The sequence below is a fragment of the Haematobia irritans genome, chromosome 3 (assembly GCF_050003625.1).
Source record: "Haematobia irritans isolate KBUSLIRL chromosome 3, ASM5000362v1, whole genome shotgun sequence".
Classification (NCBI taxonomy): domain Eukaryota; kingdom Metazoa; phylum Arthropoda; class Insecta; order Diptera; family Muscidae; genus Haematobia; species Haematobia irritans.
This window is the reverse complement of record NC_134399.1, coordinates 42,280,180-42,352,268: the sequence shown is the minus strand read 5'-3', so window position 1 is coordinate 42,352,268 and position 72,089 is coordinate 42,280,180. Positions and strand designations below refer to the sequence as shown.

Sequence of the window (72,089 nt, the reverse complement as noted above, 5' to 3'; positions counted from 1 at the left end):
TTTTTGTGTGATTGGACCAATTTTGGCATGGGTGTTAGCGACCATATACTAACACCACGTGCCTAATTTGAACCGGATCGGATGAATTTTGCTCCTCCAAGAGGCTCCGGAGGTCAAATCTGGAGAATGTTTTATATGGGGGCTATATATAATTATGGACCGATATGGACCAATTCTGGCACGGTTGTTAAAGATCATATACTAACACCATGTTCCAAATTATAACCGGCTTGGATGAAATTTGGTTCTCTTGGAGACTTCGCAACCCAAATATGGGGATCGGTTTATATGGGGGCTATATATAATTATGAACCGATGTGTACCAATTTTTGCATGTTTGTTAGAGACCATATTCCAATATCATGTACCAAATTTCAGGCGGATCGGATGAAATTTGCTCCTCTTTGAGGCTTCGCAAGCCAAATCTGGAGATCGGTTTATATGGGGGCTATATATAATTATGGACCGATGTGGACCAATTTTTGCATGGTTGTTAGAGACCATATACCAACGCCATATATCAAATTTGAGCCGAATCGGGTGAAATATGCTTCTGTTAGAGGCTCCACAAGCCAAATCTGAGGGTCCCTTTATATGGGGCTATACGTAAAAGTGGACCGATATGGCCCATTTTCAATGCCATCCGACCTACATCGATAACAACTACTTGTACCAAGTTTCAAGTCGATAGCTTGTTTCGTTCGGAAGTTAGCGTGATTTCAACAGACGGACGGACAGACGGACGGACATGCTTAGATCCACTCAGAATTTCACCACGACCCAGAATATATATACTTTATGGGGTCTTAGAGCAATATTTCGATGTGTTACAAACGGAATGACAAAGTTAATATACCCCCATCCTATGATGGAGGGTATAAAAACAGGCTAATATGGGAAAAGGTTTCGAATTCTGTTGTGAAAATAGTGCCGCTCATAGAAGCAAATTGCATTTTCAGCGCTGCCGAGAAACGGCATGCCCTGTATGCTCCTTTGAATTCTTTTCTGCCCGGACCCCAAACTGTGAATTAATTCATTTTTGATTTTTTACTTAATGCTTAGTACTAAGTTCGTTTTCGAATATCTTCATCTATCTCTGTAAATAGGGTCTCAGACCAAGGGATGTTAACTTATTTATGCGAAATAATATGCCTGCCAATTTTTTCGTCTGAAAAAAATCCAGGGTTGTATAAATACATGCCTGAAAATACTCAAAATAAAGATTTCGTATTTATTCCGCGCTAACATTTTTTATATGGAGTATAACAGTTTTTCGAAAACAGGATCTTAGTACTAGGCTTAAGGTTTAAATATCTATTATCCGTTGAAAGTAGACATAATTCATTAGCAACAAAAATGCCAGTCCTAAGTTATATAGTTTAGTCGCAGTGCGCTGCTGCATTTCCACTTTTTGTCAGATTTTCTTTGTTTTGTCATAAAAGTAATTGCTACGCGTTGTCGTTAGATTTTTTCGAGTTAAAAAGATAAAATCTTACAAAAAAGGGATATGAACAAAAAAAATTTGTTTGTACGAATTTATTTCGGAATACATCGGCTATCTTGTAAAACCTTTTTTCGGAAGGTTCAAGTGCGGTTTACTTTTGGGTTTAGTGAACTGCCTGAATTTATTCTGATAATTTGTTGATAGTTTTGCTACAAGTAGAGGATGCTGATGAGTAATGTGATAATTCCGAAACGTGCGTCCATCCAACCATCTTGCAGTCTATAGGGCTTTGCCCAAATAAATTAGACAAACATTATTTTCCTCTGTTGGTTAAGCTACACTTGTAGTTTAGTAAATACATGGTTTTAAGCTGAAATCAAAAAACAAGAACAATGATTAAAGAAAAAAAAAAACAACAATAACAAAACAAAACGAATGAATTTGTAGAAAAGTGAAGTTTTGTATTCGAAACACCGTTTCTGGCGAAGCCTTAAAATTGAATTTTTTTTAAGATTGAGTTGGACATATAGTTAGTTGTAAGGCGCAATAGGGCTCCAATTTTTTGTTTTTTGTATTTTATATAATCACATATTTCGAAGCAAAAAACTTTCTTAATTTAAAACAAACTTTAAACCTAAGATGCAAAATCATCCAAATAACTAACAGGTTGGCTGATAAGTCCCCGGTCTGACACATAGATGTCGTCGCTAGTATTATATGCATATTATATCAAATGCACAGTACCAACCTTCAAATGATTCGTGTCAAAATTTGACGTTTGTAAGTCAATTAGTTTGTGAAATAGAGCGTCTTTTGTGAAGCAACTTTTGTTATTGTGAAAAAAATTTGTTTTGATAAAATACTGTTTTCTGAAGGGAAAAAATACGGTGGAAGCACTTGGCTTGGTAATGAGTTTCCGGACTCTGCCGCAGGGAAATCAACAATAATTGATTGGTATGCAAAATTCAAGCGTGGTGAAATGAGCACGGAGGACGGTGAACGCAGTGGACGCCCGAAAGAAGTGGTTACCGACGAAAACATCAAAAAATCCACAAAATGATTTTGAATGACCGTAAAATGAAGTTGATCGAGATAGTAGAGGCCTTAAAGATATCAAAGGAACGTGTTGGTCATATTATTCATAAATATTTGGATATGCGGAAGCTCTGTGCAAAATGGTTGCCGCGCGAGCTCACATTTGACCAAAAACAACAACGTGTTGATGATTCTGAGCAGTGTTTGCAGCTGTTAACTCGTAATACACCCGAGTTTTTCCGTCGATATGTGACAATGGATGAAACATGGCTCTATCACTACACTCTTGAGTCCAATCGACAGTCGGCTGAGTGGACAGCGACCGGTGAACCGTCTCCGAAGCGTGGAAAGACTCAAAAGTCCGCTGGCAAAGTAATGGTCTCTGTTTTTTGGGATGCGCATGGTATAATTTTTATCGATTATCTTGAGAAGGGAAAACCATCAACAGTGACTATTATATGGCGTTATTGGAGCGTTTGAAGGTAAAAATCGCGGCAAAACGGCCCCATATGAAGAAGAAAAAAGTGTTGTTCCACCAACACAACGCACCGTGCCACAAGTCATTGAGAACGATGGCAAAAATTCATGAATTGGGCTTCGAATTACTTCCCCACCCACCGTATTCTCCAGATCTGGCCTCCAGCGACTTTTTCTTGTTCTCAGACCTCGCAGGGAAAAGGCTTGGCTGCAATGAAGATGTGATCGTCGAAACTAAGGCCTATTATGAGGCAAAACCGCAGGAGTACTACCAAAATGGTATCAAAAAATTGGAAGGTCGTTATAATCGTTGTATCGCTCTTTAAGGGAACTATGTTGAATAATAAAAAAGAATTTTGACAAAAAAATGTGTTTTTCTTTGTTAGACCGGGGACTTATCAGCCAACCTGTTATTAGGCTATTTTGAATTTTTTTTATCTTTAATCCAAATATTCAGTATCACGGTTAATTAAAAGATGACTCCTTTAACTCATTGCTTTCTTTATATTAAGGGAAAATAGCCTTACTTTAATGAGCTACAACTTTGACGAAGGGACGAATTATAAATTTTGAGTAAAGATTAATTTCTTTTAATTAAAATGTCTTTATGTTATTAGAAATTTGTTCTTAATATTGCGTAAATTGCGTGTCCTAAAGTTAAGTTTGCATAATCTTTCATACTAATTCAATATTTTTCTCAGTGAAGGTGCAGTTTGATCTCTACATGGTTACTACACCCTCACAAAAAATCGCTTCTGTAACATATACTCCCAAACATATTTTGCTTCAAGCATATACATTTTTGGGTATTGCCCAAACATTTATATGTTTGATCTATACCAATATATAATATGTTTGAAAGCATATTGGTCTAAACAATATATGTTTGGGTAGTCTAAGTTCCAAACATTTTGTATTTTTGCATCCAAATTCAATAATGTTGTCTTCCAAAAAACAATATGTTATTATGTGACCATATAATATGTTTGGAAGCATTTTGCACCCAAAAATATTATATGCTTAAAAAAATTCTCCAAAACAATATTGTGCTCAAAATTTTATTTATTTATTTATATTTATATTTACAATCATAATGAATTATGAAAATAAACAGGTTATATAGGTGCTAACAACATAGGTTTTCGACCTGAATGCTCAAAATTTTGTTTCTGCCCAATTGTATATTCCCCGACATCTTTCTCACTTCCACGAGATTTTTTAGTTCTTAGCACCTTTTTCTGTAATACAAACATTGTAGAAGAAATTATTCAATTTTATGATTTTTTTTATTTTAATTTTACCTTTTGCCGGACGGGGATTCGAACAGCGGACCACACAGTTTGTAAGGACCACACAGTTTGTAAGGATAAAATGTTAATTTTGTAATAACAAGCAACAACCACCAACTTAATTCAATATCGCTCCCTGTTAAATAGCGCTCCAAGCTACTAAACACATATATGTTTATAGGCTATTTCTAAATTAATATATGTTTGCATCCAAGCATATTATATTTACAAACATTTTATGTCCCAAACATAATATGTTCTAACATATTAACATATATGTCCCAAACATGTTATGCTAGTTTATGAACATAATATGCTTACACTCAAAAATATTGTGTTTAAAAATTTGTGTTCCAAACATATAATGTTTATAGCCAAACATATGAAAAACAGTCTTTTTCATCCGTGTAGATTTTGTTTTCCTCTTACTTTTGAAAAATAAAATTAAAAAATATAGCACTTTACTTTGTTGCATTGCATATCAGCCACCCTATACAAATAGTAGATGTATACATAACTCCGATCAGTTTTGAACCAAACATATAGAAGTGCTGGCCACTCCAAAAAACGCTTTGTTCAGAAACATTGGTTGAGTAATATGCGATATAAACTCAACTCGGGCGATTATAAATACGGGCTCTATATACAAACATGATCCGATCTCTTTGAAAATTGGCAGAGATACTAATATTAACACAAGCAAACTTTTTGCCAAATTTCATGTAAATCGGTTGCTCCCTTGAATTAATACACAGTTTGGGGGTCAAATACCCCATTGTGCGCTGAAATGATAGCATTTTTTAGGTTGCTGACAACATTTAAAAAATAAGCCAATTTAATTCTTGGTCTGTTTATATAGAGGTGTCTATAGTTATGAACCGATATGTACCAATTTTCCCTAGACAAAGGCGAAATTAGTTGTTCTGGCTTACACGTGAAAACCCTTTTTTCGGATTTTTCTGCAATGCTTTCTATTAGAAGAAATTATAAACTAAAGATATTTTGCCGGTACAGTAGATTGCGGAGTAAAAGGTAAAAACAACACACACTAGTCAGAAGATTTTTTTTTTTTTGTTTTCAAATTTTAGACGTTTTTGATCAAATCGTATTTCGTGTGAAGTTTCGCAAAAAACACATTCAAGTTTCAGAACCTGTTATTTATTTGTGTTAAAAATCTTCGAACTTTACATACGATAGCTTTACACTTGTCCAGCACGGAAAAATGTTCGTGTATATTTTTGGAGTCTGTGACGATGTAAAGTTTAGACCACTAGTTTAACCTACACATTGAAACGGCTTTTCGGACTATTGTGACCAAATTTCGCAAAAAACTTAAATTTTTGCACGCACAGAAAAAACATGTTTGGACATGGTTACCGCATCCATTTAATACTTATCTAGAGCATGTAATTGTCGCGAAACCCATGTATTTTGTCTTTGTAAAAATAAATTTCGAGCAGAGAAAAATGAATGCTGGCAAGAAGCATTTAAATGGTACTCAAATGCCGCAAACATGTTCTATTATATAAATAATAGAATTTGAGACCATTACATGGTCAAGAAAATCATGTACTTGACCATTAAATTTTTCACCTTTTTTGCAGAGAAAAAGAGTATTTTTATAAGTTAGGTATAGACATGACCAGAACCATTACATGGCCATAAAGACCATGTAAATTTTTTACCTTTTTTGCAGCGAACACAATTTTATAAAAACATTGAGTAGGTACAACCGATTATAATTTTGCGCACCAGTCGCGTGTTGATTTTTGCTTGGAATGGACGGAGAATACGAAATTACTGTGTTTTGTGTTAATTTATTTATTCAGAAGAGGCACGTGGTTTTATGTGAACACAAAGTGGAAAGTGTAATTGAAAAAAATTTACTTTTTGTTCTGCATTTTTCTTATGATATAATTTATTATACCCTCCATCATAGGATGGGGGTATATTAACTTTGTCATTCCGTTTGTAACACATCGAAATATTGCTCTAAGACCCCATAAAGTATATATATTCTGGGTCGTGGTGAAATTCTGAGTCGATCTAAGCATGTCCGTCCGTCCGTCCGTCCGTCCGTCCGTCTGTTGAAATCACGCTAACTTCCGAACGAAACAAGCTATCGACTTGAAACTTGGCACAAGTAGTTGTTATCGATGTAGGTCGGATGCTATTGAAAATGGGCCATATCGGTCCACTTTTACGTATAGCCCCCATATAAAGGGACCCTCAGATTTGGGTTGTGGAGCCTCTAACAGAAGCATATTTCATCCGATTCGGCTGAAATTTGGTACATGGTGTTGATATATGGTCTCTAACAACCATGCAAAAATTGGTCCATATCGGTTCATAATTATATATAGCCCCCATATAAACCGATCCCCAGATTTGGCTTGTGGAGCCTCTAAGATAAGCATATTTAATCCGATCCGGCTGAAATTTGGTACATGGTGTTAGTATATGGTCTCTAACAATCATGCAAAAATTGGTCGACATCGGTCCATAATTATATATAGCCCCCATATAAACCGATCCCCAGATTTGGTTTGTGGAGCCTCTAAGAGAAGCATATTTCATCCGATCCGGCTGAAATTTGGTACATGGTGTTGGTGTATGGTCTCTAACAACCATGCAAAAATTGGTCCATATCGGTCCATAATTATATAGCCCCCATATAAACCGATCCCCAGATTTGGCTTGTGGAGCCTCTAAGAGAAGCATATTTCATCCGATCCGGCTCAAATTTGGTACATGGTGTTGGTCCACATCGGTCCATAATTATATATAGCCCCCATATAAACCGATCCCCAGATTTGGCTTGCGAAGCCTCAAAGAGAAGTAAATTGCATCCGATCCAGCTGACATTTGATACATGGTATTGGTATATGGTCTCTAGCAACCGTGCAAAAATTGGTCCACATCGGTCCATAATTATATATAGCGCACATATAAACCGATCCCCAGATTTGGGTTGCGGAGCCTCTAAGAGAAGCAAATTTCATCCGATCCGGCTGAAATTTGGTACATGGTATTGGTATATGGTCTCTAGCAACCGTGCAAAAATTGGTCCATATCGGTCCATAATTATATATAGCCCCCATATAAAACGTTCTCCAGATTTGACCTCCGGAGCCTCTTGGAGGAGCAAAATTCATCCGATCCGGTTCAAATTAGGAATGTGGTGTTAGTATATGGTCGCTAACAACCATACCAAAATTGGTCCAATCACACAAAAATTGGTCCATATCGGTTCATAATCATGGTTGCCACTCGAGCCAAAAATAATCTACCAAGATTTTATTTCTATAGAAAATTTTGTCAAAAGTTTATTTCTATAGAAAATTTTGTTAAAATTTTATTTCTGTAGACATTTTTGTCAAAATTTTCTTTCTATAGAAAATTTTGTGAAAATTTTTATTTCTATAGAAAATTTTGTGAAAATTTTATTTCTATAGAAAATTTTGTTAAAATTTTATTTCTGTAGAAAATTTTGTCAAAATTTTATGTCTACTTTGTCAAACTGAATTATATACGTATTGGATCGATCTCTTTTGATTTAATATATACCACGTATGGACTTACATACAATTTAGAAGACGGTGTTAGGAGGTTATAAGATACCTTGCCATCGGCAAGCGTTACCGCAACTTAAGTAATTCGATTGTGGGTGGCAGAGTTTAGAAGAAGTTTCTACGCAATCCATGATGGAGGGTACATAAGCTTCGGCCTGGCCGAACTTACGGCCGTATATACTTGTTTTTATTTGCAGTTACATGATGCCTGCGATTGTACATTTGATGGGCACGACGTAAATATGAAATAATTACAAATTGCTGAAATTTAACCAAAATAGAGTGTGTAAAATTATGTGTTGCACGAAATTATAAATACAAGCAAACAATGAATTAGTTTATAAATAAATAAAAACAAATAAATAAAGTGAATTTTGTGTTTTCTTTCCCCAAGTGGCGTCCTTTTATCGACGACGAAAAAAGTTTTTTCATAAAGATCAAAACAGTTTAGGTTGTGACCATGTTCTTTTAACTGGAAGAAAAACATTTTTGACGAATTCCATAACATTTTAGATCTCGACCATTGTATTTTGATTCAAACAAAATTATTTTTATCAATACAATAAAATTTTAGATGAGGGCAATTTTATTTTACTTAGAACCATGTTCACTGAGCAAACATGGTTGCAGGTGAAAATGTTACATGGTCACCGCAAAAATAGCTCTTATCATATTATTTTGCTCTTCGAATATGATTGTGACAATCGTGTGTCTTCTCTGCGTGTGGACATTAAACCACAAACACGCTTGCGTATGCGAATAAACTAAGTTTTTATTTAAAACCAAACAATTTGATTGTAGTACAGATTGGAGATATGTTTACACCACACAGCTTTTTTACCTACATTACTTCCATTTCTGGTAAATGTTATTCAACTTCCAATTTGTAGTTGAATTTTTGGTCAAAATTGATTTTATTTTTGACTGCAGATTACTCTGAAGTACAATAAATATAATATAATATTTTTAGGAATGGCGATATGGTGTATTAAATAGAAAAACTTCATTTAATAGAATTAGGTCAAAATTTTAAGACGTGAGAATTTTTTTCTTGTTGTACCTTAAAAGATACAGTGCACATTTAAGGGTTAAAAAATACTATCTTGAAATATTTGATCGAATTTTCTTCGTTAGTGAAAAAAATTATAATTATGTTTTATTATGTTATTTCACTTATTATTATTACTATACTATTAACTATTTTAGGAAAAGTTACTACTTATACAAAAAGGAAGAACTTAGTCACAAGAGACATTTTTTGTCACTTCTACACGGACGAAAAAGACTGTTTTTCATATGTTTGGGTGTAAAAATTATATGTTTGCAACTCAAATTTTTAACACAATATTTTTAAGTGCAAGCATTCATAAACTAGAATAACATGTTTGGGACATATATGTTAATATGTTAGACCATATTATGTTTGGGACGTAAAATGTTTGTAAATATAATATGATTAGATTCAAACATATATTCATTTAGAAATAGCCTATAAACATATATGTGTTTAGGAAGAGAGACCTAGAGAGTATGCTGCAAGTAAAAGAATGGAAGTAACCAATTGGCGCCTTGAAAATATATTCACACAAAGACAATTTCATTAAAATTCTTTTCTGCCAGTGATGTCCTAAGGTGAAACATAATATGTTTGAACAATACAAACAATATTTTGTTTGAACCAATCCTGAAAATATATATGCTTGATGCAAATGTGTTTTGGATTATATGTTACAGAACCAATTTTTTTAGGGTGTATGGAAAATTCCGTCGAAATTTTATTTTTGTAGAAAATTTTGTCATAACTTTTAGTTGTGGAGGAACATTTTGAAAAATCTACCAATACGTCAACAATTCTACCAAACATTTTTGTTGTTTTTATTTCAGCTTAAAACCATGCGTTGACTAAACTACAAAAGTAGCTTGACTAACAGAGGAAAAGTATATTTGTCAAATTTATTTGGGCAAAGCCGTATAGACTCCAAGATGGTTGGATGGACGGCCGTTTCGAAATTACCACATTCCTCATCAGCATCCTCTACTTGCAGCGAAACTATCAACCAATTATCAGAATAAGTCGACCATTTTTGGTAGAATTCTACCAACTGTAGCAACCGTGCTCCATATCCTTAAGAAGCTAAATCGTTTGGTCGAGCTATATGCACCGTTACAATCCATGTTCAACAAAAATTTGTGTATGTATCCTCTTTTTTTGTCGATGAAAGCGTGAAGACAAAATTTAGTATGTGTGTGACAGGGCAATCTGCTATGGTATAAATTCGCTTTATTGACTATTTTCCCGCTGGATACTTTCACGTATGGAATAAGGTCATACACATACAGACGTGCCGTTGTAGGGATGAATACTCGTATATGTGAAAATGTGGGTCGGCAGATAAATACACGCACTTATTCTCCCACACAAATTTTGTGGTTTCGTAAAATTTTAATGTGTTCGATGGTGATAACGTGTTCTTGACGATGGCTTTATAGGAACCCAAACGCTTCCTATGGATTCAATGTGTTCTGGAGTAAGTCCCAGAGGATTGATTTGATTTAATCTTGGCGGGGAAATTTATGAACGATTTAGATCTGTCGATGAATTTAAATTGACTTACGTCGTTCCTTTTTGAGCAGAGCTTGTAGAATCTCTTTTGCGGAAACACGATGTTGGTCCAAACGTTTAAGGTGTATTCAGAAATTATACCTTAATTTTTTGGGTTGATGAATTCACACAGTGAATTGAATATAGTTTAAGCAGTAAGTAACTTCACATTACATAGAAAAAAAGTAACATCAAATCGATTGAGATCCAAAAACCTTCACAGTATTTCCCTTTGTCTGTTCATGTACTTGTCAGCCGCATTATACAAGTCGAAATTACTAATCCATTTTGATACAAATTGGTACAGTGTTTTTTTTATACCCTCCACCATAGGATGGGGGTATATTAACTTTGTCATTCCGTTTGTAACACAAAATTTGGTCAAGGGAAAACGCGTGTAAATCGGTGAAATCGTTTATTTAAAAAATCAAATTAAATTTCTTTTTCAAGTTCAATTAGTATAAAATTCAGGAAAAATATTCAGTTAGGCTTTCGCTTTTCCAAATCCGAATTGCCGGGCCTCACGCTTTACACCTGCCATCAGATTTTGTACAGTCACCTTGTCCACCTTCTTCGCCGCAGAAAGCCAGTTTGCCTTGAACTGCTGCTCGTCCTTAGCAGTTTTTTTTGGTCTTCTTTAGGTTCCGCTTGACAATAGCCCAGTATTTCTCAATTGGGCGGAGCTCTGGCGTGTTCGGAGGGTTCTTGTCCTTGGGAACCACCTGCACGTTGTTGGCGGCGTACCACTCCATGGCATTTTTACCGTAATGGCAAGATGCCAAATCCGGCCAAAACAGTACGGAAAGGAAACAGTTCAGGAAAGGCAGCAGACGTTTATTCAAACACTCTTTCACGTAAATTTCTTGGTTGACAGTCCAGGAAGCTATGAAAATGCTGCTTTTCAAGCCACAGGTACAGATGGCTTGCCAAACCAGATATTTCTTTGCGAACTTTGACAGTTTTATGTGCTTGAAAATATCTGCTACGTTTCCCCTTCCTTTTGCCGTATAAAACTCCTGTCCCGGAAGCTGCTTGTAGTCGGCTTTGACGTAGGTTTTGTCGTCCATTACCACGCAGTCAAACTTCGTCAGCACCGTCGTGTACAGCCTCCGGGATCACGCTTTGGCCGTCGTATTTTGTTTATCATCGCGATTTGGAGTCACTACCTTCTTGTAAGTCGATAGTCTGGCTCGTTTTTTGGTTCGATACACGGTTGTTGCCGATACACCCAGCTTATTTGAGGCATCTCGGAGAGAGAGGTTAGGGTTTCGCTTGAAACTAACGACAACTCTCTTTGTCGTCTCAGCGGCTTCCGGTTTTCGATTTCGCCCCGATCCAGACTTCCTGGCTGTCGACAAACGTTCCCCAAACACTTTAATTACATTTGTAACGGTTGATTTGGCAACTTTTTAGCGATTTTGCCAGCTTTGCTCGCAAAGCAAATTTTCGCGATGCGCGAGCAAAATTTTTGATACGCTGCTCTTCTTGCTTGGACGGCATTTTGACAACTGAAGAGTGAATTCCAAAATCAAAATAGGAGCAACATTTTACACACACACACACCTTCAAAATGAGTGGTGTTCAGGTTTTTTAAATGCAAAATTGAAAGAAATACGTCAAGTTTATATTGACCAAATTTTGACCGTTTCACCCTTTATTACTCTAAGACCCCATAAAGTATATATATTCTGGGTCGTGGTGAAATTCTGAGTCGATCTAAGCATGTCCGTTCATCCGTCCGTCTGTTGAAATCACGCTTACTTCCGAACGAAACAAGCTATCGACTTGAAACTTTGCGCATGTAGTTGTTATTGATGTAGGTCGGAAGGTATTGCAAATATCGGAACACTTTTACGTATAGCTCCCATATAAACCGACCCTCAGATTTGGCTTGCGGAGCCTCTTGGAGGAGCAAAATTCATCCGATGCGGTTGAAATTTGGTACATAGTGTTAGTATATGGTCTCTAATAACCATGCAAGAATGGGTCCACATCGGTCCATAATTATATAGAGCCCCCATATAAACCGATCACCAGATTTGACCTCCGAAGCCTCTTGGAAGACCAAAATTCATCTGTTTCAGTTGAAATTTGGTACGTGGTGTTAATATATGGCCTCAAACACCCATGCAAAAATTGGTCGAAATCGGTCCATAATTATATATCGGCCCCATATAAACCGATCCCCAGATTTGACCTCCGGAGCCCCTTGGAAGAGCAAAATTCATCCGATTCGGTTGAAATTAGGTACGTGATGTTAGTATATGGTATCCAACAACCATATAGGAATTGGTTAATATAAGTCTATAATTATATATAAACCGATCCCCAGATTAGACCTCCGGTGAATTTTGGGGAAACAAAATTCATCCGATCTGGTTGAAATTTGGTACGTGGTGGTAGTATATGATATTTAACAACCATGCCAAAAGTGGTCCATATCAGTCCATAATCATATATAGCCCCCATATAAACCGATCCCGAGATTTGGTTTTGGAGCCTCTTGGAGGAGCAAATTTCATCCAAGTCAGTTGAAATTTGGTACATTGTGCTAGTATATGGCCGTTAACAACCATACCTAACTAGGTCCATATAGCCCTCAGATAAATCGACACCAATCACACAAAAATTGGTCCATATCAAGTTCATAATTGTATATAGCCCCATATAAGCGACACCCATATTTCAATTCTGGCTCTCTACGTACAAAAAGTCCATATCGATTCGCAATTATTTGTAGACTTACCTACACATACCTTGTTTGTCTAATATATACCACGTATGGACTAACTCACTATTTAGAAAACGATGTTAAGAAGTTTTAATTCGATTGTGGATGACAGTCTTTCGCAAAAGTTTCTAAGCAATCCATGGTGGACGGTACATAAGATTCGGCCGAACTTACGGCCGTATATACTTTTTGTCGCAAGAACGAACGCTATTGAATGTAGGATAAGATAGGATAGTTCCAGCTGGAAATTTTTCAAAAATGTCCTCCCAAACATGTTCTTTATTCTAACTACACAGGCACTTCTTTTAATTAATTTTTTAAATCGGTTTTTTATAAATATAATGGGTAATTTTAACTATTTTTGTTTCAAATAATTTAGAAACAGAGTAATTTTGTAGGAAAAAAATGCTAAATCTCTTCCAAAAAAAATTACGAATTTTTTAAAATATTTGAGATCAAACGTTTCAAACAAGCGTTCCCGAGTAAAAATTGAGAGATCTAATTTGATATGATTAGATATGAGTAGATCCGAAAAATGGTAAGATCTAATCATATCTAATTACTATGGAAATAGATCTGATCAGATCTCAAAATTGGCCCAGATCTAATGTCTTAGATATTATTATATCTATCCCTATATGTAAGTAGATCTGGTGTCAGATCTCCCTATATATGGAATTACATATAATTATATCTAATTCTATATCATCATATCTGGGTGTATCTGCCTAGATCTGAAGCGGCCAATTTTGAGATATGATTATATCTATTTAGATCCACCAATTTTTACACGGGTTAAAATACATTAAATATCATTAAAAACCTATTAAAATATAAAAATTATTTTTTTGGCAAAATATTATAAACTTTTTGAATTCACATCCAAAACACTGAATTTGGATAGCGCCTTAAGTAGTGATGCAAATTCAGTGCATCGGCTGTTGAAATGGTGGACATCCATCCTACAACAAGCCCGTGTTAAATTCATAGCTTCAGGGCCAATTTTGCACCACTTCCGGGTCCAAAATGAATATTTTCGCTACCCAACAAAAAAGCGTCGCCAAGAAAGTAATGAAAATGTTCTTCTTGTATCCGGAAGTGGTGCAAAATTTACGCAGAAGCGATGAATTTAACATGGGCTTGTCATAGGACGGAAGTCCTCCATTTCAACAGCCGGTGCACTGAATTTGCATCACTTCTTTAGGTGTGATCCGAATTCAATGTTTTGGATGTACATTAAAAAATTCTGTGATATTTTGTCAAAGAAATATACAAGTTGTGCCTTTGGAAGAACTTCCAATTTTTTTTGCTGGGTACTTATTTGGCGAGAAATTTACAATGGCAATGGATTTATATTTTTTTTTAATTTTACTTTTTGCCTGGTCGGATAATCGAACCCAGGACCCTACAATTTGTAATCCAACACACTATCCACTGGGCCGTAGCTGTTGTTGTCATCAACATTATCGCCATAGCTATCAACGCACAAGCAACGCAAACAATCATACAGTTATATTTATAATGCCTAGTTTTCGGGCCCACGAGCCGATGTAAAGAAACTTTATTCAACAAAAACATACCTTCAGTTCAATACCGTGGAGCAATAGTTAGCATGCCCGCCTTGCAAACAAAGGGTTTTGAGTTCAATTCCTGCTTCGACCGAACACCAGAAAGTTTTTTTGTTACATTTATTCCAAAAATGTGCGGAAGATTCCGAAAAGAACTTCGACATTACACATTACGACTGTATTTTTGGATAAAGAAATATTTTTTTCTTGCAAAAAGAAAACATTTGTAACAAAGAATTTTTTTATTTTGAAGAATTCAAAAAACACGAAAGGACGAAAAACTTTTGGTACAAGATTTTCAAAAAAAAATTTTTTTTGCATGTGGTTCAAACATATAAAAATGTCTTTGGTGCTATACGTAATTCAACTTCAAAATTAGTTTATTTTAGCTTAAAGAACAGGTCACTTTATTTTGATTGTTTTGTAGTAAGAATAATTTTTATCTACAAGATTAAAGATTTGGGATCATGTACCCATGCAGTTCCAAAACATTGGTGAATAGATTCATACGCGATTGTTGTTGTGTATTTCTTTAGAAAAGAATTGTCTATTACTGTCCAACAAACATAGAAAAATGCATACACAATAGCGAAGTAAAGTTTGACGTTGCACGTACATGATGGAGTTACTCATCGATAGATTCTCTCAAGTCAGTCGTATCAAAGTTTTCCCCTTAGTTGCTCGTCGGTTGTCAATGTAGATGGGTTGTTTCTATCAGAGTCAGAGTGTTTTTATATCGAAGGAATTATAGAGACCTGAATGAGCTGAATGCTCCATGTTGTACGAGATTAAAAGTTTTTATTGGCAAATAACTTTTAGTGTTACCAATGCCAACTAACGATTCGTACTACCATCGACAACATCATCGCATCAAACCAACATTAGAGTGTACAGAGGAAAATGAACGCTTTTCAATTTGTCAGTAAAAATTGGTTATTGAAATTGCGCGCAAAAAGAAAAAAACTCTTTGGGTTGTTATGATTGTATGGCCCGCGGATCTATTCTCCTTCCAGGACGAATGGTAAAATTTGAAAATTTTTTAAAGTCGAGTATTTGTTTCTAAATAGTTTGTATTTCAGAAAAAGTACTGCGAAGCAAAAAACCAACAACAACGTGGAAGTCGGAAAGATATAAAGGAAGATGCAACTATCCAGAAAATTTGAAAAAAATTGGGTTACTCTTTATAAAATTGTTTTCACATCCTGTAAAAGAGACAAAGTTTACCACAAACTATGATGTTTCCAGAAATATCGTTTGGGAGGAAAAAATCATGTTTTTACGTGAGTAAATTATGGATCCTAAATAACATAGATTTCAATTTAAAGGATAAAATATTGGAATTTAGGTGTTCATGAAGTAGAATTGGGTAATGGTTTCTATATGCCAGCTATTTACTTAAAAAATGCCTTTTAAAGTTCGAAAGGATGTTCAACATTTCATAGTACCACACCCAAAGAAAAAAGTTTGGAAAACGAGTATCGCAAACGTTTCAACCTCATTTCGTTTATGCGTCTTGCATTTAATTACGATCCAATAGTTCAAATATTAAACGGATGCACCAGGCTTACAAATATAAAAAAAGCTGCCTGAACTCGGTCCACCACCGGAACCATTATATTCGAGATACCAATGAAAGGTATCTCGAACAACGCCACAATCAAAAGATTTCCTAACCCATGGAAATGGAAGTTTCATGCCAATATTTAAAGTACAAGGACAAATACACTCATCAAAGTTGGTGAGTGAATGGTTTCGGGTACATAATTCGAATGTTGTTGAGTGGTCAAGTCAGTCCACCGACCACAATCCCATTGAAAACCTTTGGGGCGAACTCAAGATACAATTCTCTAAGCTTCCCTTCAGCTACAAAAAACAATTGTGTGAAAATATTCAAAAAATATGGTATAATGTATAGGTAGAGATTTGCTGCAAGTGAATTTCATCCATGCCTAAGAGAATTGAAGCTGTCCTTAAAAATCTCGGTGAATATATAGGATATTAGCGAACTGGCTTGATGCTTATTGCAAATATTAACTTTCATGTACAAATTCTTACATTATTTTCATGTTTTTTCATATACACCTATTTTAATGTCCACATAAAATTGGACGAATTTCTTAAATTTTAAGTTATTATTTAATCCTATCTGAATTCTAAACTAATTTTCAAATACACAAAATATGTTTACTTTATAAATTAATCTGAAATATTCAATAAAAAATATAAAAACCATGGCCTCGTTTAAAACAAAAATACTTTCAACTCTCTATGCAAAACTTGAAGTATATCGAATTGAAATTTTGACCTCTGGGGCCATATGGTGCGTACCCGACGAAAGATATATATGGCTGCTATATCTAAAACTGAACCAATTTCAACTAAATTTAGCATGGATAGTAAAAATTTTATTTCCATTCCCTGTGCACAGTTTTAAGTAAATCGGAGGAAAATTTTGATCTACGGTGGTCATCTCTGTAAATCGGACGACAGATATATATGGGAGCTATATCTAAATCTGAACCCATTTCAACCAAATTTGGTACGCATATTTATAATGTTAATTCTACTCCCTGTGGAAAATGTCACGTCACTCGCAGTAAACCTTTGGCCTCTGGGCCATAGGAGTGTAAATCGAGCGAAAGCTATATATGGGAGCTATATCGAAATCTGAACCGATTTCAACTAAATTCGGTGTGGATATTTATAATGTTAATTCCACTCACTGCGAGCTGGGCTTTGCACACAAAAATAAATCAACAGACAGACAGACGGACATCGCCAAATCGACTCAGAATTTAATTCTAAGCCGAACGTTATACTAAGAGATGGGTCTCCAAATCGACTCAGAATTTAATTCTAAGCCGTTCGGTATACTAAAAGATGGGTCTATGACTACTCCTTCTCGGCGTTACATACAAATGCATAAACTTATTATACCCTGTACCACAGTAGTGGTGAAAGGTATAAATATTATAAAAATTAATTATTTGGCAAAATACTCGAATTACAATTTTTATAACTTTGTCATTCCGTTTGTACCACATCGAAATATTGCTCTAAGACCCCATAAAGTATATATATTCTGGGTCGTGGTAAAATTCTGAGTCGATCTGAGCATGTCCGTCCGTCCGTCCGTCTGTTGAAATCACGCTAAATTCCGAACGAAACAAGCTATCGACTTGAAACTTGGCACAAGTATTTGTTATTGATGTAGGTCGGATGGTATTGCACATGGGCCATATCGGTCCACTTTTACGTATAGCCCCCATATAAACGGACCCCCAAATTTGGCTTGCGATTGCTCTAAAAGAAGCAAATTTCATTCGATCAGGCTGAAATTTGGTACATGGTGTTAGTATGTGGTCTCTAACAACCACGCAAAAATTGGTATGTGGTCTCTAACAACCATCCACATCGGTCCATAATTATATATAGCCCCCATATTAACCGATCCCCCGATTTGGCTTGCGGAGCCTCTAAGAAAAGCAAATTTCATCCGATCCGGCTGAAATTTGGTACATGGTGTTGGTATATGTTCTCTAATGACCATGCAAAAATTGGTCCACATCGACCCATAACTATATATAGCCCCCATATAAGCCGATCCCCAGATTTGACCTCCGGAGCCTCTTAGAGGAGCAAAATTCATCCGATCCGGTTGAAATTTGGTGCGGGGTGTTAGTATATGGTCTTTAACAACCATGCAAGAATTGGTCCGTATCGGTCCATAATTATATATAGCCCCCATATAAATCGATCCCTAGATTTGTCCTCCGGAGCCTCTTGGAGGAGCAAAATTCATCCGATCCGGCTGAAATTTGGAACATGGTGTTAGAATGTGGTCTCTAACAAACACGCAAGAATTGGTCGATATCGGTCCATAATTATATATAGCCCCCATATAAACCGTTCCCCAGATTTGATCTCCGGAGCCTCTTGGAGGAGCAAAATTCATCCGATCCGGTTGAAATTTGCAACGTGGTGTTAGTATAAGGCCGCTAATAACCATGCCAAAATTGGTCCATATCGGTCTAGAGTTATATATAGCCGATCCGCAATCACACAAAAGTTGGTCCATATCGGTTCATAATCATGGTTGCCACTCGAGTCAAAAATAATCTACCAAAATTTTATTTTTTTAGAAAACATTGTCAAAATGTTATTTCTATAGAAAATTTTGTCAAAATTTTATTTCTATAGCAAATTGTGTCAAAATTTTATTTCTATAGAAAATTTTGTCAAAATTTTATTTCTATAGAAATGTTTTTCCAAATTTTATTTCTATAGTAAAGTTTGTCAAAATTTTACTTCTATAGAAAATGTTGTCAAAAATTTTTTTGTATTGAAAATTTTGTCAAAATTTTATTTCTATAGAAAATTTTCCAAAAATTTTATTTCTATAGAAAATGTTATCAAGATTTTATTTCTATAGAAAATTTATTTCTATAGATTTTTTTTCCAAATTTTACTTCTATAGAAAATGTTGTCAAAATTTTATTTTGTCAAAATTTTATTTATGATGAGGAATGTGGTAATTCCGAAACAGCTGTACATTAGGTAGGGTCACGGCCTAAGGCAAAAAAAAAAGTTGATGCAGTCACCCCCCAGTTTTGTAGCATATTTGAAGACAATTTCAGAACACTAAAACTTTTTTTTTTCGTGCACCCTACGACCCCCCGAAATACAATTTACTGTGCTGTGTCGTCATTTGAAGTCCGATCGAAAAGAAACGCATATCGTTGTTCATGGTTGATCAGGGGCTATATTTCGTGCATTGGTCATTTTTGACTCCGACGTCAAATTTGATTTTTAATTTTTTTATTTCGCTTCGTATACCCCTATGATGCCCATTTCTTATAACCATTATAAAGATCTTATCAAAATATGAAACTTTTGCTTTGCAAGTATTTAATTATATTCATAAACAAAAAAGTTACAGAGATTTTAAAAAGTCAATAGGTCACCCTACACCATCAAATAGCTTTTGCTGTGTTGTCATGATATCCGATCGAAACCACATGCACATCGTTATTCACATCTACGAAATTAATTTGAAAGGTATTTAATACACACAAACTGTTTATCTGTAAATTTCTAACCGTATCATTGTATACATACTCGTTGTGTGCACTACGGCATTTTCTGCGTTATACAAAGTGCATGTGTTTTTGCTAGAACAATTTGAGAACAGTAGGCTCTCAAATTGTTCTAGCAAAAAATCTAACAAACACTTTCGCTACATGATTTCTTAAGTCTGTCCATATTTTTGTGAGAGAAGGCTGTTGATAGTATTTGAAAAAAGTGAAAGTGTATGCTCCTTTCTGGTTTCTCGTCAAGAGCCAACCTCAATGTATTTATGGAAGTCAGCATTTATTCAAATACATACTCTGGATCCGAGAGTTACCCAATAATATACAAATGATAATTCGGCCAACAATCGAGAACAATAGTTATTATTTTCATCCAGAAATATACTATTGGCTATGGTAACAGATTTGGACAAAAGAGTACGATTTCGAGCATACGAAATAATAAGAACTGTTCGTAGTGATCCACCCGCTTCAATTCGCGAGTTTCGCGTACCCAAACATCACATTAATTTTGATTGTGACACCTATACTGAAGCAATAAATTGGGATAATGTTCAAATAACCGAACCTCCCTGTTTGCATTTTTATACAGATGAGCAGTTAGTGTTATATCAATATTCATCAGATAATATCATAAAAATACCAGGTAATATATATTTGTTATCAATTATGAGTGCGTTCTTACTATCACCTACTTTGCAGAATTCCCATGCCACTCTCAAAATACCGAACGATTTGTGCGAGTTGTTAATGAATCTACTAGTCATGTTACAGACGATAAACGATTAAAATTAAAAGTCGCCAACAACATAATAAACTTGATTCTCGACAGGATTTGTTATAAATTAATTCTAAAAAGTTGTTAGCCGCATAATAAAATTGTACAATTAATAAACATGAAATGTACTCAAATCAAATACAAATCTAATCTAATATTTTCTTGTTTAAAGTATTTACTCATGTGACAACATTGCTCACCATTGTGAAGATGACAAGAAAACGCAAAAAAAAAATACGGCGTAGTCAGATGTTGAAAGGCAGAAATTTAACCAATGTGTAAGCAGCATAACGATCTTCGTAATTTTCCACAGTTCCGTTACCACTTACTTTTATTGTTAGATTGATTGTTAGATTTTAAAACAGTAGGCTCTCAAGTTGTTCAAGGCAAAACACAAGAACTTTGCATAACGCAGAAAATGCCGTAGTGCACACAACGAGTATGTATACAATGATACGGTTAGAAATTTACAGATAAACAGTTTGTGTGTATTAAATACCTTTCAAATTAATTTCGTAGATGTGAATAACGATGTGCATGTGGTTTCGATCGGATATCATGACAACACAGCAAAAGCTATTTGATGGTGTAGGGTGACCTATTGACTTTTTAAAATCTCTGTAACTTTTTTGTTTATGAATATAATTAAATACTTCCAAAGCAAAAGTTTCATATTTTGATAAGATCTTTATAATGGTTATAAGAAATGGGCATCATAGGGGTATACGAAGCGAAATAAAAAAATTAAAAATAAAATTTGACGTTGGAGTCAAAAATGACCAATGCACGAAATATAGCCCCTGATCAACCATGAACAACGATATGCGTTTCTTTTCGATCGGACTTCAAATGACGACACGGCACAGTAAATTGCATTTCGGGGGGTCGTAGGGTGCACGGAAAAACAAAAGTTTTAGTGTTCTGAAATTGTCTTCAAATATGCTACAAAACTGGGGGGTGACTGCATGAACTTTTTTTCGCGACCCTATCTACTGTACATCCAACCATCTTGCAGTCTATAGGGCTTTGCCCAAATAAATTTGACAAGCATACTTTTCCTCTGTTGGTTAAGCTACACTTGTAATTTAGTCAATGCATGGCTTTAAGCTGAGATCAAAAACAACAATAACGATTGAAGAGAAGCCAACAATAACAAACAAATCGAAAATTTTATTTCTATAGAAACTTTAAACTTAATTATATACGTATTTAATCAGCCTTTTCTAGTTTAATATATACCACGTATGGACTATGTGGTATATATTACGGTATTAGGAAGTTTTAAGATACCTTGCCATCGGCTTCAGTAGAAGTTTCTACGCAATCCATGGTGGAGAGTACATAAGCTTCGGCCTGGCCGAACTTACGGCCGTATATACTTGTTTTCAATTCACATCCAAAACACTGAACACGAATCACACCTTAAGAAGTGATGCAAATTCTTTCCAACGGCTGTTGAAATAGTTGTCATCCGTCCTATAAGAAGCCCATATTAAATGCATGGCTTCTGCGCCAATTTTGCACCACTTCCGGATCCAAAAAGAACATTTCATTTCTATTTCAGAGACGCTGTTTTGCTGGGATGTTAAGTTCAATGACAAGGGACCTCCTTTTTATAGCGGCGAAACCGCTTTTCCAGACATTCAACCTGGAATAAAATCCCTGTACTATGTGTTCCTTAACACGACTATCGCAAATCGTTCAGTGAGATTGCTGAGCAGTACAATGTTCACGTAATATGGAGCCTGATCACGGGAACATACCAGGGAACTGCAAAGCGAATGTGTTAGTAAGGCTAGGAACTACATTAAATATAGCTTAAGGCTCTTGCAGTCAAAGCTTATAATTATATTTATAATTTTATTGTAAATGTAATTAATCGATAAATAAATACATTAAATATTCCTGTGGAAATATAATCTATTGGTATGCCTCTGACTACCTGAGAAGGCTGGTATGTTGGCGAATGTCCGATGGGAGAATTGCGAAAGTAGCAACGACACCGCACCCTAGATATGCTAGTGTTTTCAAACTGTCAGAAATCATTCCTGATATCTACAATATCGGGTCACTGTCTAATAGGCGAGTTTGCATAAGCTGTCATGATGTGTAGGTAGAAAATGAGTCAATTAATTAATTGTGCGTGGGTTCTGCAGTTTGTGTAAGGCGTTAGCGAATTCTAGCGGCATATGGCTTTAGATTACTGACGGACCTGGAAAGTATTAATGGTCTAAGTGACCCTACCCTAACCATGTATGCCTGGAGCTAATATGCCGAAGTAGCAATGACGTATTTTATCGGAAGAGGATAACTATGAAGAATATGAAATTGAATTAAATAAAAGATTTCTTCATTTTCCAAACAAATTCATCTCACTTTTTCCTCTCAGCAATATACCGGATATACCGGTATTAAATGAGCGTATTTTTTATCTGTCACCGATTTTCCACACTTTTGGATCTTTGAAACGGTCAGAAATGGTTTGTTGTGCAACATTTTTTGCTTTTGACTCAAAGTGTCATCTACATCCAATATCGGCATCTTCAAACTATTTTGGTGGTCTTCCACGTTCTTCATTTCTCACATCAAAATCATTATTTCTAAACCGTTGAAACCATCTTTGGCATGTTGCTTCTGATAGAGCAAGATCACCATATGCCTCGATAAGAATTCGATGGGACTCTACTGCACTTTTCTTCAAATGAAAACAAAAAAATAATGCTTTCCAAATCATCACTTTCTGGTACAAAATTCGTTCAATGACTTGATGTATACTAAATATTTTTCACAGATGTCGTAGCAAACAAACAAGAAATAAGTATGTACGGCCGTAAGTTCGGCCAGGCCGAAGCTTATGTACCCTCCACTATGGATTGCGTAGAAACTTCTTCTAAACAGTGCCACCCACAATCGAATTACTTAAGTTGCGGTAACGCTTGCCGATGGCAAGGTATCTTAAAAACCTCCTAACACCGTCTTCTAAATTATATGTAAGTCCATACGTGGTTATATTAAATCAAAAAAGATCGCTCAAATACGTATATAATTCAGTTTGACAAAATTTTCTATAGACATAAAATTTTGACAAAATTTTCTATAGAAATAAAATTTTAACAAAATTTTCTTTAGAAATAAAATTTTTACAAAATTTTCTATAAAAAGAAAATTTTGACAAAAATTTCTACAGAAAAAAAATTTTAAAAAACTTTTCTATAGAAATAAAATTTTAACAAAATTTTCAATAGAAATAAAATTTTGACAACATTTTCAATAGAAATAAAATTTTAACAAAAATTTTCTGTAGAAATAAAATTTTAACAAAATTTTCTGTAGAAATAAAATTTTAACAAAAGTTTCTATAGAAATAAAATTTTGACAAAATTTTCTATAGAAATAAAATTTTGACAAAATTTTCTATAGAAATAAAATTTTGACAAAATTTTCTATAGAAATTAAATTTTGGTAGATTATTTTTGGCTCGAGTGGCAACCATGATTATGAACCGAATAAAATTTTAACAAAATTTTCTATAGAAATAAAATTTTGCCAATGATGAAAATTCGATTATGAACCGAATAAAATTTTAACAAAATTTTCTATAGAAATAAAATTTTGACAACATTTTCTGTAGAAATAAAATTTTGACAGTTTTCTATAGAAATAAAATTTTGGTAAATTATTTTTGGCTCGAGTGGCAATCATGATTATGAACCGATATGGACCAATTTTTGTATGATTGGAGATCGGCTATATATAACTATAGATCGATATGGACCAATTTTGGTATGGTTGTTAGCGGCCATATAAAGGGTGATTCTTTTGAGGTTAGGATTTTCATGCATTAGTATTTGACAGATCACGTGGGATTTCAGACATGGTGTCAAAGAGAAAGATGCTCAGTATGCTTTGACATTTCATCATGAATAGACTTAGACTGACAAATTTTGTTCAGCGATGAGGCTCATTTCTGGTTGAATGGCTACGTAAATAAGCAAAATTGCCGCATTTGGAGTGAAGAGCAACCAGAAGCCGTTCAAGAACTGCCCATGCATCCCGAAAAATGCACTGTTTGGTGTGGTTTGTACGCTGGTGGAATCATTGGACCGTATTTTTTCAAAGATGCTGTTGGACGCAACGTTACGGTGAATGGCGATCGCTATCGTTCGATGCTAACAAACTTTTTGTTGCCAAAAATGGAAGAACTGAACTTGGTTGACATGTGGTTTCAACAAGATGGCGCTACATGCCACACAGCTCGCGATTCTATGGCCATTTTGAGGGAAAACTTCGGAGAACAATTCATCTCAAGAAATGGACCGGTAATTTGGCCACCAAGATCATGCGATTTGACGCCTTTAGACTATTTTTTGTGGGGCTACGTCAAGTCTAAAGTCTACAGAAATAAGCCAGCAACTATTCCAGCTTTGGAAGACAACATTTCCGAAGAAATTCGGGCTATTCCGGCCGAAATGCTCGAAAAAGTTGCCCAAAATTGGACTTTCCGAATGGACCACCTAAGACGCAGCCGCGGTCAACATTTAAATGAAATTATCTTCAAAAAGTAAATGTCATGGACCAATCTAACGTTTCAAATAAAGAACCGATGAGATTTTGCAAATTTTATGCGTTTTTAAAAAAAAAAAAAAGTTATCAAGCTCTTAACAAATCACCCTTTACTAACACCAAGTTCCAAATTTGAATCGGATCGGATGAATTTTGCTCCTCCAAGAGGCACCGGAGGTCAAATCTGGAGAACGTTTTATATGGGGGCTATATATAATTATGGACCGATGTGGACTAATTTCTGCATGGTTGTTAGAGACCATATACCAACATTATGTACCAAATTTGAGGCGGATCGGATGAAATTTGCTTCTCTTTGAGGCTCCGTCAGCCAAATCTGGGGGTCGGTTTATATGGGGGCTATATATAATACTGGACCCATGTGGACCAATTTTTGCACGGTTGTTAGAGACCATATACCAACACCATGTACCAAATATCAGCCGGATCGGATGAAATTTGCTTCTCTTTGAGGCTCCGCAAGCCAAATCTGGGGATCGGTTTATATGAGTGCTATATATAATTATGGACCGATGTGGACCAATTTTTGCATGGTTGTTAGAGACCATATACGAACACCATGTACTAAATTTCAGCCGAATCAGATGAAATATCTTTCTGTTAGAGGCTCCACAAACCAAATATGAGGGTCCCTTTATATGGGGGCTATACGTAAAAGTGGACCGATATGGCCCATTTGCAATACCATCCGACATACATCAATAACAACTATTTGTGCCAAGTTTCAAGTCGATAGCTTGTTTCGTTCGAAGTTAGCGTGATTTCAACAGACGGACGGACGGACGGACCGACATGCTCAGATCGACTCAGAATTTTACCACGACCCAGAATATAAACACTTTATGGGGTCTTAGAGCAATATTTCGATGTGTTACAAACGGAATGACAAAGTTAATATACCCCCATCCTATGGTGGAGGGTATAAAAATAAGGGCTCGTTTGTAACAAATGTTCGAGACATTTGTATCTTCACGCTCACTTCATGCAGGATACCTGGTATCTATTGCACAAAGGACAGACGTGCAAGGCCACATTGATAATTCTTAGTCGATTAGTACAAATAACATAGGATTTAGGGTAAATTTTTATGGTAGGCATATTTTTTATATAAAAGCTTTTATACACAAAAAAACTGATTTGATTCGTTTTTCGTTCATGGAATTATTACGTTTTAAGATATTTTCCATGACTTTAAAAATTTTTAGCGTTCGCTAGTTAAATTAAATAAAGCATAAAAATGATGAAATGAAATGAAGTATAAAAATTAAGCAAATTGGAGTCTATCATAGTCATAGTTCAACATTTTTTAAAATTTTTAAATTTTGTCAATAATGCTGAACTCTTGAACTTCATATGGCACTAAAGACATTTTTGCAATTCAAACTGCGAAATTTTCTTTAATAAGTGAAAAATAATAATTTTGTCTAATAATTTTTCTTGAATTTGTTGAAAATTATTCGATTTTTTTTAATCGGCGTGAAATCTGTATTTCTAATATAACTCCTGGTGGGATCATTGTTTTCTTCAATGTACCCTGCAAAAAAATTGGAAGTTCTTTTTAACTCGTTTCTTTTAATGTACATTCAAAAATGCCCTTCTAGAGATGGACATAATTTTCACTTCAGAAGAATTTATTTTGAAGTGATACATAAAAATACGCTATTTTACGCAGTTTACCAAAAAAAAAATAAATTTTCTAAATTTTATTGTGAAAAAACACAGTAAGGATAAATAATTTAATAGAAATTTCTAAAAAAAATATATATGAGAATGTGACGATACATTTCTTGATAGACCTCGAATTTGCGATAAAATATTTCCAAGTACGTCTCTACACTCAAAAAAAAGTGAACTCTCTATTTCACTAAAGCCAATTTAACTTTATTTTAGTTCATGGAATTATTATGTTTGGAGAAAGTTTCGTTTACTCTAATAATTAATTGCGTACGTTAGTTAAATTAACTAAAACCGAGGAAAAAAATATACACAAATGAAGCATTAAGATTAACTAAATTCGTGTCTTCCCCAAAAAAGTTCAGTATTTCTTTAAATTTGCAAATTTTACTACAAATGCGTTCATCATGAACTTCGTATGTCACTAAAGACATTCTTGCAATTTGGAACTCCATTTTTTTCTTTTGAACTACAATTTTTCTTTAGCAAGTGAAAAAACTTAGTAATATCTAATAAATTTTCTTGAATTTGTCGAAAAATATTTACTTATTTTTATGACTTCGGCGTGATGCCAGCGTTTGTAATACTGTTTAGTTAAAATTTTCTAAAAATGTTCAAAATTTTCTAAAATTCCTGGTGGGTTCACTGTTTATTCTGTGTATGTAGAGATAAAAGTCGAAAAAATTAAGGAAAATAATGTTTTCCACAATTTTCCTTATTTTTAAAAAATGAAATCTGAAATAGAATCACAACGCAAAAACTAATGCGAAATCAATGCAGCGGATTCTTAAAAAGAGGACTTCCACCCTATGACAAGCTCATGTGAAATTCATAGCTTCTGAATCAAGTTTGCACTACTTTCGAATCCGAAAAAACATTTTCATTGCTTTTTTCGCTACGCTTTTTTTCCTGGGTACTTATTGTTCTAGCAGATGTATGTTTTATTTTTATTTGTTCAAATATTTTGCGTTTCATTCTTATAAACAAAGGTTGGGATTTTTATTCAAATACTGCAAGGAGCCCCTAACTGAAAGAGAACAAAATGGACTACATTTAGATAGATGCTTAAGATGATAAGGGAAAAAAGGAAACAAACTGAGTAGTTGAAACTCTCCTTTTCCTGTTGCTGACGATTTTAGCAAAGTTTAAATCTTCTACATGGGCTGCTCTTCGATTTGTCTGATATCTTGCAGTTTTTTTCTGGTCAAATCAATTAAAACCCCTTCTGCGCCTTAACGAGTTTGTAAACTTGTGAAATAATATTGAAAAGTTCTTTTTTTTTTCAAATGTTGCTGGTAATGTATTGTTCTTTTTTTGCTCGTTTTCCTTTTGCAGTTTTGTACTCTTTTATATTTTATCTGACTTTCTCGTAAGAGTTGCTTTGACTTTTCCTTTGCAGTCAATCGCAATTTAAGTACTATGAATAACACAAATTGAAAGAAAGCAAAACAAGTGTTATAATCTTCATCTAAATGCAGTTACATTAATTTAAAATTAAGTAGGCCTATCTGGTGTAATAAAATGCATTTTTTGCTGGAAATTGAAGGCTTTAATTACCATAGAGTTAATGATACGATTTAGGCAATATATGCGCCGTTTCCTTCAATAACTTGTTGCTTTTCAATGGTTATTATGCCTTCGTTTCTATTGACAAGCAATTGAGAGTTTCACAAGCCTATTTTGAAGCGAATTGTTCTCCATAAAATTTGTCACGACTCCCATGGACTGGAATTGGCCCTATGTCACAACCAAATTAGCTGAGAAGTAATGTTCCAAAAAATGTTGTCATTAATGTATACTTGGACAGTCAAACTGCAATAAAATCCTTTGACTCTGTGTTCCTTAACTCGAAAACGGTCGTCGACTGCCGCAAATCTCTCAACGAGATGACTGAGCAGTACAATATTCGCCTAATATGGGTACCTAGCCATGGGAACATGCAGGGGAACTGCGAAGCGAATGAGTTAGCAAGGCTAGGAACTACCTTACATATTCCAGGGGGACTAGAATCTGTTGATATAATTTTTATAATTTACTAAACATTTTTTAATGAAATGAAACTTTGACCTCCGTGGTCATATGAATCTACATCGGGCGATTTTCACCAAATTTGGCATGCATAGAAAGAATGTTAATTCTACTCTCTGTACTAACATTCAAATAAATGGGAGTGAAATTTTGGCCCCTGGGGTCATATAAGTGCATTTTGGACGAAAGATATATATGACACTTTCAATCAAATTAGACATACATGGTCAAAATGTTGCAAAATTTCACGCATCTCGGAGTAAAACTTTAGTCTCTGGGGCTATATGAGTGTGAATCGAGCGAAAGATATAGATGGGAGCTATATCAGTTAACTTAGTTAACACTTTAAGTTAGTTTTTTTCGTTGGTCTTGGTTGGTCACCCATTTATTTTGATTTTCAAAATGAGACTGAACATAAGACTTAATAATAAAGACTTAATCAAATAGTCGGGCGGGGCCGACTATTTTATACCCTTCACCACTTTGTAAGTCCACATTTTCGATACCATATCAAATTCGTCCAATGTGTTGGATGCTATATGAATCCATACACATATATTCTGTATATCTGAGCAGATCTGTACAGAGTTCTGCAATACTTATAGATTTTACATTTAAGTCGGTTAATGCGCTGAGGTGGAACACAATGTTAGTAAAAAAATATAGGAAACATTTAAATATGAACCAATTTTGAGGCAACTTTGCAAAAGTGTATTTATGATTTATCAGTCGATAGATGTGTAATAGAGTAGTAGGAAAATTTGAGTCATTTTGATAAGTTTCGACTTAGATAAGTTTTCGACTTAGGTATTTCGGCCAGTTATGCCTAAATAGGAAAAACATATATATGGAATCTATATCGAAATCTGAACCGACTGCAATCAAATTGCACATGCATAGTTACTACGTTGAATCTACTCCCTGTGCAAAATTTCACGTAAATCGGATAACAACTTTGACCTCTGTGGTCATATGACGGAAAATCGGGCGAAAGATATATATGGGAGCTATATCAAAATCTGAACCGATTTCAACCAAAATAAACACGCATATGCAGAACCTTAATTCTACTGCCTGTGCAAAGTTTCAAGTTCAATTCTACTTCCTCTGCAAAATTTCACGTATATCAGGGTAGCTCTTTTGCCTCTGTGGGCATATTAGTCCAAATCGGGCGAATGATATATATGGGAGCTATATCTAAATCTGAACCGACTGCAAATAAATTTTGCACAATTAACGATACTATAAAACGTACTCCTTGTGCAAAATTTCAAGCAACTCAGGGCAAAACTCTGGCTTTTGAGGCCATATAAATCCAAATCGGACGAAAGATATATATGGGAGCTATATTTAAATCGGAACCGATTTTAACCAAATTAAGCACACTAACGATACTATTAAACGTACCTGTTGTGCAAAATTTGAAACAAATCAGGCCAAAACTCTGGCTTTTGGGGCCATATAAGTCCAAATCGGTCGAAAGATATATATGGGAGCTATATCTAAATCTGAACCGATTTCAACTAAATTTGGCACAATTAACGATACTATTAAACGTACTCCTTGTACAAAATTTTAATCAAATCAGGGCAAAACTCTGGCTTTTGAAGCCATATAAGTCATATAAGTCAAAATCGGACGAAAGATATATAGGGGAGCTATATATAAATCTGAACCGATTTCAACTAAATTTGGCACAATTAACGATACTATTAAACGTACTCGTTGTGCAAAATTTGAAGCAAATCAGGGCAAAACTCTCGCTTTTGGGGCCATATAAGTCCAAATCGGACGAAAGATATATATGGGAGCTATATATATATATATATCTGAACCGATTTAGCTGATATTTGGCAGTTTTGACGGGACTGACAAAACATTCAGATGTGCAAAATTTGAAGAACGTCGGTTCATAAATACGTGAATTATGATCAAATCGGTGATAACTATATATGGCAGCTATATCTAAATCTGAACCGATTTTTCCAAAATCAATAGCGATTGTCTTCTACCCGAAGAAAGACGTTATGTCAAATTTGACGACGATCGGACTTAAACTGCGACCTGTACTTTGTGCACAAAATTACATATACAGACAGACGGACATCGCTAAATCGACTCAGAATTTAATTCTAAGTCGATCGGTGTACTAAAAGATGGGTCTATGACAATTATTTCTTGGCGTTACATACAAATGCACAAACTTATTATACCCTGTACCACAGTAGTGGTGAAGGGTATAAAAATGCAGCGGGTCTGCTTTTTGTTTATTGCGAAATAAAGTTAATTTGGGTTATTTAGAAGAATGCAAGAATTCTGCAGACTTGGTGTCAGCAAAGAAGGTAATGGAGAATTCCATAATTGAAAACATTAGGGGTGTTAACTTATCTAAAGCTGAATCAATTTCAACCGAACTTGGCACACACAGTTAGAATGACAATTCTACTCTCTGTGCAAAATTTCACGAAAATCGAATTAAAACTATGACCTCAGTGTTTATATATACACGCAAAGAAAAAAAACGTTTGGAAAACGTGTACCGAAAACGTTTTTCTTTTGTTAGAGTTTTTTGAATTGCTTCGAAAATTTTAAACTTTTATCACCAAAAAAATTCGTTTGTTACAAAGTTTTTATTTTTTCAATAAAAAAAGTTATTTTTGAAACAACAACAGAGTCCATTTCGTTTATATCAAACACTCTTCTTTTCTGACTTTTGGTCTTTAATAACACACATTTTACAGTTCAAAATTTAATATAGTACAATGTAATGTTGAACATTTTTTTCGGAATCTTCCGAACATATGTAGAATGTATGTAAACAAAAAAAAAAAAAAAAAAAAAAAAAAAAAAAACTTTGGTCGAAGCAGGGATCGAACCCACGACCCTTGGCATGAGAGTCAGACGTAGCAACCACTGCTCCACGGTGCCAAACTAAATGTTTGTTTCTGTTAAATAAACTTTGTTTATTCGGTTCGTGGGCGCCGCAAGCTATGCTATATAAATATAACTTATATGGATATTTATCTCTTGATGACCATAACAGGTACATAGCTCAGTGGTTAGTGTGTTGGCTAACAAAGTGCATGGTCCGCGGTTCGATTCTCCGTCCAGGCGAAAGGTAAAAAATTTTAAAAATTTATAAAATCGTATAATTTCTTCTACATTGTTTGTATTACAGAAAAAGGTGCTAAGAACTAAAAATCTTCGTGGAAGTGAGAAAGATGTGAGGGAAAATGCAATTAGCCAGAAAAAAAAATTTTTTTGAGCTAGTCTTTATGAAATTGTTTTTATATCCTGGAAAAGAATAAACGTTTATCACAAAAAGTATATACTTTTCTTCCAAATACACTTCCTTACAGCGAAAAGGAAATGAGAAACGAACTTTGTTTGTCTAAAATTTCGTTTGGGAGGAAAGAATTATTTTTTTGCGTGTATTCTGCAAAATTTACGAGACTCACAAAGCATTCGAATATACGAAATTTGAAGGAGATCGGTTGATAAATACGTAATTTATTATCAGATCGATTATAAATATATATGGCAGCAATGCCTAAATCTGAACTGATTTTTCCAAAATATAGTGGTCTTCTTTGAGACGAAAAAAGACCCTATACCAAATTTGAAGACCATCCGACTAAAACTACGAGCTGGAATTTGCACACCAAAATACATCAACAGACTGACGGACATGGCTAACAAGACTCAGAATTTAATTCTAAGGCGATCGGTACACTAAAAGATGCGTCTATGACGGCTCCTTCTGGGTGTTACATACAAATGCACAAACCTATTATACCCTGTACCACAGTAGTGGTGAAGGGTATAATTACCCATTATTAATGGTTGACAAAATAATTAGTTAAACTTATGCATATATATTTACTGTTGATGTTATGCCCCTATAAAGTCTGTAAGGCGCTGGGGTATTATAAGTGTTTATATATAAAAGTGGAAACATTTGCCGGTTCTTAATTATATAAAGCTGAAAATTCATGGAGGACCAAATTTCATCTGATCCAGTTGAAATTTGGCCCCTTAACTACAATATGAAATTTGGTTCATAGCGGTTCATGACTCCTCTATATAATCCTATTAAGAACTAAGAATATATAAGGTTTTTAATCTGACTTTGTTATTTAACATAGAGCACGATTTAGAATACAATGTTAAGAAATAAAACTCTACTTTGGCATTGAAAACTGTCACCAGAACCGCAGTTCGGCCAGGCCGAACTCTCCGTCGTAAAAACTTCTTATGAATATATTAACCTTCGGACAGACACATGAGTCTGGCCGGACCTTTTTCGAATCTAATTGAAATTAAAATACATTTATAATATAGCTAGAGACTTGAAACTTCAGGTGCCCTTCTAAAATTGTATTACCTATCGATGTGTGAAAAAATCAGGACGGAAAATACGACAGTAATAATGTAATAATATCAACAAAATAGCATATTTTCCATATAAATACATTAAAATACATAGTGGGTCGGGCCAGGCCTCATGTGTTACGAATGTGACTATCGAAACATGTGTATAACGGAGGGTTAAACTCTTGGACATATTCTGTGAAGGATATGGTTACCTTAGTTGTATGTCGAAGTAAATGCCATATTTTATAGAAAAAAGAAAAGGTTTAACCAAAAATCAGAAATTCGAATCGAAGCAGACTGTTTCCGACTGGTAGGTCTATATATCTAACTTAGTCTTGATATATACTGAATTACAATCTCAAGAAGTTGTCATGTGCAGCCATCAACCTAAAATTTGAGTATTGGGTCTTGCAATATGGAGCAGGAGTGATATTGTTCTGTGCGGACCAAGGGCTGAAAATCAAAGTGCTCTTAAATTTTAATCATATTTTTTTTATATACTTATATCAAATTTTCTGCCATTTTGTTATTGCTTTCTACTTTTACATAAAATGTCATCGTGATAAGGAATATCAATTTAAATAGTGTTTAAAGAACTTTACACCGATTTGAAAAATGTCCTGGCTTATGCAACAAATCTTTGCCGTTCACTTACTTAAATTGTCGGTTTAGGGAAGTCAGATTAAAATGCACTTTATTGAAAGCCATTAAACACGCTCTGTTGCACAAAGAATATTGTGTGCGGTTTAAATGGATGTGTATGCATGTATGTATAGCATGGAGCTATTCGGACATATGAATGTGTGTGTGTTAGAGAGAGAGAGAGAAAGATAGATGGTCTTTATGAGTAAGTTCCAAATAGCATTTGTTAATTAATATGTTTATGCTTTAAACCTGAGCAATCTGTCTGGAAATGCCTTTATCGTGTTCCACGTGAGCGCCTTGGCATGTTCAACGCTTTATTAGCCTCAGTCCCTGACTCCACCAAATTGGAACTTTGTTCTCTTGCTAGTTTGTAAAAGTGTGGGTGTTGTTGTTGTTATCCGGTCTTGTATTTCACACAAACTTTCTATTGTTTTGGCCCTGAGAGCAAATCATGGTCCGACATACGTTCTAACTATCCACAAACGATGCTGTTGTGTGGTTGTATACTCACATGAGTAAGTTTATCTATGGCATTCTATATCCTTCCTCTGAAATTCACATTCCACACCAGCATACACATATGTACACATGACTAGTAGTAGTTCTTAGCTACTTTAATGCACTCCATTATACGCACACACATACACACACACAAATGATTCACAATTAAACCGACTTCTGTCGCTTGCAAGGCATTGACGCGTTTGAATAAGCATCCTTTTTGGAACGAAAATTTTACAAAGGAAATCAAAACCCAGTGAGGAAATTGGGTAGTAAAATAATAGCTAAAGTGAACGTTTTTTTCACAAACAATTTTGTGTTATTTACACACCTGAATATAGTATGCTTAGATGTAATGATTTGCCAACAACGTTTGCCTTGGGTTACTATCGGGGCTGTGGAGTCGGAGTCTGAAGATTTTGCGTAAAAAATTTGCTCGACTCCGCCTAAACTAAAATTTGTAAAAATAATTCATATTTTCGCAAATAAAGAAGTATTTACTAAAATTTGGTTCCATTGATTTCTTCAATAGGTAAATGGTATGACTGCAACTTCCATTAATGGAAATCATTATATGTTTTCTTGAAGGTTAGAGTAGAAGATGGACTGAATCGATCCATGAATATAAAGCCACAACAATGAAATTTTATTTGAAAAATTTCGAAACATCGGTTTTTATCTCAATTTTATTTTAAGAAGATACATGTATAAGTATGTCAGTGGATGCTCGATGATAGGTCACAATTTTTGTATCCCTCGCCACTACTGTGGTACAGGGTATAATAAATTTGTGCATTTGTAAGTAACGCGAAGACTTAAGTTCTGAGTCGATTTAACGATGTTTGTTTGATGTCTGTCTGTCCGTCTGTTTTCCTGTTCATGTTTTTGTGTGTAAAATACAGCTCGCAGTTCAAGTCCGATCGTCCTCAAATTTGGCATAGCGTTTTCCTTCGGGTCAAAGACATTACCAATGGATCGGTTCAGATGTGTAAATAGCTGGCATATATATTTATCATCGAGTTGGTCATAATTGTCGTGTTAATGAACAGATCTCCTGCAACTTTAAAATACCTTTTTAAAAAAATGAAGGTATTACAAATTTTCCCTCGTGAAGGCCACATAAACCTATATCAATAGTCTTGCTGTGCGATATAACATTTTCATTTCAGGAAATCCCAAATTTGTTTATAGTCCCCATTTTCGAACTAGGTCAGATCCCTGTTCCTATTCCTATTCGACGTTAGGACCACAGTTGCCACTCGAGAAAATTTTTCCAAAAAATATTATTTTGCAAAATTTTATGTCTATAGAAAATTTTGTCAAAATTTTATTTCTATATAAGATTTTGTCAAAATTTTATTTCTATAGAAAATTTTGTAAAAATTTTAATTCTATAGAAAATTTTGTCAAAATTTTAATTCTACAGAAAATTTTGTCAAAATTTTATTTCGATATAAGATTTTGTCAAAATTTTATTTCTATAGAAGATTTTGTGAAAATTTTATTTCTATAGAAAATTTTGTAAAAGTTTGAATTCTATAGAAAATTTTGTCAGAATTTTAATTCTATAGAAAATTTTGTCAAAATTTTAATTCTATAGAAAATTTTGTCAAAATTTTATTTCGATATAAGATTTTGTCAAAATTTTATTTCTATAGATGATTTTGTGAAAATTTTATTTCTATACAAGATTTTGTGAAAATTTTATTTCTATAGAAAATTTTGTAAAAATTTTAATTCTACAGAAAATTTTGTCAAAATTTTAATTCTACAGAAAATTTTGTCAAAATTTTATTTCTATAGAAGATTTTGTGAAAATTTTATTTCTATAGAAAATTTTGTAAATGTTTTAATTCTATAGAAAATTTTGTCAGAATTTCAATTCTATACAAAATTTTGTCAAAATTTAAATTCTACAGTAAATTTTGTCAAAATTTTATTTCGATATAAGATTTTGTCAAAATTTTATTTCTATAGAAGATTTTGTGAAAATTTTATTTCTATACAAGATTTTGTGAAAATTTTATTTCTATAGAAAATGTTGTCAAAAGTTTATTTCTATAACAAAATTTGTCAAAATTGTATTTCTACAGAAAGTTTTGTCAAAATATTAATTCTGTAGAAAATTTTTTCAAAATTTTATTTCTATAGAACATTTTTTTTTTTTAAATTTTATTTCTATAGAAAATTTTGTCAAAATTTTCTTTCTATAGAAAAAATTTTCAAAATTTCCTTTCTATAGAAAATTTTGTAAAAATTGTATTTCCATAGATTTTTTTAAAATTTTATTTGTCATTTTGTTCAAAATATTATGTCCATTGAAATTTTTGTCAAAATTTTATTTCTATAGAAAGTTTTGTTAAAATTTTATTTCTATGAAAGTTTTGTCAAAATTTTATTTTGATAGAATTTTTTTTTTTCAAAATTTTATTTCTATTGACAGTTTTGTCAAAATTTTATTTTTATATAAAAAAATTTTAAATTTTATTTTCTATAGAAAAAATGTCAAAATTGTATTTCAATAAAAAATTTTGTCTTTTACTTATTTTGCCTTTAACTTTTATTTCTATAGAACTTTTTCTCCAGATTTTATTTCCATAAAAAAATTTTTAACCGTTTATATCTATAGAAAATTTTCTCCAAAGTTTATTTCTATAGAAATTTTTCTCTAATTTTTTTATACCCTCCACCATAGGATGGGGGGTATATTAACTTTGTCATTCCGTTTGTAACACATCGAAATATTGCTCTAAGACCCCATAAAGTATATATATTCTGGGTCGTGGTGAAATTCTGAGTCGATCTGAGCATGTCCGTCCGTCCGTCCGTCCGTCCGTCCGTCCGTCTGTTGAAATCACGCTAACTTCCGAACGAAACAAGCTATCGACTTGAAACTTGGCACAAGGAGTTGTTATTGATGTAGGTCGGATGGTATTGAAAATGGGCCACATTGGTCCACTTTTACGTATAGCCCCCATATAAACGGACCCCCAAATTTGGCTTGCAAGGCCTCTAAAAGAAGCAAATTTCATCCGATCCGGCTGAAATTTGGTACATGGTGTAAGTATATGGTCTCTAACAACCATGCAAAAATTGGTCCACATCGGTCCATAATTATATATAGCCCCCATATAAACCGATCCCCCGATTTGGCTTGCAGAGCCTCTACGAGAAACAATTTTCATCCGATCCGGCTGAAATTTGGTACATGGTGTTGGTATATGTTCTCTAATGACCATGCAAAAATTGGCCCACATCACCCCATAATTATATATAGCCCCCATATAAGCCGATCCCCAGATTTGACCTCCGGAGCCTCTTAGAGGAGCAAAATTCATCCGATCCGGTTGAAATTTGATACTTGGTGTTACTATATGGTCTCTAACAACCATGTACGAATTGGTCCATATCGGTCCATAATTATATATAGCCCCCATATAAATCGTTACCCAGATTTGTCCTCCGGAGCCTCTTGGAGGAGCAAAATTCATCCGATCCGGTTGAAATTTGCAACGTGGTGTTAGTATAAGGCCGCTAATAACCATGCCAAAATTGGTCCATATCGGTCTATAGTTATATATAGCCGATCCCCAATCACACAAAAATTGGTCCATATCTGTTCATAATCATGGTTGCCACTCGAGCCAAAAATAATCTACCAAAATTTTATTTTTATAGAAAACATTTTCAAAATGTTATTTCTATAGAAAATTTTGTAAAAATGTTATTTCTATAGAAAATTTTGTCAAAATTGTATTTCTATAGAAAATTTTGTCAAAATTTTATTTCTATAGAAAATTTTTTCCAAATTTTATTTCTATAGAAAATTTTGTCAAAATTTTACTTCTATAGAAAATGTTGTCGAAATTTTATTTTGTCAAAATTTTATTTCTATAGAAACTTTAAACTTTATTATATACGTATTTAATCGGCCTTTTTTAGTTTAATATATACCACGTATGGACTATGTGGTATATATTACTGTGTTATAACACTTTCTATAGAAAGTTTTAAGTTACCTTGCCATCGGCTTCAATAGAAGTTTCTACGCAATCCATGGTGGAGGGTACATAAGCTTCGGCCTGGCCGAACTTACGGCCGTATATACTTGTTTTTCTATAGAATTTTTTCTCAAGTAGTTAAGCATAGAATAGGGCAGCACTCATTGATAAGAGAAAAGTTCAGCACCTGTGGTATCACACTGGACTGAACTGCTCACTTAGACCAAAATATCGGGCTGCCTTGATACCTAACCTAATTTATCCAACGAAAACGGTATTCAATGGCAGGACATTGTATACCGTTTTACAGACATTTCATGGAATCTCTCATCTCTTGGTGTCGGTCGTACTATCTGTATATTTTCCTTGTTGAGTTTGAAATGTACATATTGCAATTTTTGGAATACCGTACTTTATACATTTCCAAAGGGTTTACACTATTTTTACGAATATATTGATTTTTGTCTACACTGAAAAAAATATTGACCTAATATGGAAGATTATGCAACTTAAATTTTAGAACTCGAAATTTCCGCAATGATAAGGACAAAAATCTTTAAAACATTTAAATTAAAAGAAAATTTATAATCCTTGCTTCAAAAATTTTTTTTATTAAATTTGGGACACAAATCTTGAAATTTTGCGTCCCTCTGTTGAAGTTGTAGATCTTTGAAGTAAAGCAAATGTTCCTTAACATAAAGAAAAACATTTTTAAATCGTCTTTAACTCAACTGACATATTGATTTTTTAAATTTAAGATAAAAACGCTTCAAGACTTATTTTAAGGATTTGCATATTTGGTTTAAAGTTTTTTTTAAGCATTAAGAAAACAGTTTTTACTTTGAAGTACTTGGCATAATTTGGATTTTGAAACTGGAATTTGTTTGTACATGAATACCTTTATTAATATATCGCAAACAGAGAATAAAAATTCGATGAATGAGATCTGTATCCAATTTAAATTTTATCGATCCTTGATTTAAAGCCAGGGAGGTCCGCAAAAATGTCTTTATTTTAAAGAAGCAGCATCTTTGGCTCGGAATCAATATCAAAATCCTTAAAGGAAGGTCAAAATCTTTGTATCCAAGTAAACTTTTTTTTGAGTGTAAAGAATGTTTATTTCGACTCATTCGTTTTAATACACAGACCATCACGTAATTACAACTAAACTCAGTGAAGTCGAATTTTTCTTTTTCGTAACATCGAACTAAATTTTTTTCATTCGTTCGCTATACTCAATGTTAGGAATTTGGACTTTCCTTAAATTGGATTTTCGCTCAATAGGTTATTCGTTAAACAGAGCTTCGACTGTATATCTTTCGCTCATTCATATTGCCCTTGAGACCATAGTTTCATATTGGTGTGCTTTAAATTTTGCAGAAGGAGTACAGTTGATAGCATCGTTTTTATGTGCCAAATTCTGGTCAAAATTGGTACAGATTTAGATATAGCTCCAATATACGATATATTTTACGTCCGATTTAGATTCATATGACCACACGAAGCCAAAGTTGGTGTCGAATTTGACTCAAATCGGTTCATATTTAGATAAAGCCTCCTTATATATGATCTTGCGGTTTAGGCAAATATTATCAAAATACCCACATTTTACAAAAAGATCTGTAATGATATTCTATCCCAGTAAAAATTTTTGGAAGTTGTTTAAAAGCACTTCCAAACAGAAGTACTTTTTCCACTTTTTGCTTTAACTACGCAGGAAGCTATTTTAAATTAATTTTTTTATAATTCGATTTTTTCAAGATTTCTTTAATTCAAAAATGTGTTTCTTTATTTTAAGGAAAATTGGTCTTACTTGAAAGACATACGACTTTAACGAAAGGAAGCAATTTTCAAAAAAAAAAAGAGCTTGGTTATGTTGCGGAGAAGTAATGCCTCGAGTAATGAAGTATTATAACCCTACTCTTTATGTAACCCCAATCGGAAGTTGGGAAAAACACAAGTGGGTCAGATTTCAATTGATTGATGATTTATGTATGCTGATTAACTTTTAACTACTGAGTTGATAGAGGTAAATTGGAGCCCTTTAATTTTTCGATTTTTTATACCCTCCACCATAGGAACCACCATGTAACATATCGAAATATGGCTCTAAGACCCCATAAAGTATATATATTCTGGGTCGTGGTGAAATTCTGAGTCGATCTAAGCATGTCCGTCCGTCTATTGAATTCAAGCTAACTTCCGAACGAAACAAGCTATCAACTTGAAACTTTGCACAAGTAGTTGTTATTGATGTAGGTCAGATGGTATTGCAAATGTGCTATATCGGTCCACTTTTACGTATAGCCCCCATATAAACTGACCCCCAGATTTGGCTTGCGGATCCTCTCAGAGAAGCCAATTTCGTTCCGTCTGAAATTTGTTACATGGTGTTAGTACACGGACGAAAAAGACGGTTTGGGCGTAAAAATTATATGTTTTGAACTCAAATTTTTCAACACAATATTTTTAAGTGCAAGCATATAATGTTCATAAACTAGAATAACATGTTTGGGACATATGTGATAATATGTTAAAACATATTATGTTTGGGACGTAAAATGTTTGTAAATATAATATGCTTAGATGCAAACATATATTAATTTGGAAATAGGCTATAAACATATATGTTTTTAGAAAGGGAGACCTAGAGAGTATGCTGCAAGTAAAATAATGGAAGTAACCAATTGGCGCCGTAAAAATATATCCACACAAAGAAACTTTCATTAAAATTTTTACTACCAGTGTATGGCCTGAGGTGAAACATACTATGTTTGAACAATACAAACATTATTTTGTTTGGACCAATCCTGAAAATGTGTTTGGGGTATGTGACAGAAGCGATTTGTTTGAGGGTATATATGGTCTCTAACAACCATGCAAAAATTGGCCCACATCGGTCCATAATTATATATGGCCCCAATATAAACCGATCCCCAGATTTCGCTTGCGGAGCCACTAAGAGAAGCAAATTTCATCCGATCCGTTTGAAATTTGGTACATGGTGTTAGTATATGGTCTCTAACTACTATGCAAAAATAGGTCCACATCGGTCCCTATTTATATAAAGCCCCCATATAAACCGATTCCCAAATTTGACCTCTGGAGCCCCTTGGAAGACCAAAATTCATCCTATTCGGTTGAAATTTAGTACGTGATGTTAATATATGGTCTCTAACAACCATGCAGATATTGGTCCACTTAGGCCTATAATTATATATAGTCCCCATATAAACCAATCCCCAGATTTGACCTCCGGTGTCTTTTTGAGATGCAAAATTCATCCGATCTGATTGAAATTTAGTACGTGGTGTTAGTATATGATCGCTAACAACCATGCAGGTATTGGTCCATATCCCCCATATAAACCGATTCCGAAATTTGACCTCCGGAGCCTCTTGGAGTAGCAAAATTCATCCGATTCGGCTGAAATTTGGTACATTGTACTAGTATATGGCTATTAACAATCATGCCTAACTATGTCCATATCGGTTTATATAGCACTCAGATAAATCGATCCCCAATCACACAAAAAATGGTCCATATCCATTTTGTGAGAACTCACTTACCTATATATACCTTTTTTGTCTAATATATGCCACGTATGGAGTAACTTGCAATTTAGAAGACGATGTTAAGAAGTTTTAAGATACCTTACCATCGGTAAGTTGTGAGGTCTCACAAAATATTGGGTCTACGCTAGTACTCGTATAGTATAGGATATTGTAGTAAGAAATATTTAGTAAAAATCAATTTGAGTTCAGTACGTTTGCATTTAAAATTCCAACGTTGTCATAGATTTTAGAGCCAATATTTTGTGAGAACTCACAAAGTATCACCACAACCCAAGTAATTCGATTGTGGATGATAGTCTTTCGTAGAAGTTTCTACACAATCAATGGTGGAGGGTACATAAGATTCGGCCTGGCCGAACTTACGGCCATACTTGTATTTATTTGTTTTTTTGCTTTTAATATGAGTTAACATAGGTAACACATTTTTACATAACTAAAATAAAAAATTAATGAAATCAGATATCAGACATGTAGTTAAGCAAAACATCAAAACAAAACATATCAGACTTGTAGTTAAGCAAAACAAGGATTTTATTTGATATTCACTTTTCATAAAACTAAGAAAAGGGCATTATAACAGTAATAATAAGAAATAAAGCAAATAAAAATTGTATCGACACCTGAATAGGAAGATATCAACCCTGTTATAAACCATGAAACTCGAAAACGGCCATAGACTGCTGCAAATCTTCCAACGAGTTGACTGAGCCGTACAATGTTCACCTAAAATGGTTGCCTGTCCTTGCTAACTTATACGATTCGCGGAATATATAGGAACTACGTTATATATTCCAGGGGAACTAGAACCTGCTAGTATGCTTCTGGTTGTCTGCAAGCTCATACTAAACCCCCCATCTAATCATAAACCGCGCACTAGAAAAGCAAGTCTTTTGAAGAAGTCAGATATCACTTCTGATACCTGCTATAACGGGTCATTGTCATGATGCGGAGGGAAAAAATCAACAGAGACCTCTTGTCAGTCTGCCAATGTTTTTGGAAGATTAAGGTTGTTTCACGGAATAAACTAACCGGGTGAGTTCAAGAGTAAAAACTAAAAGTATCTATATGTAATACTCCCTTTTAATTAATATCCCAGCAAAAAATTTAAGTTCTTCTAAAGGCACAACTTTAAAAGCAATACAAAAATGTTATCCCAAAGATGTTCTTTATTTTAACAGCACACACGTTTTTCATATGTTTGGGTGTAAAAATTATATGTTTGGAACTCAAATTTAGAAATAGCCTATAAACATATATGTGTTTAGAAAGAGAGACCTAAAGAGTATGCTGCAAGTAAATTAACGGAAGTAACCAATTGGCGCCCTAAAAACAGATCCACACAAAGAAAATTTCATTAAAATTTTTTTCTACCAGTGTATGCCCTAAGGTGAAGCATAATATGTTTAAACAATACAAACAATATTTTGTTTGGACCAATCCTGGAAACATATATGCCTGAAGCAAAATGTGTTTGGGGTATATATTACAGAAGCATTTTTTTTTGAGGGTGCAGGAAGTTCATTTGAGTCATTTTATAACTCGCTTTTTTCGTATTTTTAATGGAAAATTTAAAATATTTTTCAAATAGGTTGAAATAGAATTAAGAGTAAAAGGTAAAAACTATTTAAATTTTGCCCCAAAAATGCCAAATTCATTCAAGAAAAGTGGCGAATTTTTTAAAACGTTCCACACAAGCGTAAGAATGCATTAAAACTCATAAACAATGTAAAAATTATATATTTGCCCAAATATCACAAAATTTCTTAATTCATATCTAAAACACTGAATTCGCATCACACCTTAAAAATTGATGCAAATTCAGTGCAATCCAGAAGTAAAAATTATATATTTGCCCAAATATCACAAAATTTCTTAATTCATATCTAAAACACTGAATTCGCATCACACCTTAAAAATTGATGCAAATTCAGTGCACCGGCTGTTGAAATTGTGGACATCCGTCCTATGACAAGCCCGTGTTAAATTCATCGCTTCTGCGCCAATTTTGCACCACTCCCGGATCCAAAAAGAACTTTTCACTACTTTTTTGGCGACGCTTTTTGCTGGGGTCGTATCACAATGGACCGAATAATCTAAGAGAACCTGAGAAGTGGCTGTCACTTAAACCTAGTCCATCCTTCAAACTACACACACTTTTTTCAGATTCAATCACAAAATTAATTGATCCAATTAATTTTTTAATTGAAATGTCTTCAATCGCAAAAATGATTCTAATTGAGCATCAAAAAATACTTGATTAAAAAATTAATTGATTTCATTAGTTTCATAGTTTCAAAAAAAGTTGTAATTAAGAATTTAAAATAAATATCCATAATTTTTTAACTGTCTTACTCTCTCGATTTTGATCAATTAACTTTCAATTGAAAATTTTAAATTTTCAATCATTGACTTAATTGTTGTAATGTTTCTTGTTTAATTAAAAGGTTAATAATATCAATTAATTTTTTAATTAATCTATTTCAATCAACTTTTTAATTGGGAATATTTTGGTGATATATTTTTCTGTGTAGTAATAAAATGTCCCGACTTTCCTAGTGCTCATTCGAATATATGATAATTCACATTTCAAATTATTTTTCTAGCATGCTTAGACGAGAAGTTTAAGATTCCTCTACAACTCAAATCCAGAATCTGATGTCGTCTGCATGTGTGTCAATTTGAAATATAAGTTCAGGAATCGTACCATTTGATCCGATCTTCTTTAATGAATATGTTTCATCAAATCCACCTAAAATTTTATATAACATATTCCCAACTAAAAAATGTTTTTCTTCCATTACTTTTAGTGTACGTCCAAAATGGTCTTCTTTAATTTTCGCTTTAAAAGAAGTTCTTCTGAGGTGATGTAAGAAAGCCTTTCTTTTATGCAGATAACGCAATAAATTTTAGATAGAATTGTCGGAAGACGCAAATTCGAAAAAATTAAGAATTTGTTTAAATTATATCTTTGTTTTTTATGAAATCCGAAAACTGAAATAACTTTGCGTCTAGAGAACTAATGTGAAATCGTTGAAATTGATCCAATTAATTTTTTAATTGAAATGCCTTCAATCACGAAAATGATAGTATCAATCACAGTTTTAATTGAGCATCAAAAAATACTTGATTAAAAAATTAATTGATTTCATTAGCAAATTTCAATTCATTTTTTAATTGATTCAATAAAATTGTTAATTGATATGGATTGCAAAATTCAATTAATTTTTTAATTAAAAACGAAACTAATATAGCGATTAAACTATATTCAAATTTCAATCACTTTCTATAACTATTTTAAATCCTTTTTAGTTTGATTCAAAAATTCATAGTTTCAAAAAAATTTTTAAATTTTAAAATTAAAAAATATATGTATATCCATAATTTTTTTACTGTCCTACTCTTCCTAGTTTGATTAAAAAGTTAATTGTATTAATTAATTTTTTAATTGAAATATTTAAAAACTTCCAATCATTGACTTAGTGGACTTAATGTTTCTAGTTTGATTAAAAAGTTAACAGTATCAATTAATTTTTTAATTGAAAAAGTTTTCAACTTCAATCAACTTTTTGATTGGGAATATTTTGGTGATATTTTTTCCTGTGAGTGGATACTTAAAAAGACGTCTTCCGAACTATTATAAAACCATGTAAAATGCATTGCATTTGTGTCAATTTTAGATAACATTTATAGTTTACTTGTAACATCTCAGCAAAAAAAGAACTTCCAAAAAAGTAGTTTAGATCCCCAACTTGTGATCCGGAAGTAGTGCAAACTTGGTTCATCTGCAATGAATTTTATATGGGCTTTTGATAGGACGGAATCCTTTGCATTGCTTCAGAAGTTGTTCCTTGGAAGTTAATTTGAATGAAGAAATTAAAAAAAAAAAAAACGAAAAAGAATTTTTCACTGTTAATTTATAACAATTTTTTTATTGCACTTTTATTTTCTTATTTCTTAGCAAAAACTCCTATTACCAGGTATGAGTACAAGTATGCCTGCACCAAATTAGGTAACAACTTCTTCGTACATATATCAGCAGTAATACTTTTACATGGACATGACATAGGAGGAAGCATACTAGCAATCGAAAAACAAGTACTTCGTCACAAGCATATCAGCTCTCCAAAAATAATAAGTTTACCGTAAATAGACTCAAAAAGAGCGAGTGAGTTGCTGCTCTCATATCTATTTATAGATTTTATTCTCTCTTATAAGTTAGTTTCGTAATCTCGGTCGTTTTCTACCCCTTTCTCTCTTTGTTTATATTTATGGTACAATTCGTACTTTGAAATCTCTATGACGCCCAGGAAGAATCGAACTCAGACCTGTTGTTTTGTAATCCAACACACTATACCCTACCCCATGGCATGGATGTAATTTTGCAATGTAAATGATGTACTATACAACTTAAGAAAATATGGGTATGTTTTATTGGCATTATCAATTAATATGTTGCAATTTTTTCTGAAATGTAATTTTCGCTACTACTAACGGTGCTGTAGAAGTTATTCTATTAAAAACAAATCAAGAAAAATGCAAATTTTCAAAGAAAATTAATTAATTAATATTTAATAAAAATTAAAAACAAATAAATTAAAAATGGAGAGCTTCAGCAGGATTCGAACCGGGTCCTCAAGATATGATTTTAATTACTGGTATTAATAAAATGAATCACTTTTGGTCTACACAGGTAAGTTATTATTTTTAAATCCCAGGTTATACTACTAGAAGAATCACTAGTGCTTACCCAGTTTTTGCTGGGTTTCAAATTGAACTTTTTCGCTCCGACCGGGGGTTGAACCTGGGTTTGTTAACAGAACGTATATGAAGGAGCACTTTCACCTAACACATTCATCGTATCATTACGAATTTCCTGTCCCGATAATGCGGATGCGTCTTTTTTGAACACCTGTTTCTAACATATATGAAGGAGTTGTTAGATCGAAACAAAATTTGACAGAGATGGAAGTTTCCAAACTACTTAACTTTTTTCTGTTTATACCGCGCTTTTTGTGCTAGGCTAAGAAGTTTCCGAACTGCCCTCGTATAAGGAACTTAGTCATTGGTATAGTACTCATGAATCGGTCGGACAGTCAAAATCGGTTAATAAACCTGACATAGTGTAGAACAAATATTTTTAAGGCGTCAATTGGTAACTTCCATTATTTTACTTGCAGCATACTCTCTAGGTCTCTCTTTCCAAACACATATATGTTTATAGGCTATTTCTAAATTAATATATGTTTGCATTTAAGCATATTGTATTTACAAACATTTTATGGCCCAAACATACTAATATGTATGTCCCATACATGGTATTCTAGTTTATGAACATTATATGCTTTCACTTAAAAATATTGTGTTAAAAATCGGAGTTCTAAAAATATAATTTTTACACCAAAGCATATGAAAAACAGTCTTTTTCGTCCGTGTAGAAAGAAACTACAAAGTGCTTGCAAGCAGAATTCAGAATTTACAGCCTTTCTCGAAGAGCATCTTTCAGCCCTAACCTATTGCTTCAATTCCCAGCTGGAAATGTATGTAAGGGTGAGTACAGGTGTACTCATCGAAGCGATTTTAAACAATTTAGATGTTGTATTAACTATATTCATCTTTGTTGCAGCTCTTTGACCTCTTTTCACAGCCATTGGCTTCAGTTGACTTTTGCACCATAATCATCAACTAATATTTTAGTAAGGCCATTTTGTCACCTGTACCCAATTGATGGGATGTAGGGAGGAAAATTTAAAACTAAATCTGATGCAGGAAAGTTTAAATAAACACAAAATGAAAATGTGCAAAAAGAGCCGATTGGCTGGGGAGGAATGGCGATTTAATTTCATTATGTTTGTATTTTGTGATAATCTTACACCGATGTACGCAACTCTATCACAATAAATATATGCATTAACTTTTTAATATTTTTTATTATCCTTTTTTGCTACAATTCACAAATTAAAATAGTTGCAAGCTGTGTGAAAATCTGTTTCTATACGTAGCCACGGGACAGGTTTTGGTTTACATTTTTGATAAGCTAAATTTTATGATATGGAATATTTTCGCAACAATTACACGCTGAGAAGAAATATGGTTGTCACGGTCATATTCGAAGAGCAAAATAATATGGTAGGAGCTATTTTTGGGGCGACCATGTACATTTTCTCCTGCAACCATGTTGACACAGTGAACATAATTCTAGGAAAAATATAATTGTCCTCATCTAAAATATTATTATATTGATAAAAATAATTTTGTTTGAATTAAAAGACATTGGTCACGATCTAACATGTTATGGTATTTGTCAAAAATGTTTTTCTCTCAGATAAAAAACATGGTCACAACCTAAAATGATCTTTATAAAAAAAAACTTTTTTGTCAGCGAAAACAGGATGCTACTTGAGTAAAGGAAGCACAAAATTAACTTTACTTATTTATTTATTAACTATTTCCTTGTTTATTTGTACTTATAATGTCGTGCAAGCAAACATCACTCTGTGGAACAGGGTATTATACATATCTTTGCAGGCTCCAGAAGAAGCCGAGACACATGGTGCCTTTGACAATAATGCTCAGGGCAAGCCCCTGAGACGATCTAGCCATGTCTTCTGTCCGTCGGTCTGTGAACATATTTTTGGATCAAAATGTAGGTCGCAGTTTTAGTCCAATCGACTTCAAATTTGGCTTATGTTTCTCTTTTGGGTCAGAATAAAACCTATTGATTTTGGAAGAAATAGGTTCAGATTTAGATACAACTCCCATATATATCTATCGCCCGATATGCACTTATATGACCCCAGAGGCCAGAGTTTTACTGTTATTTGCTTGAAAACACTTAGTAGTATAGTCTTAGTAGTATAGTCTATTGAAATTGGTTCAGATTTAGACATAGCTCTCATATATAACTTTCGTCCGATATGGAATTATTTTGTTGTCTTTTTGCATCTTGACAAAGCAAAAATGTGTTCAAAAATAGGACATGTTTTTCAGCATTTTATATCAAAGACGTTTTTTACTTGAAACATAGCATAATTTCTACTGGAAGTCGAATCTGAATTTAAAAATTTATGTTGTCGTTAACACGCTTGTATATATATATATATATATATATATATGTATATATATATATATATATATGGGAGCTATATCTAAATTTGAACCGATTTCAATCAAATTTACCAAGCATTGGTAGAATGCCAAGTCTACCCTCTGTGCAAAATTTCACGAAGATCTGTAGTAAACTTTGGCCTCTGTGGTCATATGAGTCTAAATCGGACGAAGATATATATATATATATATATATATATATATATATATATATATATATATATATATATATATATATATATATATATATATATATATATATATATATATATATATATATATATATATATATATATATATATATATATATATATATATATATATATCTTCGTCCGATTTAGACTCATATGACCACAGAGGCCAAAGTTTACTACAGATCTTCGTGAAATTTTGCACAGAGGGTAGACTTGGCATTCTACCAATGCTTGGTAAATTTGATTGAAATCGGTTCAAATTTAGATATAGCTCCCATACATATCTTTCGTCCGATTTGAACTTATATGGCCACAAAAGCCAGAGTTTTGCCGTGATTTGCTTCAAATTTTGAACAAGGGGTACGTTTAATAGTATCGTTAAGTGTGTCAAATGTTGTTAAAATCGGTTCAGATTTAGATATAGCTCACATATATATCTTTCGCCCAAATTGGACTTATATGGTCTCAAAAGCCAGAGTTTTGCCCTGACTTACTTCAAATTTTGCACAAGCGGTACTTTTAACGATACTATTGTATGTGCCAAATATGGTCAAAATCGATTCAGATTTAGATATAGCTCCCATATATATCTTTCGTCCGATTTGAACTTATATGGCCTCAAAATCCAGGGTTTTGCCGTGATTTCAATTTTCTTCAAATTTCGCACAAGGAGTCCGTTTAGTAGTATCGGTAATTGTGCCAAATTTGGTTGAAATCGGTTCAGATTTAGATATGGCTCCCATATATATCTTCCGTCCGATTTGCACTCATATAACCAGGGGGGCCAAGGTTATACTCCCATTTACGTGAAATTTCGCATAGATAGCAAAATTATTATTCTAACTATACATGTCAAATTTAGTCAAAATCGGTTCAGATTATATATAGCTCCCATATTTTAGACCCATTTTCAATGGAAGTTTCCTCCAGTTAACTCGATAGCGTTAGCCAATTTAAATTTTAATTCTAGAGATTTAGTAGAAGAAAAAAATTGTCTCCTTTATAAGAAGAAGAAAAAAAATTGTCTCCTTTATATAGCTTCCAGCAAATGTGAAGTAGTTGAGATGGTAACACAAATTTTGGCCTACATAGGGGTGAAGGGTATAATATAGTCGGCCCCGCCCGACTTTAGTCTTTATTTACTTGTTTCTTATATGAGATGTGTTTATGTCTACTGTACTCCCTTTTATAAGAAACAAATAATTCATAACTAGCAAATATTTAACTACGCAGTTAGAGTTGTACATACTTGGTAAATATTGGATTTTATTTATGCAGAGTGTTTCCAAACAATTGATTTCGAATGCAACATTAATAGCGCAACAACAACAACAAAAAAACACACACACACATGACTTTGCCCATTTTTGTCTAAATTAAACAAAAGCATATTCATTTCATATATACCTGAGTATATTCACTCAATTAGTTGCATGGTTTGCTTGAAGCCCAGAGTGGATGTAAGAATACAAAAGAATAAAAAGTCACCGCTACCCAAGCACTAAAGCCAAGTCCTTGTTAAATATCCAGTGCAACATTGGTAGTTTTCTCCTTCATGTCCTCATTCTCGAAATAAGTGAACCTGCACTTTATTGGTTGCATTAAGTCGATTTCGGAAACATTTGAAAAGAACTCAATAATTACTTTTGATTATAACACTAAATAGAAGCTATTATCCTCGTATTATGGTGTTTTTGTTTCTTTTACACAAACAGCAAGCACAATACTAATGGCATCAAATGAGCCACAGAATCAGGGTCGTTAAAACAGTTAATGTTTGAAAACTTTTGCCATTTTAGGACTTATGCAGAGAGAGAGAGAGAGATATACTTGTGATATAAAGATTTCAAATAGCAGACATAGACTTATGTATTTTGACAAACAATAATTTTGAAATTTTTAGCATCAGTATTGTTGCCTGATTTTTGTATTCCTTGTAATTAAAAAACCATATGTATTTATACTTTTATTTTATTTAGACAAAAATCGCAAATTTCAATTCAAAGATTTTGTCTTTACACTAACGAGTTTGGCATTGATTCCGATACCAAGAAGCAAAGAATTGAAGTAATGGCAAATTTAAGACACAATTCTTTTTTAAACCCACCACCATGGTGACGGGGTATAATAAGTTTGTCATTCAGTTTGTAAAACATCGAAATATTGATTTCGTCTGGCTGTCTGTATGTCTGCCTGTCTGTTGTAATCACGCTACAGACTTCAATAATGAATCAATCGTGCTGAAATTTTGCACAGCACGATATATCGATCCAAGACCACAAATCGGGTGGTCGGTTTATATGGGGACTATATAAACCGACCACCCGATTTGGGGTCTTGTGCTTATAAAAACTGTAGTTTTTATCCAATTTTCCTGAAATTTGAAATATAGAGGTATTTTAGGACCATAAAGAGGTGTGCCAAAAATGGTGAGTATTGGTCCATGTTTTTGTATATCCCCTATATAGACCGATCTCCAGATTTTATTTCTCGGGCTTATAGGAATCGTAGTTTTTATCCAATTTGCACAAAATTGGAAATCTAGAATTATTTTACGGCCATAAAGAGGTGCACCGAAAACGGTGCGTATCGGTCAATATGTTCGATCTCCCGATTTTACTTTTTGGGCTTGTAAATAGAAACCGTAGTTGGTGTCCAATTTGCCTGAAATTGAAAATCTGGAGTTTTTTTAGAACTATAAATAGGTGTGCAAGAAATAATTTTATTGGTTGGGATTTTTGAAACCGTAGTTTTTATCCAATTGTCCTGAAATTTAAAATCTAAAAGTATTTTAGGACCATAAAGAGATATGCCGAAAACGGTGAGTATCGGTCCCTGTTTTAGTATAGCCTCCTTAAGACCGATCTCTCGATTTAACTCCTTGGGTTTCTAGAAATCGTAGTTTTTATCCGATTTGCCTGAAATTGTATTTTATACTCACAAAAACGTCTATCGGATCTAGTTTTTATCGGTCCATTTGGTGAAAATTGCTTGAAACTGAATATAAAATTTCCAGATTTTACTTCTCGTAATCATTTAAATATTGGGGGTAAAAATCTACAGATTCTCGATTTCCATTCAAGACGTTATTTCATCATTTTTTCCACATTTACAAGAGATGTTAATGATTCCTCTAAAACTCAAAGAAAAATGGTTATTATAAATCCAAAATCCGATATAGTCTTCATAGGTAAAATCTTTTAATTTATCTTCGGGAAGTGTACGAGTTGAACGGCTCTGCTTGAGAGAATATCTGTCATCAAACCCCCTTGAAATTTTAAAGCAAACTATAATATTTGACTCATGGTGGTGGGTAGATTCGGCCTGGCCGAACTTAATGCTGTATATATTTGTTGTATTTAAGTTTTGCTTACTTGATTGTACGAAACAAAGTTTATTTTATTCATTTTTTAGTTTTTTTTCTTCCAGTGCTATCAGAGTCCTTTAAGTCATGTTAACGACGACTTAAATTTCCAAATTTGTACTCGACTACAAGTACACCCAAAGAAAAAATACTCTCCACCGAAACGAAATTCTAGACAAACGAAACTCTCCTTTCTTATACTGCATTTTCTTTTAAAACAAATAAACGCGAATTTACAATAAGAGATTCAACGATTGTCATTAAACTTTTTATTTGCTTAGTGTCAACACCGAATGAATTTTCTTCGTAAAAAGAACGAAAAATTTCATTAAAGTACGAAATTTGTCATTGTTTTACAACCAAAGAAACTTTTCATTAAAAGTACGAAATATTTCGTACTTTTAACAAAGAAAAGTTCTTCCAAAATTTTCGTAGTTTGTAAGAAAAAAGTCCTACTTTTTATGAAAAATCTTCGTACTTTTTATGAAACAATTTCGTTCTTTTTATGAAAATGTTTCGTACTTTTTATGAAAAACTTTCGTAGTTTTTATGAAAAATGTTCGTACTTTTTATGAAAAACTTTCGTACTTTTTTTTAAAAATGTTCGAACTTTTAGAAAAAAATTTACAGTAGAAAGTGCATTTGGTTGTAGTTACAAGTGTGAAAAATGACATCACTACTTTACATCTTAAGTTTTTGAATAATTTTTAGTTTTTTGCTTCATTTTTATTCATAGCGATCTATCACCCAAATGAGAAGTAGCATAAAGGGTGATACGGTCAAAATTTATTTCAATTTTGCAATTAAAAAACCTGAACACCCCTTATTTTGAAGGTGTGTGTGTGTAGAATGTTGCTCCTATTTTGATTTTGGAATTCACTCTTCAGTTGTCAAAATGCCGTCCAAGCAAGAAGATCAGCGTATCAAAATTTTGCTCGCGCATCTCGAAAATCCGAGCTACTCGCACGCAAAGCTGGCAAAATCGCTAAAAGTTGCCAAATCTACCGTTACAAATGTAATTAAAGTGTTTGGGGAACGTTTGTCGACAGCCAGGAAGTCTGGATCGGGGGGAAATCGAAAACCGGAAGCCGCTGAGACGACCAAGAGAGTTGCCGGTAGTTTCAAGCGAAACCCTAACCTCTCTCTCCGAGATGCAGCAAATAAGCTGGGTGTATCGTCTACAACCGTGCATCGAGCCAAAAAACGAGCCGGACTATCGACAAGAAGGTAGTGACTCCAAATCGCGATGATAAACAAAATACGACGGCCAAAGCGCGATCCCGGAGGCTGTACACGACGATGCAGACGAAGTTTGATGCGTGGTAATGGACGACGAAACCTACGTCAAAGCCGACTACAAGCAGCTTCCGGGACAGGAGTTTTATACGGCAAAAAGAAGGGGAAAGGTAGCAGATATTTTCAAGCACATAAAACCAGGGATCCGGAGCGGTCCATTTTTTTCGCTCCGCTCCGCTCCCGCTCCGGAGAAAAAAAAAACGCTCCGCTCCACGCTCCGCTCCGAGAAAAAAAAAATCGCTCCGCTCCGCTCCACGCTCCGCTCCGCTCCTCTTCCAGAAAATTATAGTACAAACATTGTATTATTTATTCAATTGAGTTTTATTTTACGAAAACAAAAAAACTTACTTCAATAGTTGTATTGTAAAAGAAAAACAAAAAAACAAATAGTAGTAAAAATTAATTATTTAGATTTTGTGTTTAGATTAATTAAAAGTATGTTTGACAGATTTGCTTCCGTTAGGCGGCAGCGTAAGTGATTATATATATATTTAAGAGCAGAAAAATTCCGCTCTACGCTCACTTGTGTAGCTGGAACACCTAGAACTACACATGCCAGCTCATACAGAGGGTGTGCTCGACGTTCATCCCAAAATTGCAGAACACTGCTCTGTGCCGAAATGCGAGCTTGATAAAAGAAGTCATTTATTTTATCTTTAATGTCATCTTCTCTTACGTAATTTTCCGATACAGCCCTGTTTGACTGGGATTGAAGAAAATTATCCACCATACTTAAATCGCAATCCTAGAAGCATAACGTAGATTATCATTATATAAATTTAAAAAAAAGTATCTTAAAATGTTATTTTTTATTAGCTTATATATTACTTACCATCATTGTTGTACTCTTACTTGCAGCTCCTTCACTTGGACTATTCTGAGTTGTTGGTTTTAGATGTTGTATTTGACGCCAGGTTTCTAACAGCCACTGTTTTGCGTTTACCACTGCTTCTTCTTTTAGAAGGCTCTTGTACCTCGGGTCCAAATAAAGGGCGCAAATCACTGCTGGTTGGCCAAGTAACGACTCCTCACGTTTCGACAAACATACCATGAAATCCTTCGCCATACTTGCACTCATTGAAGAAATTTCCAATTTCATTTTTATCCACGTTCCGAAAAAATCTCCAACTACCAAGTTTGCGGCTTGCAAATTTATTGTGGCCTCTTTGGCGGGTCTCAGAACCGCAACAAATTCCTTCATAAACTGCCAAGTGGAATTTTGGATATATAAATCTTTGTGCGTTTTACAATTTTTTTCGCAAAATGAACGTAGTTCCAGTAAACGCTCAATCATATATATGGTGGAATTCCAACGAGTTTTTGTATCCAAAATCGGGCGTTTCATTTTTAATGCTTTTATTAGAAGCATAATAGTTGGCGTACGAATTGACTTAGAAACTTGTCGACATTTTTCAATTTTGCTGGCAATATTTCGATGCTTAAAAAATTCATTTACAGCTAGTTGAAGAGTGTGGGCAGCACATCGTACAATTTTGGATCCGCTAATTCCACATTCAGTGAGATCTAAATTACTATCTTCTGCATTTTCTTGACTCCAGTCATCACTGTCATTTTCTTGACCCTCGTCTTCTATTTCTAGAGTATCATTATCAGGTTCACAACATCCATCTACCAATTTTTCCTTTCTTTCTTCAAGTAATTCCACGGCTTTTATCATATTAGCACCGTTATCTGTAGTGACAGAATATATTTGTTCTGGTTTTATGTTATATTCCTTCAGAATATCAACAGTAACGGATTTAATATATTCGCCAGTGTGTCGCTCTTTAAGCTCCTTCATAGCTAGCGTTTTTATGCAGATGGTATTGCATTTAATGTACTGTACATTCACGCCAAGAATGCTACGATCCATACAAGTGGCCGCATCTATTTTCAATGATATTAATCGATTTTTAACATCTGTGGAAATTTCTTCTTTTATGGAGTCAGCAAGGGATTCAATTTTTTGCTGGACGGATTCTGGTGTAATAGCAATTTTGCTGTTTAAAGCCGTTAAAATAGGATCGATAATTTTTCGAAACCCTGAATCATTCATAATACTAAATGGCCTGCCATTTTTGGTGACCATTTCAACACAAGCATCCATTAATGTTTTTTCATTCAAATGAAGCAAAACATTGGTTGGTTTCGGTTTCACTCCAAAAAAGTCATCAATTCTTGCTGACTTTGAGCTGGATGCACCGTGGCTTTCTGAGACTGTTAAATCCGGTATTTTTTCCGGATGACGCCGTTTAACATGCCGTTCTAAATTAAATGGACTTTTATCTATAATACGTATTGCTTGTTTACACTGGTCTATTTGGCAAGTAAATTCGTTTTGCGATTTTTTGTCAAAAAACTTGTACACCGGCTTAGACATTTTCACAAACTATTGTAATTTCCAATTTTACGATTTGCTTGTTGAATATAACGGCACATTCACACAATTTGAGACTAACTATAATTCTTAAAAAGAGAGTAAGTTACTCAAAGAGAAAATCTACATACAGTGTATTTTAGTTTAGTTACTAATGGACAAAAATACTACGCTGCGTTTGGCTCTTACTCTCCAAAATGTTCTCTTTCAGTTAAAGCTCAAAACAGGTTTTCTACACACTACAAAATGAATTTGTATTTTTGAGACACTGTTCAGTCTCGTTTGAGCAACGGATCGAGGTGGATGTGTAGTCCATTTTGTTTTGCGATTTTATGCAATACGATATGGAAGACGTATTTTTTTTTGTCTTCAGATTTTTGTTTTTTAGATCAACTATTTAAAAAAATGAAACCTTTATTTTAATAACCACATATAACAATGAAAATATTTTTTATCAATGATTTCATTATTTTTATGATCATTTTTAGAAATGCAAATAAAATTTAAATTGAAAATGTATACAATGAAAATACTATTTCCAATCAAAAGCATATGGGTTTTATGTGGTAATTTTTAACAGAGTGCCTTTTTGGAAACCCAAACAACATTTAAGTTAAAATTATTATCAAGTAACATTTCCCGAAGTGCATAAAGAGAGCCATCAAATACATACGTAGACAAACACAATTCCTCTCTGCCCATTCCTGGTTTAGGAGCAAAATAGAGGATTGGAACTGAAAGACAGTGATGCCAACACCCGAATGGCAAAAAGCACCAAAAATATATTCTAATTTTTGACACCCCAATTCCCATCACAAAAAATACCCAGGCAGTTAAAATTCAGTCAGCACAGAAAAACCTTCGCACTACAATATAGGTGATATATGGATAAAATAGGTATTGACTTGAATCAAAAATTAAATTATGAATCTTTATAAAAAATCAATCTGTTCGATGTACGTTGTACACAGCTTTATATTTTTAATGCTTATTTCATTTCATTCATTTTTGTCAGTAATGAATTTCAGTAAAAAAATTACGACAAATTTCAAGTCATAATATTCAGAGAACAAAATAAATTTGTCGACACTAAATATGTACTCTTCATTATTTTTATATTTACAGGGATTCCATTACTTGTTTTAATTACATTTTTATCATGCTCATATGCTTTACACTTGTCGAAATGCTTTTCAAAAGAATTCCTAAATAACAATATTGTTTTATAATAGGATTAAAATTATATTCATAACAACAAAATATACAATTATTTGGCAATATATTGAGTTTTTATCAATCTACTTACTTCATTAAAAACTTTTTGTATTAAATAAATCAATCAAATAAAAAAGCACTAAATGCATCATGCAATGGTGCTTTTGGATATCAAAAAACACTAATTTTGGTCCTAAAAGCACCAAATTGGCATTAATTTTATATATTCTTACGAACAGAGAGTATAATTATTTAGAGCGGTGTTACCAGGTGAAAAAAAGTATAAGAAATAACCCTTAAGTTGTTCTAGATTTGTTTTAAAACCCAAAAAAATGTTAGGAATTTAAATAGGAAAAAATATATACAATATGCTAAAAAACAGGTAAAACTAAATAATTCAATGCATAACCTAAATTAATTAAAAATATATAACTGAAAATTCGGTTTATAAAGAAACAAAATTAAATAAATAACTAAAAATAAAATTCGGTAAATATATACCAGCGAAAATAATGCTAGCGTTACTTCCTTAAATTTAGGAATTTTACCAAATTTGGTATTGTATTGTTTTACTTTATGAGGTGAAAGATATTTTTACCTCAAAAACAACCAAATAAAAGTTACCAAAAACCCATATGGATTTCCAAATTTTGTAAAAAATCATGAAGTAACACACTTCAAGAAATCAATCAAACAAAAGCATAAGGCGCAAAATAGTTTTAACCCCTAATATACCTCCGAAAGTGAAGAAAAACGTAATTTTGGTCGAAATCCCCCAACCTGGCAATACTGTGTAGAGAGTAATATAACGGCATATTTACAAAATAGAGAACAGCAATATGAGAATAATAATATCCCTAAAGAAGAGAGTAAGTTATTCTAAAACAGCGATGGGCAAAGAGACTACGCGGCGTTTTGCTCTTGCTCGCCCAAATATTCTCTCGCTCAGTTAAGTGTCAAAACAGGTTTTTTACACACGACGAAATGAATTTGTATTTTGAAAACACATTTCAGTCTCGCTTGAGCAACCGATCGAGCTGGGTGTGTTGTCGCATGTTGTTCAGTGATTACATGAAATTCGAAATAAATGAGTACTTGCAATTTAATTTTTTGTTTCCAGAATTCATAACTTTCAATTAAATAATAACCAGATGTAATAAAAAAATATTTTTTTAATAATTATTGAATTTTTTCTATTGTGCGTATTTGAAAACCTAAAAATATTATTTATTTTACTATTTCGAATCAAAGGAAAATACACAATAAACAAAAACCACTTAATATTCTACGATTTTATATGGTAATTTTTTAGTACAGTGCCTCTTTGGACATCCAAATAATGTTTCTTTTCGTTAAAAAGTTAATTACATTAAAATTCTGTATCAATGACAGAAATACGTCTTTAAAGTCTTTCATAAAAATCTCATAAAAAAAGTAACTTAATATAATTATTAAGTATCATTTCTCGAAGTGCATAAAGAGAGCGATCAATTGAAAACGCACACAAACACAAATCCTCTCTGCCCATCCCTGCTATACACAGAGTAGAAGTAACTACTCTCCGAAAGTTTTTTTTTTGTTTTGCAACAGACGTAGAGAAGAGGTTTTGTTATATTTGTAATGTGTGTGTATGTTTATGTTTGCAACAACCTCCATCGAAATCAGTCCGTGGTATACCTACGAATACTCTTACTCAGATCTAGTGTTACCTAATTTCGCTTTTTTCCCTTTATTGTAAAAATACATTTTCGAACAGCGTTTTTAAGATATTTTCGTTCTCAAAAAAAGTAGATAACATGGAATAATACATTAGTTTTCAATGTAAGAAAAAATTAAAATAAATGTATATGCGCACATTTTTCAACCAAAATTGAAACTATCCATAATTTTAATTAAATTTTCGAGAATTATTATCAATGAATGAATGTCCTTACACTGAAAAAAAGCATGCCCGGTTCCAAAGATTTTGTCTTTACTTTAACAGTTTGGGTATTAATTTCGAGCCAAAGAAGCGGAGAATACAAGTAAGGACACTTTAAAGACGCAATTCTCTTTTAAATTTGGGGGTTATGTACTTGCTTCTAGGAAGCAAATGTTTATTATTCATTTTTTTAGATTTTTTTCGCCAGTTGTTATCAAAATCCTTTAAAAACGAGTTAACGAAAATTTTATTTTCCATATTAAGACTCGACTTCCAGTAGAAATTATGCTATGTTTCAAGTAAAAAGCGTCTTTAAAATAAAGTGTTGAAAAACATGTCTTATTTTTTTACAATTTTTTGCTTTGTAGGCAAGATGCAAAAAGGAAACAAATTTAAAGACAATTTTATTAATTTTAAAGAATTTTTCTTAATTATTAAAGTCACGTTGACCTTACCTCAAAAATTGTATCTTTCATGTTATGATACACATTTTTAAGTAAAATCACTTAATTATAAGGACATTACAACTTCATTCAAAAATGTATTGCCTTTTGGACAAGGAAAAAAACTTTATTTTAGAGAAATGCGTCTTCCATGTTAAGCAAAATTTGCATTCTTATTCTAAGGACATGGATTCTTTGACTTCACGACAATATTTTTTTCAGTGTAGAAAACTAAAAAATTAAATATAAATAAGATCGTTTAATTGTATTTATTTGACGTTCATTACAAACATCTTTGTAGTAATACGGGATGAAATTGATCGAAAGTACTGTTGTTACTTTTACAACACATACTAGATATATATTTTGACATTTGCCGTTTTTGAAAACAATTACTATAAAACACGTTGTGTTTTCCCCAATGTACATACGTACAAAAATACATATCGTACATTTTAAACGTTTACTCACACTACGCTAAGTACTAGCTAAATTTGAAATTACCTACACAGTGTAATTTCAAAGTTACACATTTCATTCAAGTAATATTTTATTCGGAGCGGAGCGGTTTTTCATTTGGAAACCGCTCCGCTCCCGCTCCGCTCCGGATTTTAAAAATACCGCTCCCGCTCCGCTCCCGCTCCGGCAAAAAAAGGGCTTGCTCCGCTCCGCTCCACGCTCCGCTCCGCTCCGCTCCGGATCCCTGCATAAAACTGTCAAAGTTCGCAAAGAAATATCTGGTTTGGCAAGCCATCTGTACCTGTGGCTTGAAAGGCAGCATTTTCATAGCTTCCGGGACTGACAACCAAGAAATTTACGTGAAAGAGTGTTTGAATAAACGTCTGCTGCCTTTCCTGAAGAAATACGGTCGTTCCGTACTGTTTTGGCCGGATTTGGCATCTAGCCATTACGGTAAAAAGGCCATGGAGTGGTACTCCACCAACAACGTACAGGTGGTTCCCAAGGACAAGAACCCTCCCAACACGCCAGAGCTCCGCCCTATTGAGAAATACTGGGCTATTGTCAAGCGGAACCTAAAGAAGACCAAAAAAACTGCTAAGGACGAGCAGCAGTTCAAGGCAAACTGGCTTTCTGCGGCGAAGAAGGTGGACAAGGTGGCTGTACAAAATCTGATGGCAGGTGTCAAGCGTGAGGCCCGGCAATTCGTATTTGGAAAAGCGAACGCCTAACTGAATATTTTTCCTGAAATTTATACTAATTGAACTTGAAAAAGAAATTTAATTTGATTTTTTAAATAAACGATTTCACCGATTTACACGCGTTTTCCCTTGACCAAATTTTGACCGTATCACCCTTTAGACTTCCATAAAAAAATAGAATAAAGGAATACACTCAAGCTCATTATAAAAGACAATTTTATGTCGCAAACGGAAATTTTAAAACAACAATGAAACTTCTTCGTTATTTCAAAGAAAATGTTTCGTACTTTTTATGAAGAAATTTTAACGCAGAATGTTTCGTAAAATATTCGTAAAAACTTCTTCACAAAATTCATGAAATTTTAAGAAAGTTTCGTTAAAAGTACCAAGTTTTTACGAAGAAAAGTTAATATAGAATATTTCGTAGAAGTTTCGTATATTCGTAAAATGTTCTTCGTAAAATTTACGAAAATGAATGAAATATTCGTTATTTTAATGAAGAATTCACGAAGAATAGTTAATGAAGAATTCTTCGTAAAATTAACGAAGAGAATTCTTTCGGTGAAAAAAAAAAACTTCGTTTTTCTAAAATATCGTTCCTCGGTAAAGAAAACGCTTTTTTCAATGTAGATATGTTTCAAGTGATAAAGCCTTTAAAATAAAGCCTTTAAAAAGTTGATCGACTTAACATCACTTGACCGAAAAAAAAGTTTACTATTTTTTATGAAAAATGAACTAACCAATAGTAAGAATGACCGTGATTTGGCGCGAAAGATTTCATCTAGATAAGTTCATGATTTTCTTATAAATTAGTTCATGTATTGCATCATATTTTAGTTCATTATTACTAAGCTACGAGAAGAATGTACTCACGCTTATTCAAAATATTCCTGCTATCCGAAAAAATTAACAAAATTTTCGGAAACCTATATTAAGAAATTGGTTTCAAATTTATTTCAAAAGTGTTTGTCAGAATAATTTTCAAAAAAGTAGAGAAATTAAGGAATTAAAAGTATAACAAGCCTGTATACAACTAAGAAATTTTTCGTACAATAAAAGTAAATTTACTATAACCACCAGTACTTTATTTTATTTTTATACCCACCACCATAAGATGGGGGGTATATTAACTTTGTCATTCCGTTTGTAACACATCGAAATATTGCTCTAGGACCCCATAAAGTATATATATTCTGGGTCGTGGTGAAATTCTGAGTCGATCTGAGCATGTCCGTCCGTCCGTCCGTCCGTCCGTCTGTTGAAATCACGCTAACTTCCGAACGAAACAAGCTATCGACTTGAAACTTGGCACAAGTAGTTGTTATTGATGTAGGTCGGATGGTATTGCAAATGGGCCATATCGGTCCACTTTTACGTATAGCCCCCATATAAACGGACCCCAAAATTTGGCTTGCGAGGCCTCTAAGAAAAGCAAATTTCATCCGATCCGGCTGAAATTTGGTACATGGTGTTAGTATATGGTCTCTAACAACCATGCAAAAATTGGTCCACATCGGTCCATAATTATATATAGCCCCATATAAACCGATCCCCCGATTTGGCTTGCGAGGCCCCTAAGAGAAGCAAATTTCATCTGATCCGACTGAAATTTGGTACATGGTGTCAGTATATGGTCTCTAACAATCATGCAAAAATTGGTCCACATCGGTCCATAATTATATATAGCCCCCATATAAACCGATCCCCCGATTTGGCTTGCGAGGCCTCTAAGAGAAGCAAATTTCATCCGATCCGGCTGAAATTTGCTACATGGTGTTAGTATATGGTCTCTAAGAACCATGCAAAAATTGGTCGACATCGGTCCATAATTATATATAGCTCCCATATAAACCGATCCCCCGATTTGGCTTGCGAGGCCGCTAAGAGAAGCAAATTTCATCCGATCCGGCTGAAATTTTGTACGTGATGTTAGTATATGGTCTTTAGCAACCATGCAAAAATTGGTCGATATCGGTCCATAATTATATATAGGCCCCATATAAACCGATCCCCAGATTTGACCTCCAGAGCCCCTTGGAAGAGCAAAATTCTTGCCATTCGTTGAAATTTGGTACGTGATGTTAGTATATGGTATCCAACAACCATGCAGGAATTGGTTCCTATCAGTCCATAATTATATATAGCTCCCATATAAACCGATCCCCAGATTTGACCTCTGGTGCCTTTTGGAGAAGCAAAATTCATCCGATCTGCTTGAAATTTGGTACGTGGTGGTAGTATATGATATTTAACAACCATGCCAAAAGTGGTCCATATCAGTCCATAATCGTACATAGCCCCATATAAACCGATCCCGAGATTTGGTTTTGTAACCTTTTGGAGGAGCAAATTTCATCCGAGTGAGTTGAAATTTGGTACATTGTGCTAGTATATGGTCGTTAACAACCATGCCTAACTAGGTCCATATCGGTCTATAGTTATATATGGCCCTTAGATAAATCGATCCCCAATCACACAAAAATTGGTCCATATCAAGTTCATAATTGTATATAGCCCCCATATAAGCGACCCCCATATTTCAATTCTGGCTCTCTACGTACAAAAAGTCCATATCGATTCGTAATTATTTGTAGACTTAACTATACATAACTTTTTTGTCTAATATATACCATGTATGGACTAAATCACAGTCTTTCGTAGAAGTTTCTACGCAATCCATGGTGGTGGGTACATAAGATTCGGCCTGGCCGAACTTGCGGCCGTATGTACTTGTTATGGTTGCGGTAGCAAATATATAAATTTTATTGTTCCTTTATGAAAAAAAAACTTACTTCCATTCTTTTCCGAAGACGATGAACTTGTTTATTGATCAGATGTTCCTGGTTTAGTAACAGCGCCACTATGGGCGGAAATCGCAAAATAGCGGCAAAAAGCCAAATTTTCAAAGTGAACAATTTTTAGATGTTCCGATTGAAATTACATTAAGTACAAACTACATTAAGCACCACTGTTCATGAGCAAAATGCTGTCAATGTTTACCTAAATGTATGCATTTTGCGTGTAATCAATGAGACCAAAAATTTGAAAAATTTCGTGTTTAATTTTTTTCGCAATAAAAGAGAATAAAGAAAATGTTTAAATGTGGATTCTAAAACGATAGATAAGTAGTTCAAAATGTTTCCTTTAAAATATTTTTGTTTTTGAACTTGTATTTGTGGTTTCAAAAGTGCTGTTTATTTTTGAAAACTTTAGTACCTACGTAAATTTGCGAGGAATAGATCTAGAATTGTTAACGTTTGTTAACGAAAACCTTTATTTGCTATTGTTCGCGAACATGTATATTTTAACTTGTTGTAAATATTGTCTGCCCAAACTTGCCCATTCGAAAATAAATTTAATTTTTCTAGAAATAGTGATGATAAAAATAATGCATTTTCTTCATTTTGGCTAAAAAGCAAACAAAGTACAAATGCTATAGTTACTTTCTTTAATAGCAAAATACCACATAAAACCAACGATGAGTTAAGCAAATCATTCAAAACATAAATAATTTTATTAAAAGGAAGTGGGAAAGCCACAAGAGAACCAAAATAAATGCCCTATGGCCAAAATTGGGAAAATTAAGCGACTCATATTTGGGAAAATCGGGCGATACATATATATTGGAGCTATATCTAAATCTGAACCGAATTTGATGAATTTTTGTACACTTTAAGAGTACTATAAAAAATTACTTTGTGTTAAATTTGAAGAAAATCGGGTTGTAAATAAGCGCAATATGTTCTCATTTGTCGAAATCGGGCGATACATACATATGAATGGGGGTTATATCTAACTGTGATCCGATTTTTTCCAAATTCAACAAAATACGTTGTACCAAATTTCATTCAAATCGATGGGATTAGAGGAGTATTATCCGAGTAAGTACGGCTTATAGAGAATATTGTTTGGGAGATTCGGTTTTTTTATACCCACCACCATAAGATGGGGGGTATATTAACTTTGTCATTCCGTTTGTAACACATCGAAATATTGCTCTAAGACCCCATAAAGTATATATATTCTGGGTCGTGGTGAAATTCTGAGTCGATCTGAGCATGTCCGTCCGTCCGTCCGTCCGTCCGTCTGTTGAAATCACGCTAACTTCCGAACGAAACAAGCTATCGACTTGAAACTTGGCACAAGTAGTTGTTATTGATGTAGGTCGGATGGTATTGCAAATGGGCCATATCGGTCCACTTTTACGTATAGCCCCCATATAAACGGACCCCAAAATTTGGCTTGCGAGGCCTCTAAGAAAAGCAAATTTCATCCGATCCGGCTGAAATTTGGTACATGGTGTTAGTATATGGTCTCTAACAACCATGCAAAAATTGGTCCACGTCGGTCCATAATTATATATAGCCCCATATAAACCGATCCCCCGATTTGGCTTGCGAGGCCCCTAAGAGAAGCAAATTTCATCTGATCCGACTGAAATTTGGTACATGGTGTCAGTATATGGTCTCTAACAATCATGCAAAAATTGGTCCACATCGGTCCATAATTATATATAGCCCCCATATAAACCGATCCCCCGATTTGGCTTGCGAGGCCTCTAAGAGAAGCAAATTTCATCCGATCCGGCTGAAATTTGCTACATGGTGTTAGTATATGGTCTCTAAGAACCATGCAAAAATTGGTCGACATCGGTCCATAATTATATATAGCTCCCATATAAACCGATCCCCCGATTTGGCTTGCGAGGCCGCTAAGAGAAGCAAATTTCATCCGATCCGGCTGAAATTTTGTACGTGATGTTAGTATATGGTCTTTAGCAACCATGCAAAAATTGGTCGATATCGGTCCATAATTATATATAGGCCCCATATAAACCGATCCCCAGATTTGACCTCCAGAGCCCCTTGGAAGAGCAAAATTCTTGCCATTCGTTGAAATTTGGTACGTGATGTTAGTATATGGTATCCAACAACCATGCAGGAATTGGTTCCTATCAGTCCATAATTATATATAGCTCCCATATAAACCGATCCCCAGATTTGACCTCCGGTGCCTTTTGGAGAAGCAAAATTCATCCGATCTGCTTGAAATTTGGTACGTGGTGGTAGTATATGATATTTAACAACCATGCCAAAAGTGGTCCATATCAGTCCATAATCGTACATAGCCCCATATAAACCGATCCCGAGATTTGGTTTTGTAACCTTTTGGAGGAGCAAATTTCATCCGAGTGAGTTGAAATTTGGTACATTGTGCTAGTATATGGTCGTTAACAACCATGCCTAACTAGGTCCATATCGGTCTATAGTTATATATGGCCCTCAGATAAATCGATCCCCAATCACACAAAAATTGGTCCATATCAAGTTCATAATTGTATATAGCCCCCATATAAGCGACCCCCATATTTCAATTCTGGCTCTCTACGTACAAAAAGTCCATATCGATTCGTAATTATTTGTAGACTTAACTATACATAACTTTTTTGTCTAATATATACCATGTATGGACTAAATCACAGTCTTTCGTAGAAGTTTCTACGCAATCCATGGTGGTGGGTACATAAGATTCGGCCTGGCCGAACTTGCGGCCGTATGTACTTGTTTTAATTTAATATGGTGAATCGTTTTCAAGTTATTTCAATATATGTAGCGGAAGTTCCTTACACGCAGAGAAGGAATATGATCACCTCAACCATGTTTCAAGAGCAAAATTTTATTTTTGTATGGTGACCATGTAACATGTTTGTCACTAAAATGTTATTTTCTCGTCAAATATAACCTGCTTGCCGAAATCAGATACATGATTTCCGAGAAAATAACATGGTTGCGAAAACCATGTTACACCCAAAAATAACATGTTGCTCTAAAAACATTTTTGAGGTGATCATGTTCCTTCTCTGGGTGTAATTTTGAACATATGGTATATCTCGAAAAGTTGATAGAAAAAAAAAACCAAGTGCAGATTTGGATTCAGCGTTCCATATAACCTTAAAAACGATCTTCATTTCCCTTGTGTAACAGAAGGAGTTATTAAAGTCTTAACATCACAGGTGGGACTACAATTGTAAGCGAGCGAATTCAACTCGTGAGCCTACTTTTCCAAATTTGTTACTCAAATTCCCTCACGCATGATTCGTGAATCACTCACGGAAATAATCGTGATGACGACAATTTCTCGATTTAATCACGCCTACAATTTTGTTGACACTCCCGATGAAAATCATGCTCATTTGTAAAATTTCTTTAAAATTCGTAAAATTTGTTTTCAAGTAAAACGGACATTAAGCCCAAATCATTGAAATTTTCTTGCAATTCATGCTAATCTGAATTGGCGCTACAATCAACCCAAACCAGATTGAAGAGAGTGAAAAAGTATTCATTTTAACTGCTTATATGTCTAGCCATAGGGGCTTTTTACATTTATGTGCAAAGCCAAGTAATTCTCGCTTGCTAAACCCATATTATGTCTATGTAGCCCATAACACTGAAATGAAAGTCCTTTGATTCAAAATTTACACTTGTTTCGTGTTTCAGCAGGACGTGCATACGAACGAATACAAGAAATGATGGTGTAAATCATGTGAATGTTCGTTCATGCGTGAATTGCTTTTGTGAGTGTGTATGCGTGGAACAATTGTTGCTTATATTTAAATAAAGACATTTAAATGCATTACCATTCTATTTCAACATAAAACACTTAATATGGGATGTGTAGTACGTGGTTCTAAGTCATTGCTTTGAGCGGTGAGATATGCCATGAAGATGACTATGATCTTGGCTCTCATATTGTGTAATGATGAGAAATTTCAATTGCACACTTTTATGTTACATACCAGAAAAAAATGGAAGTAGTTCCACAAACTTTTCTCTTAAAGCGCATCCCGGAATCCCCCATCAATTTTCATCTACTTCCAATGCAGTCCTTTTGGGCAAGTCCCCAAAGATTTCTTTTAAAACGCATTTTGGGATCCCCTATCGGGGTTTTTCCACCTCCGATGCAGCCTTTTTGGACAAGTCATAGAAAGTAAGTGAAAATTTAAGTTTTAGACAATTAAAATTCGCAAAAAGAATAGAAAATCAATACAAAAACAAGTATATACGGCCGTAAGTTCGGCCAGGCCGAATCTTATGTACCCTCCACCATGGATTGCGTAGGAACTTCTACTAAAGGCTGTCATCCACAATCGAATTACTTGGGTTGCGATAACACTTGCCGATGGCAAGGTATCGTCAAACTTTTTAACACTGTCTTCTAAATTGTAAGTTAGTCCATAAGGGGTATATATTAAACAAAAAAAAAGGCCGATTAAATACGTATATAATTCAGTTTGACAAAATTTTCTATAGAAATAAAAACTTGACAAAATTTTCTATAGAAATAAAATGTTGACAAAATTTTCTATGGAAGTAAAATGTTGACAAAATTTTCTATATCAATAAAATTTTGACAAAATTTTCTATATCAATAAAATGTTGACAAAATTTTCTATAGAAATAAAATGTTGACAAAATGTTCTATAGAAATAAAATGTTGACAAAATTGTCTATAGAAATAAAATGTTGACAAAATTTTCTACAGAAACAAATTTTTTACAAAATTTTCTATAGAAATAAAATTTTGAAAAATTTTCTATGGAAATAAAATGTTGACATACATTGCTATAGAAATAAACTTTTTACAAAACTTTCTATAGAAATGAAATTTTGACAAAACTTTCTATAGTAATAAAATTTGACAATTTTTACATGGCTGTTAGAGGCCATATACTAACGAAATGTACCAAATTTCAACCGCATCGGATGACTTTTGCTCATCCAAGAGGCTCCAGAGTTCAAATCTGGGGATCGGTTTATATGGGAGCTATATATAATTATGGACCGATATGGACCAATTTTTGCATGCTTGTTAGATACCGTATACTAACATCAGGTACCCAATTTCAAACGGATCGGATTAATTTTACCCCTCCAAGAGGCTCCGGAGGTCAAATCTGGGGATCGGTTTATATGGGAGCTATATATAATTATGGACCGATATGGACCAGTTTTTGCATGGTTGTTAGAGACCATATACTAACACCACGTACCAAATTTCAATCGGGTAGGATGAAGTTTGCTCCTCCAAGAGGCTCCGGAGGTCAAATCTGGGGATCGGTTTATATGGGAGCTATATATATTTATGGACCGATATGGACCAATTTTTGCATGGTTGTTAGAGACCGTATTCTAAAATCAGGTACCAAATTTCAACCGGATCGGATGAATTTTGCCCCTCCAAGAGGATCCGGAGGTCAAATCTGGGGATCGGTTTATATGGGGGCTATATATAATTATGGACCGATATGGACCAATTTTGGCATGGTTGTTAGAGACCGTATACTTAGACGACGTACCAAATTTCAACCGGATCGGATGAATTTTGCTGCTCCGGAAGGCTCCGCAAGCCAAATTTGGGGATCGGTTCATATGGGGGTTATACGTAAACGTGGGCCGATATGGCCCATTTTCAATACCATCCGACCTACATCAATAACAACTACTTGTGCCAAGTTTCAAGTCGATAGCTAGTTTCGTTCGGAAGTTAGCGTGATTTCCACAGACGGACGGACAGCCGGACAGACGGACAGACGGACGGACGGACGGACATGCTTAGATCGACTCAGAATTTAACCACGACCCAGAATATATATACTTTATGGGGTCTTAGAGCAATATTTCGATGTGTTACAAACGGAATGACAAAGTTAATATACCCCCATCCTATGGTGGAGGGTATAACAAGTATATACGGCCGTAAGTTCGGCCAGGCCGAATCTTATATACCCTCCACCATGGATTGCATAGAAACTTTTACTAAAGACTGTGATTTAGTCCATACATGGTATATATTAGACAAAAAAGTTATGTATAGTTAAGTCTACAAATAATTACGAATCGATAGGACTTTTTGTACGTAGAGAGCCAGAATTGAAATATGGGGGTCGCTTATATGGGGGCTATATACAATTATGAACTTGATATGGACCAATTTTTGTGTGATTGGGGATCGATTTATCTGAGGGCCATATATAACTATAGACCGATATGGACCTAGTTAGGCATGGTTGTTAACGACCATATACTAGCACAATGTACCAAATTTCAACTCACTCGGATGAAATTTGCTCCTCCAAAAGGTTACAAAACCAAATCTCGGGATCGGTTTATATGGGGCTATGTACGATTATGGACTGATATGGACCACTTTTGGCATGGTTGTTAAATATCATATACTACCACCACGTACCAAATTTCAAGCAGATCGGATGAATTTTGCTTCTCCAAAAGGCACCGGATGTCAAATCTGGGGATCGGTTTATATGGGAGCTATATATAATTATGGACTGATAGGAACCAATTCCTGCATGGTTGTTGGATACCATATACTAACATCACGTACCAAATTTCAACCGAATGGCAAGAATTTTGCTCTTCCAAGGGACTCTGGAGGTCAAATCTGGGGATCGGTTTATATGGGGCCTATATATAATTATGGACCGATATCGACCAATTTTTGCATGGGAGTTTGAGGCCATATATTAACACCACATACCAAATTTCAACTGAATCAGATGAATTTTGGTCTTCCAAGAGGTTCCGGAGGTCAAATCTGGTGATCGGTTTATATGGGGGCTATATATAATTATGAACCGATGTGGACCAACTTTTGCATGGTTGCTAAAGACCATATACTAACATCACGTACAAAATTTCAGCCGGATCCGATGAAATTTGCTTCTCTTAGCGGCCTCGCAAGCCAAATCGGGGGATCGGTTTATATGGGGGCTATATATAATTATGGACCGATGTGGACCAATTTTTGCATGATTGTTAGAAACCATATACTGACACCATGTACCAAATTTTAGTCGGATCGGATGAAATTTGCTTCTCTTAGGGGCCTCGCAAGCCAAATCGGGCTATCGGTTTATATGGGGGCTATATATAATTATAGACCGATGTGGACCAATTTTTGCATGGTTGTTAGAGACCATATACTAACACCATGTACCAAATTTCAGCCGGATCGGATGAAATTTGCTTCTCTTAGAGGCCTCGCAAGCCAAATTTTGGGGTCCGTTTATATGGGGGCTATACGTAAAAGTGGACCGATATGGCCCATTTGTAATACCATCTGACCTACATCAATAACAACTACTTGTGCCAAGTTTCAAGTCGGTAGCTTGTTTCGTTCGGAAGTTAGCGTGATTTCAACAGACGGACGGACGGACGGACGGACGGACGGACGGACGGACGGACGGACGGACATGCTCAGATCGACTCCGAATTTCACCACGACCCAGAATATATATACTTTATGGGGTCTTAGAGCAATATTTCGATGTGTTACAAACGGAATGACAAAGTTAATATACCCCCCATCCTATGGTGGTGGGTATAACAAGTATATACGGCCGTAAGTACGGCCAGTCCGAATCTTATGTACTCTCCACCATGGATTGCATAGAAACTTTTACTGTCATCCACAATTGAATTACTTGGGTTGCGGTAACTCTTGCCGATGGTAAGGTATCGTAAAACTTCTTAATACCGTGTTCTAAATTGTAAGTTAGTCCATACATGGTATATATTAAACAAAAAAGGCCGATTAAATACGTAAATAATTCAGTTTGACAAAATTTTTTATAGAAATAAAATTTTGACAAAATTTTCTAAAGCAATAAAATTTGATAAAATTTTCTATAGAAATAAAATTTTGACAAAATTTTCTATAGAAATAAAATCTTGACACAATTTTGTATAGTAATAAAATTTTAACAAAATTTTTTATAGAAAAAAAGTTTAAATACCCACCACCATGAATCAAATATTATAGTTTCCTTTGACATTTCAGGGGGGTTTGATGACGGATATTCTCCCAAGCAGAGCAGTTCAATCAGTACACTTCCCGAAGATAAGTTTAAAGATTTTACCTATGAAGACTACATCATATTCTGGATTTATAAGAACCAGTTTGGTTTTAGTTTTAGAGGAATAATTAACATTTTTTAAATGATTACGAGAAGTAAAATCTGGAAATTTTA

At 34.0% G+C, this 72,089-nt stretch overlaps 1 protein-coding gene across 1 annotated transcript; it reads right to left on the bottom strand.

Moving 5' to 3' along the window:
* Positions 1 to 23,134: 23,134 nt before the first annotated feature.
* Positions 23,135 to 56,306, bottom strand: LOC142230866 (uncharacterized). The gene is made up of 4 exons (XM_075301488.1): positions 55,383 to 56,306; positions 54,759 to 55,130; positions 54,381 to 54,671; positions 23,135 to 23,281 (listed from the first exon to the last, which is right to left on the bottom strand). The coding sequence occupies exons 1-4, from the start codon at positions 56,304 to 56,306 to the stop codon at positions 23,135 to 23,137; spliced, it is 1,734 nt and encodes a 577-aa protein (XP_075157603.1).
* Between the last annotated feature and the right edge of the window lie 15,783 nt (positions 56,307 to 72,089).

What these genes read in the sequence shown, in the direction of transcription:
- LOC142230866 (XM_075301488.1), bottom strand. Translation starts at nt 56,306, where the DNA reads ATGTCTAAGCCGGTGTACAAGTTTTTTGACAAAAAATCGCAAAACGAA. An exon ending in CCCACACTCTTCAACTAGCT is followed by an intron (nt 55,131 to 55,382) that starts GTAAATGAATTT and finishes TCCACTTGGCAG; the next exon opens with TTTATGAAGGAATTTGTTGC. An exon ending in GTAAGAGTACAACAATGATG is followed by an intron (nt 54,672 to 54,758) that starts GTAAGTAATATA and finishes TTATGCTTCTAG; the next exon opens with GATTGCGATTTAAGTATGGT.